Source organism: Lactuca virosa, chromosome 6 (genome assembly GCF_052849685.1).
Source record: "Lactuca virosa cultivar CGN04683 chromosome 6, Lactuca_virosa_CGN04683_v6, whole genome shotgun sequence".
NCBI lineage: Eukaryota > Viridiplantae > Streptophyta > Magnoliopsida > Asterales > Asteraceae > Lactuca > Lactuca virosa.
In genome coordinates this window covers 28,884,799-28,956,887 of record NC_136431.1, presented here as the reverse complement: position 1 = coordinate 28,956,887, position 72,089 = coordinate 28,884,799, and the positions used below count along the sequence as shown (strand labels likewise).

At 33.4% G+C, this 72,089-nt stretch overlaps 5 protein-coding genes and 1 pseudogene across 7 annotated transcripts; 1 reads left to right on the top strand and 5 right to left on the bottom strand.

Annotated features, from left to right (window-relative positions):
* Positions 1-3,002: 3,002 nt before the first annotated feature.
* Positions 3,003-5,505, bottom strand: LOC145120529 (trifunctional UDP-glucose 4,6-dehydratase/UDP-4-keto-6-deoxy-D-glucose 3,5-epimerase/UDP-4-keto-L-rhamnose-reductase RHM3-like). Its single transcript, XM_079056339.1, has 2 exons — positions 3,876-5,505; positions 3,003-3,777 (listed from the first exon to the last, which is right to left on the bottom strand). The coding sequence occupies exons 1-2, from the start codon at positions 5,385-5,387 to the stop codon at positions 3,331-3,333; spliced, it is 1,959 nt and encodes a 652-aa protein (XP_078912465.1). The 5' UTR covers positions 5,388-5,505; the 3' UTR covers positions 3,003-3,330.
* Positions 5,506-15,445: 9,940 nt separating this feature from the next.
* Positions 15,446-18,714, bottom strand: ELO1 (Paxneb protein-like protein). Its single transcript, XM_079054383.1, has 9 exons — positions 18,435-18,714; positions 17,882-18,040; positions 17,559-17,785; positions 17,398-17,467; positions 17,159-17,315; positions 16,984-17,062; positions 16,582-16,741; positions 16,418-16,509; positions 15,446-15,791 (listed from the first exon to the last, which is right to left on the bottom strand). Exons 2-9 carry the CDS (start codon positions 18,012-18,014, stop codon positions 15,624-15,626), a joined length of 1,086 nt encoding a protein of 361 aa, XP_078910509.1. The 5' UTR covers positions 18,015-18,040; positions 18,435-18,714; the 3' UTR covers positions 15,446-15,623.
* A 922-nt stretch (positions 18,715-19,636) lies between these two features.
* On the bottom strand, positions 19,637-21,952 carry LOC145120013 (AP-1 complex subunit sigma-2-like). The gene is made up of 8 exons (XM_079055801.1): positions 21,805-21,952; positions 21,499-21,557; positions 20,738-20,824; positions 20,496-20,587; positions 20,313-20,421; positions 20,075-20,110; positions 19,918-20,004; positions 19,637-19,841 (listed from the first exon to the last, which is right to left on the bottom strand). The coding sequence occupies exons 2-8, from the start codon at positions 21,499-21,501 to the stop codon at positions 19,770-19,772; spliced, it is 486 nt and encodes a 161-aa protein (XP_078911927.1). The 5' UTR covers positions 21,502-21,557; positions 21,805-21,952; the 3' UTR covers positions 19,637-19,769.
* Positions 21,953-29,208: 7,256 nt separating this feature from the next.
* Positions 29,209-31,067, bottom strand: LOC145120737 (phytochrome-interacting ankyrin-repeat protein 1-like). Its single transcript, XM_079056538.1, has 3 exons — positions 30,315-31,067; positions 29,843-30,014; positions 29,209-29,618 (listed from the first exon to the last, which is right to left on the bottom strand). The coding sequence occupies exons 1-3, from the start codon at positions 30,471-30,473 to the stop codon at positions 29,407-29,409; spliced, it is 543 nt and encodes a 180-aa protein (XP_078912664.1). The 5' UTR covers positions 30,474-31,067; the 3' UTR covers positions 29,209-29,406.
* A 20,265-nt stretch (positions 31,068-51,332) lies between these two features.
* On the top strand, positions 51,333-56,708 carry LOC145119715 (uncharacterized). 3 transcript variants are annotated; one of them, XM_079055425.1, is made up of 19 exons: positions 51,333-51,429; positions 51,750-51,804; positions 51,894-51,977; positions 52,064-52,291; positions 52,447-52,533; positions 52,640-52,729; positions 52,819-52,945; positions 53,035-53,135; positions 53,244-53,412; positions 53,499-53,620; positions 54,141-54,198; positions 54,292-54,367; positions 54,453-54,582; positions 54,698-54,855; positions 54,940-55,012; positions 55,098-55,292; positions 55,370-55,463; positions 55,542-56,347; positions 56,469-56,708. In XM_079055425.1, exons 2-18 carry the CDS (start codon positions 51,784-51,786, stop codon positions 56,333-56,335), a joined length of 2,607 nt encoding a protein of 868 aa, XP_078911551.1. In that variant the 5' UTR covers positions 51,333-51,429; positions 51,750-51,783; the 3' UTR covers positions 56,336-56,347; positions 56,469-56,708. The 3 variants fall into 3 exon arrangements, with proteins under 3 accessions (XP_078911551.1, XP_078911550.1, XP_078911552.1); XM_079055424.1 differs by having other exon boundaries at positions 55,542-56,708; XM_079055426.1 differs by having other exon boundaries at positions 51,367-51,429; positions 51,889-51,977; positions 55,542-56,708.
* A 9,648-nt stretch (positions 56,709-66,356) lies between these two features.
* Positions 66,357-67,098, bottom strand: LOC145121408 (protein SENSITIVITY TO RED LIGHT REDUCED 1-like; annotated as a pseudogene).
* Between the last annotated feature and the right edge of the window lie 4,991 nt (positions 67,099-72,089).

Genomic DNA, 72,089 nt, shown 5'->3' with positions numbered 1-72,089 from the left:
GGAGCAACCTTGCCTTCGACAGTGATGGTGGTCGGCGGTGCTTCTGAGGTCCCATTGATATGATCATATAATTTCTGATAAGAAATGAGAGATAGTATCTGATTTAGCCACAAAAGGTAATTTGTGGAAGAGAGCTTGATAGGGGTCATGTGAAGAATTATGTTCATAGGAAACGTGCCATCTTGAAAAGTCGACATTGAAGATGACAGAAGAGAAAAACGACAGAAGTAGGGTTAGAGGGAGGTAAGAATCGATGGTTTTATTTAGGCTGATACCATACATAAAGTAATTATTGGAAACCACACGTAATACCGTGTGTGTGTTTGTGTATTTATATTAAAGGAGAATAACAAATAAACAATATATACTACTGATATGGCGGAGTTGATAAATACATAAAATATACAAAGACAATTGATCATAGCTAATCGAATACGCAGACATCAAAACGTCTATGCATCATCTTTTCCAAAAAGACATGGATCAAAGTCTGCAGGAAAGACATTTCATACAAGCATCTTTTAGACATAGTAATAATAATAATAATATATTATTTAAAACATAAGCACTTATATACACACATTTTTTTTCATTTCTGTTTTTTTTTTCACAAACACATGCACACCTGTTTTCTTAATTCATTTTCTTTTTAATTTAATATATTAAAAATAATAAAAAAATTATATTTATTTCTTTATCATAAAATATTGGATTTTCATTTTCTAAATCATTTAAATAATCATCTAATTACTCAAAGCCTAATCGTTGATTTTTTGATATTTAGCACATAGTTTTATTTATTTATTTATTTGATACAAATAAATATGTCCAATAAAACATTTACTTGTTTGAAGGACATGGTAGTATATCAGGACCAAAAATGTATAATTCAGAATGAAATTGCTTAATAAACATAGGAACATGGAAGGATGTAAATACGATGAATTTTGTTGGGTTTTTCCTGATTTGGGTGGGGCTGATGGCGTATTACAACAAAGAGATGGCATTGGTGTTATTGTGAGAGGGTCGTATAGGCGATGGTGATACATATCACAACAAGCACACCTATTGGTAGTGATTTTTGGGTTAGGAGTCTCACCGGAGAAGGTGGTGGTGGTTTCTAGCGTGGTCCTTGGTTAACATCCTATTCTCATAGGTGTGTTTGCTTATGTGACATATCAACTACATACATGGCAAGGGTGATCGGTTGTAAGGTGCAAAACCTCATAAAATCAATTAAGGACAAAAGCTTTTCAAATATTAGACATTAATGGACATAAAATCTGATTTAGGGTAAAACCATTAATTTATGTCAAACTTAAGAGCTTTTGTGACAATATCGATCCTATAATCTTTCAATAGGTTTTTATTCAGGGGATATGGGTGATCTATAGAGATACACAAAACTTGAGTTGTAGTCTAAAACCAAGTAATCATATTATTTGCATGTGAAATATTTTTTTGGGAGAACTTTAGAAATACTCTATATTTTTATCAAATCATTAAAAAACAAACTTTATTATTTTTTTAATACGTTAAAGCATTTATATTTTTGAAATTGTAAATTTAAGACTTTGAGATCGAAATACCTTAGATAGTGGTAAATGCTAGATAATCGACTCTCGATGGTTTGTTGGTTACAATCCATTAGATTAGATTTTTTTTGAAAATATAAGGGTTTTGAAAAAAAATCCACTATGTTTAAGGTCCTTAGCTTAAAACATATGGTTGGTTTCAATAAAATGGATATATTCTCAACCATTCGAATCTCATATCCTTAGCAACATCATAACAATAATTGCTAGTCTTGATTTGGGTTAAAGGGGGGCTAAAATGATCAACACCATACTTTCCTCAGTAAAGATAATTTAGAAGGCTCATAACAGACTTGTGTTTGGGAACCAAAAAGTGGATACGAGAAAAATCTTAGATGAGATCCAAGTGATGTCGTTTATATGCATAAAAAACTATACCCTGTAGTGCTCTATTAGCTAGAAAGAGTGGAGTTGTTCTACTCTTAGTTTTGTAACGATATGCAAGTAATTATAAGTCTTATGGCAGTGACGTGTCTTATAGAGTGTATGAGGGTTTGTGGTGAATATTTGTAATTATTTTTAGCTCCTTGTTAGCCTTACTAATATACATCTATTAAAAAAATTCACTCACCACCACTAAGCAAAATTTGATCAACAAACATATGTCCGTATAATATGCGCTTGAGATTTCTTTGTGAGAATACAAGAGTGCTTCCTAGAGTACGTAGTTTACCAAATATTATCAAGAATCGTTTCGCCAGAGCAAACTATTGAGTTGTGCTCGGATGATATGAAGGAAACTAGGATTTCTAGGGTTATTTCCAATGATCGGATAAGTAGAACATTCATGTTGTCTTTTGTATAAAAGAATGATGGAAATTGTCTCTCCTATATTTTGCATATTTTTATGGGATAAATTGAGATAAATTTATACTTCTTGTTGACCGAATAACCTTAGCTTAGTTCCAGTTGTACAACATATTTGTCATGATTTGTCCTACATAAAAAACAAAAACTTGAGGCTATTCAACAAGATTACCCGTCAACTAAGAGTAGCAATGTTTAGGACCCAAATACATTGAATTTATTAGAATTGAATGAACTATTAAATTTATTAAAGTTTAATGAAGTGACATATTGTTTACTATCTGTACATTTCTATCGAAATTTGTATAGAATGCACTGAAGTGTACATCTCTACCATATTATTTACTATGTGTATATCTCTATCAAAAATTTTATAGAATGCACTGAACTCTATAGAGTTCAATGAACATATTTTTAATGATTAAAATGTTTCATTTTCACATTTAAAAGTTCAATGATCATTAAACTTCATATTTATTAACATGACATTCTATAATAGTAGAGTTTAATCATTTGGATGTCTATTAGACATGTCGCCTCATTCAACTCGCTTACTGAACTATACATTGTGAATGTTGTTACATCAACCATAATCGACGATATTGACAAAATATTACTCCAAATCCAAATGCAAAATCCATTAAGTGTAAAAAGGTGCTTCTTGTATGTTCTAAACGTGACGAAGTAACCTTACTAGCTTAAAGCTTCTCATTCTTCGTATCCACATAACCCCTATGAAAGAAATATAAATTTTACCTCGTGAAATTAACGAATAATGGATCGGCGTATACATGCAACAGTTGTTTCCAGAGAGAGGAGTTTAGGCGCCTTATCTTTCGTTTTCTTCTAGGTCACTCGATACAAGGCGAGTCTGAGATCGTACAGACATTTTCAGTGGCTTGGCTCAATCGAGTTTGGTTTGTAGCCATCATTTAACTCTTTTGTTGGGTTCAAAGACATACTTGATAATAGAATCTTTTATAGACAACAACTCTGGGAACTCTTTCTTGAGCTTAGAAACATCCAACTCATTGTTGCTTCTTGGAGCTATTATCACTTTGGCTTGTTCTTCTAAGTTGAAGTTAACCCATTTGAATTTAGGGTCTATGTATTCTTTGTACAACTCCAGGATCTCATTGTGGCTCACAATACCTGGGTTTGTGAAGTTCCAAACCCCTTTGCATTTCCTCTTAGCCATCTCTATTGATATCGGTAGGAGCTCGTCTAGTACACTCATACTGTTGGGTATGTTCACCACCTTACTGTAACGCGTGATCTTTGTTATAAAGTTCCGCATGTTGCTTAGATCTGATGATATCGGCATCCTTAATCTTAACGAGCAAACATTGTTGTATTCCCTTAACATCTCCTCCACCTGAACATTCAAGAAAAAACAGAATCGATTATTATATAAATAAAGACCCTTCATGGATTTCTTATATATAAAGTCATTTAAAAGTTGTGGTTAATTACCATAGCCTTTGTCTTGGAGTAGAACGACCCTGTGAAATTAGGTTCATCTTCTTCCTTGAATCCGCGTCCAGAACCCTGAGCATGATCTTTATCGTATTGAAATATGCACCCGGTAGCGAAGTTCATCAGATAAATACCTTCTTGGTGGCAAACGTCGGCTAAATTTAGGGTTCCAACGACGTTTGTTCTAATGGTTTCGAGCTTATGTGTTTCGCACCAATCCACATTAGTCCTTCCTGTTACACCAGCCGCGTTGATCACATGCGTAGGTCGTAGACTACGTATATCGTTTAACAACATTTTTCGATCTTCAAGCTTTCCTCGCCCATAGGCATAAGGGATCCCCTTCTCCATGCATATTTTTCCCAAGAGTCCTCCTATCCAACCCGTTCGGCCATAGATCATGAACTTAAGCTCGCTTTTCGAGATGCCCGAAGTTGTATACTGCATCATCAAGAACTCTTCCTCGGTATGCGATGGGACACTCATTGAGATCCGAGGATGAGGGTGAAGCGCATGCCCGACGTTGCCCCACCAATCAGGGTTTTCACGATACCATGCGATGGTCATCCTTAACCCAGCTTCCCATGGAGTCCTTTCCTCCCACCCTAGTTTCTTGAGCTTTTGATCATCCAAGAAGTATCGTTTATCGTTGAATGGCCTATCATTTACAAAATGTAATGCTTTTTCGATATCAAACCCGAAAAGATTACAGATATCTCTAGCTACATCTACCACACTCCTCTCCTTCTTGGTCCCGATGTTATAAACATGTCCGATCACGCCTTTATGAAGTATCACATCAAACGCCTCCGCGACATCCCCACAAAACAAATAGCTTCTCACATTCGATCCGTTGCCATGAATTGGCAAAGGGTCACCCCTCATCGCGAGCAAAACAAACTTGGGTATGAGCTTCTCAGGGAACTGGTTTGGGCCATAAACGTTGTTTCCTCTTGTTGTGATGATCGGCAGCCCATAAGATCTATGGTACGCCATCACCAACATTTCTGCACCAGCTTTTGTAGCGGAATACGGATTCGTGGGAAGTAATTGCGACGCCTCAGGGTTCCCTATATCTGTCTCTAAATCCGATTCGCCGTACACCTCATCTGTACTCACATGAATGAACCGATTGATGCGTCTAGTGACCTTGCAAGCTTCTAACAACACATGGGTTCCATAAATGTTGTTTGTAGTGAACTCAAACGAGTTTCCAAACGAATTATCTACATGGGTTTCAGCTGCAAAGTGCATAATCGTGTCGATTTCTTCTGCATCCAATAGATAGTTGATGAGATCTGAACTTGCGATATCTGCCTTGACAAACTTGAAGTTTGAAGATGTGAAACATGGCTGAAGATTCTTGAGGCTCGAGCAATAGTTAAGCTTGTCAAGAGCAATAATCTTGTAATTTGGGTAGTTCGACACAAGACGCTTGGTGACATGGGAAGCTATGAATCCTGCTGCACCAGTAATGAGTATTGTTTTTGGAGCTGATTCAGATGACATTCTTGTTTTACAGATTCATGCAGGGAGGTGGAGATCTAGTGAGAGAAAGTGAGATCTGGGATTCGTGCATGGAAAGGAGAGAGTTGGAAAGAAAACAGGAGTGAAGGTTAAGAACCATGATGCGATATAGACGATGGGTTCTTGGTGATTTCGAGGCTCCATGTTTGCCTCCATTTATTAAGTGGAAGTCTATGGTACGTGTTGTATATCCCGCCAATGTGTATTTTCATGCTTTAATTTCATGGAATTGGTATTTTAGTTATTGCATCAAAGAGTCCAATAATTGGGATTTATTGCAATCCCCACCTTGCTTTTTCCAGTATGTTACAATTAAAACCTTGATTATGTTAGTTTGCATCTTGAGTTAAGATTTAATACCAAAAATACGTTCACGGTCCTAAGTAAACACACGAACGGCCTATTAAGGAGAACAATTTGAACAAATTAAAAAATTATGGTCATATGAGACGGCGAACAATATTCCAAATGAATATGTAAAAACTAATGCTAACAAAACATAGATTTGGGTGTTCTACTATAAGTGGCTAGGTGGCGTGACACACCCATCACAATACACTACAAGAAATTTTCGATTTAACTATGGAAAAATTCCGTAGCAAAAAGCTAAAATTCTGTAGCTAAACCTAAATAACTACGGAAGTTGCTACGGAATTTGCCAATGAGATTTCATAGTAAGATTTCTTGTAGCAAAATGTTTAACTACGAAATTATAGTTCCGTAGCAATTTTGCTACGACCGTTGCTACGACGTCTGTCCATAGCATTTCAACTACAACACACTTCCATCATAATTCCGTAACAATGAATTCTGTAGCAAATTTCGTATCTATTTTGTTCCGTAGCAAATTCCGTAGCCATTTGGTCCAAAGCAAATTCCGTAGCAAGTTCCGTAGCCATTCGTTCCGTAACAAATTCCATAACCATTTGTTCCGTAGCAAATTCCGTAGCCATTTTGTTCGTAGCAAATTCTGTAGCTATTTGTTCTGTAGCAAATTCCATAGCCATTTGGTTCGTAGCAAATTCTGTAGCTATTTGTTCCGTAGCAAATTCCGTAGCCATTAGTTTCATTGCAATTGTTTCCATAACAATAGGTTCAGGTGCAAATTTAGTATGATAAAAATATTCAACAAAATCCAATATTCCAATTATAATATTCATAAAAATATACTAAGTATAAATTTAATGGTTACATCAATTTTATAGATATATTACATCATCGAAAATTCTTCTACAAGGTTGTCTAATCATCAATATTGAATATTAATAACAAATACAGTCACACAGTTTAGATTTGAACGACCATGAACACACAGACACCCACATATGCTCAATCAAAATGGCAAAACCTGCAAAATCAAATTTACAATCAACTTGATTAAAATTCTATTTGTTGTACAAAATCCCAATTTGTTTTGCTTTTCGTTGTTTTATTTCAACCTGATGAAGATGAAAGAAATAGAACATAACTTTTTGTTTCCAAAACTAACAAACCATTAATAAACTTGTTTACTTATTATACACATATTTATTTAGTTTTTTGTTAACTTACTTAGCCAAAATAAGATTATAACTTTTTCAATTAAGAAATGGCACAAGTTATCAACGGGAAAGTGGTTCACTTTTTCAATTTCCTCATCAAGAATTCTCTGTTTCAAAACAACTAAAAGCAAATTCAGATAAATTTATAAATAATAATCATATTTTTAAGTAATGGGAAGAAAATTGATTCTTATTAGTTCTTACTCTTATGTTATCTTAGAATTGAGATGAAAGTTTCTTCGAGTAACTATCACGAAGCACAAAGCAATGAAAGTATGTTTCTATTTCTTGCATTTAAAAGGAGTACAAAGAAATACCTTTAAGCATTGCAGGATTAAGCTACTAACAACTCCTGAAAGAATCGTCTTTTTCCTCTGTGAAAAAAGAAGCAGGAATGTAGCGAGAGAATGTCCACAACTCTTTCTGAGGTATAACCACAATGTTGTCAGATCACCTTAGTCTTCAAATAACTGCTGAAAAAAAAAAGTTGAAACAAAGAAAAAAAAATAAGCTTTATCTCAACAAAAGAAAAACAAAGAAAGAGTTGAAGCAGTTCATGCCGTTAATTCATATTGCATACATAAAGACTATTTGAGTATGATAAATGACCATTTTACCCTTCACCAACTTAGCACATTATAACATAGATCAAAGGAATGGTAGGAAGGGAAAAAGGGGTGTCTAGATGCTATATAGGGTACTTTGTTCGCTTAACCCATTAAGACATTCCATCCATCAAGTAAATATTGTTTTATACATAAAGACTGTTTGAATAAGATAAATGACCATTTTGCCCGTCGCTGACTTTACTCATCAAGATTCAAGACCAATAAAGACATTATAATATTGTGAAGAAGAAGGAAATAAAATCATGAAAATGAAAGACTTTGGAGAAAAAAAGACCAAAAGGGTATCTGGAAGCATTCATTTTGTAAAGAAATGTGTATAAGTGTTAAAACACCTTGTATGTGCATGAAGTACAAGTTGTGAAGCAGCCCTTCCATGCAAATAACTTTCATGTTCTGTTCTGAATATAAAATTCTCAGCCATGGAATCCCAGTTGCCCAGAAACTAACAGAAAACAATACAAATCCAGTTGGACAAATGAAATAACCATTTTGATTTCAGTGAAGGTTGGTTTGGTTGACAAGAACATCCATTTTTTGGTCAAAGTTCTCTACTGTTGACCAACCATGACTGACATGTAGACAAGCTTTAATGGTAATTATTAGCTTATCATTTCAAGGTGATAAATACTTCAAAGTAAAAAAGGAAAAAAATTTCAATTACATGGTAATCTTAAGTGTATCTTTTAAAAACATTGATTATTTCAACTCTCCAGATAAGAAGATTTCGACATTTTGTTTTCCGCATCTCTTCTCTTGTCTTTATTTAAATATAATACACCATTTTTAGTTTGACCATTGTTAGTATTCTCTATATTTTGTTTCTTATGGAGCTTTTCTTGATATCCCGGGCCTATTCTTTATTAACTATTAGGATGACCTATAAAGAAAGTAAAAAAAAAAAAACAGTATGCTCCTAGTCATTCTCTTGTCCATATGTTACATTTTCCATAAAAAAAACTTTGATTTAATAAACCTAATAGTATTTGGTATCTCATGACTTACTATACAACAGTTATGTTGTCTATAAACATAAACATTTTAAGCATATATACACTCAGAATCAAATACAAAATCAACAAAATTACCCCAAAATAGTCAAAAGGAAACCTTTACAAACCATCAAGCAAAAAAGAAGTGAAATTATCGGCTAATAAATACAATATTAATGCTAAAGTCTCCAATAAATCAGCAAACATTATAAAATTGATCAAATCATATTTACCAGCCCTAAAACGAACAAAAACTTGTCACTAACTACAAACAAGTGGATGCATAATGTTAATGCTATAATTCAATATATAACGATAATATAAAGGCCATAAAGAAACTTATTAGATCATGTCAGATTGATTAATCACTGCATCAAAATCCACAATTCGCATCAAATGCAATAAAATCGATCAATCAAATTCACCAATAAAAATTTGAATCAAACTGCGTGTATGGATTGACAGAGTTAACAGAACATTGACTCGCCTCGGATTCAATGGAGAGATCAATAGATCCTTCAGGTCATTAGATGATAGAAAGAGAAAATCGAGCAAACAGAATAGAGAATAATGTTAATGTTACCTGTACGGATGAAGACGATCGAGAAAAATCTACCGATTGACGGAGCAGGCGGCGGACGACAAAGCAAACGAGAGTGAGAAGAGCTCCCTATAGAGTGAAGTCCGATCGATAATGACGTACGTGGAGATCAGGGGAAACTGAGGAACGAGGAATGAGGAATTAAGTTGAGAGAGGGAGAGATGCGATCGGCGACAAGTCATGCCATTGATAATTTTCAGCAGTTTGATCGGGATACCTCTAATTTTCCATCAAAGGTAGTGTTTGCAGAATTTTTCATCAAAGGCAGCAAAAAAATCATTCAGAGCAGCATATGGCTTGCAACCTAACTGAGTGACTTGCAAACCGGCGTGATGGGGATACTGAGATGCGATCAACGACCGACGTGATGGGGAGGCTCAGCAACGGCGACAAGTTGAGAGGGGGAGAGATGCTAAAATGCGATCGGCGACAGGTCAAGGTTTGAACGGGATACCTCTGGTTTGGGGAGGAAGTATATTTGGGTTATGTGGATTTACTAATTTGCCCTTAATAAATCACTGAAACAACGTTATGGCTCAAGTAATTCATTAAATACATTAAGTTTCTAAACATGTTTCCATTCTTTTTTTTTTAACAAAAAGACCAAAATAAAACAAGTTAATTCTTTTTTTTTTTTAAGAAACAGACGGTGAAGGCTGAGGGTAAATAAAATTTGATTTAAGGGTAATAATTTCCAAAGCCTCAAAACATGGGGATAATATTATTATAAGAAAATTAGCAAATGTATGTCATCAAAGTCTAAAAATTGCAACTAAAATGTAGAAATTATATTATAATGAAAATTTCAAAACAATTAAAAATAATATTTTCTTGTTTTTGTTGAGTTTTCAAAGATAATTGAGTATTTTTTAATATATATATATTTTTAAATAATCTTCTATATTTTGCCACGGAAACATATTTCGTAACTACTTGACTACGGAATTTTCCATAGTCAAATACCTACGGATTTTAACTTCGTAGCTATTATGCAAATTCACCTTTTCGTAACAAGTTCCATAGTAGATTAGCTACAAAATTTTTTATTTTGTAGTAAATTTTCTTAGCAAAATAGCTACGGATCTCAATTCCATAGCTAACTAGCTACGTATTTTATTTCGTAGCCAATTATGTAGCCAACTAGCTACATACATGGATTTTGTAATAAGTTCCGTAGAGAACTAACTACAACCAAAAAACTTGTAGCAGTATTTGTAGTAAACTACCTACGGATTTTAATTTCGTAGCAACTATTCAAGATTTAGCTACGGAATGCAATTTCGTAGCCATTTCCGTAGCAAACTAGTTACAACCAACCATTTTGTAGCATATTTCGTAGTAAAATAACTATGAATTTAGATTCCGTAACAACTTTACGTAGCTATTTAAGATTTAGCTACATAATCCAATTCCGTAACCATTTATGTAGCAAAATAGCTACAACAAGTCGTTCCGTAGCATATTCCGTAGTAAAATAGCAACGGATTTTGATTCCATAACAACTTTCCGTAGCTATTTAGGATTTTTCTTGTAGTGATATATAAGGGGCAGCACACATAAATTTTAGAAGTACAATGCCAGAAAAATAATATCATACCAAAAAATTTCCATTGTGACTACAAATTTAAGGTCCGCCCTTGTGACTACTATGGAGGTGATATTGTACATGTAAAAAATAATAGATCTTATATTCCAATGAGAACCATAACCGAGCAAATTATAAATGCCAAACTAAGATAGAAACATATTGAGATGTTGTATAACCCACTAAATCGCTTCCTCTACATGATAACGTACAATTTCTTTTCCGAACACACAACATCAAATCAATTTACTTGGATGAGACACTCTAAAATTAATCACTTCCCTCACGAATATCCGACTCTCAAAACCCTCTCAAAGTTGCATTAATCTCACCATCAAAACATGTAGGAGTTGCCATATATTTTTATATCAAAGAAAAAAAAAATCATATTCTGACTTTCCATACTAAAGTATAAAAATTAGCCTGAAAGCTTAGCTTAATATCATCTCAAATATTGAATGGCCTAATTGTTTAAGTGGACAGTGAATCGCTTAGCTTAATATCATCTCAAATATTGAACTCAATATGAGTTCAATTAATTGTTACATCATCATTACACTTATTATATAATTTTATATATTAAACTCTACATTCCATTAAATTCTATATAATTCAATGGATTATCACGTCATATATCATTTTCTTTTTATATATTATTATTTTGTAAAAATAATTAGCATGAAATTAAAATTTAAAAACTAAAATCTAAAAAAGCATTAATTAAAAAATTACAAATTACAATTTTGAAATAAAAAAATAATATTAATACCAATATTATATATATATATATATATATATATATATATATATATATATATATATATATATATATATATATATATATATATATATATATAGTGTGGGGGGTGGGGGGATAGAAATTAGTTCATTTGGGATTAAACTCCATATTCTATTAAGTGTCATGTCATCAACTCATAATAAGACTTATGAGTTTAATGAGATTCAACTACAATTGAAGATGGCTTAAAGAGGAAAAGATTTTTTTTATGTAATTTCATCGTGGTGATTGAATACCTATGATGGATGGGTCATTGAAACACCCTCGTATGAGTAGTTTGAAAGAGTTATTGATTAGAAATATATTGAAAACCGTTTTAGTATATATATATATATATATATATATATATATATATATATATATATTATGAACATCAAAACCTTTAGTAATAATAATAATTTGTCAAAAGAGTGTATGATAGCTTCACAAATAATATAACAAACAAATATAAAGTGAAATTACTATTTCAAACATAAAGTCTAACAATCTTTTAAATGTCTTTATTGGTTACTAACTTAAACACATATCAAAATAGTAGGTTAGATACGAAAAACCTAATGAGTAGTTCTGGTTTAAACAAAAACAAATAAACAAATTTTAATAAAAATTCATAACCCCTTACTTTTTAAAAACTCAAAAAGAAAAAGCATCAAAACTTCAAAAAAGTGGGGAAAAGTTGCAAAAGATATAATTATACTGTCACAACATCATAAATACCAATATATCAATAATCATTAAGGACAAACAACATCATAAATACCAATATATCAATAATCATTAAGGACAAACAACGTAAAAATATTCCAGGCATGATATGGAAATCAGACCCAAACCCAAAATCATCTATAATTCACAAGTCTGTCCTTCACTTTGAAAGGGGTCTCAAGGTAAGTATACCACTAGCAAAATTTGTTAAACATCATATATGTAAAAAAACACATATCACATTATCTACATAAAGACCTCAACCAACATGATTACAATGTGTTTTTTGAACCCACTACATCAATTTAGTTTTCTTTAATGAAAACACTAAATTTAATTATGGTGATTATCATAATAACCTCTAATATATGCCCCATATTTTAATTTCATAGGAAACATCTTAATGTGACTATTGATATAAAATAAACCCTAAAAAGGCCAAAGGTATCATCTGGTCATGTAAGTGATCAAATTGGCTAGTTTGGTGGTTGGACCGATTAGCCTAAGGGGTATAACATCCGATTTCCAGAGTGGACCAGCTAAAGATTTAATGGGATCAAAGATGGAGTTTTTGGGAAAATCATGTGCCACGACGTCACACATGGGTTACCACGACATGGCAATAGTTGTATAAGCACGCAATAGTCCTGTGCGCCACGACGTGAGAAGCCTATGGTTACAACGTGGCGGCCGCCAGAAGGCTTAACCTTAATTCTGGGGTTTGTGCCCTTATTTAAGGGGAGTGAGGGATAGGGTTTGCACACCCTCAGCCTCCATCACCTCCCTTTCACCCTCCAAGAAACCATTGCCTTTATTTTGACTTTGTGGTGATTTTAGCTCTTGAAGAAGAAGGAAAAGGTGTGCTTACTAGTTAGAAGAGTGTATCGCTCCAAATCTTGCACCTCCTACATCTTGACGAGCTTGGGAAGGTACAAAACTTCCACCTTTTTGGTTCTCTCTTCATAGATTTAGGATTTATTGCATTTCTTGGCTCATCTTCGAGTTTGAGTTGGTTAGAAGAGATAAAGTTTCCAACTTTATAGCTCACATTGGTCCCTTGGGTGGTCACGACGTGGGTGTCGGCTGGGGGTTAACTTTGTCCATTGATCGTTGACTTTTGACCACTTTGACTTTTGGTCAAACTTTGAGGGGTATTAAGCTATAGTCTGAGGTTTAGCTTGTGTTCGGTTTAGGGGGTTCGTGTGGTTAATTCTGTGGGACTTTAAGTAGTGGATTTCGGCTCTTCGTTCAGGTGAGTCTTCTCATTGTATTACCTATGTCATAGTGGTATGCATGCTAGACTAGCCGAGTCTTATTTGTTGATTGTTGTTATATATGTATCTGAGTTGCTAATAACTACAGGACTGTTGATAGTCCGTTGGGTTGCTGATAACCAACATGGTTGATGATAACTCACAGGACCGTCATGAGCCCATAGGACTGCTGATAGTCCCAAAGTTGCTGATAACTCATATTTGTTTATATTGTGGTGTTGTATGTGATATTAGGACTGCTAATAGTCCTCAGGACTACTGATAGTCCCAGGGTTGCTGATAACCCAAAGCTGATTATTATGTTATGTTGTATGTGATATTTTGGAGAACTCACTATTTAAGCTTTGTGCTTACAGTTGTGGATTAAATGTTTTTAAGGTACTTAACGAATTGCGAAGGCGGGACTGTACACACACATCAACAATTTTATGGTTCGAGATTCCGCATTATTTTCCTGATAACTCTGATTTTTAATTATGGTTTATGAACAATTGATTTGACTTGAATGTAACTTTAATAAAATGAGTTTTTATTCTATTTTAAAAATGAAAAATTTATTCTGAAATTTTGGGACGTTACAAGGGAATAGTCGTATGCAGAGATTTATTTTTACATAACTTCATCATAGTGATCGAATGCCTGGGTGTGCTCTGGTTGACCTTATCGAGCTAACACTAACGGTAAAAAGAGTTTTGTAAATTCGGTTTTCGGCTTCCATATAAAGGATAATCAATCCTAATCAGTAAAGAACAACCCCCTCTATGATTTGTCATCACTTTTTGAGGTTCCAAAGCTCTTCCAAACCCATTTTCTTCCAATATGTTTTGAATCCAAGGCCCTAATCATAAAGTTCAACATCTTTCAACCATTAAAGATCATCATTCCTTTGGATCATCTTCTTCCCCAAGTTCAAGAGCTACATTAATTCATCTTTTCAAGGTTCATTCGTTTCAAGCTTCCAAGATTATCATGCATCATTGGTTTTTATGTTTGTTAGTTGATTTTACATTGGATATTATGAATTTTATATATTTCATAAGTGAGATGGAAGGTCCAACTCCTTGAAATTACTTTTGGACACGTAGGATGTTAGGATGACTATATTTTGATTAATGTTTTTATTCCAAGCAATTTCAGTTATTGTTTTGTTCTTAAAGTAATCATTCATTAACAATTGATGGAGACAAGTTTCATTTATGTATTTGGTACAAGTCCACAACTAAGATATTGTATTGTTAATTCACTAGAGGTTTCAAGCTCAATTAGATAAAGAATTAAGATGATTGGTTGAATCAACATACATTATTCTAAACTTCTAGTATTGAGCGTTTAATATTGTAATAGGTAATAATAATTCGTAAGACGTAATATTGCCAAACCACTCGTTCCTAATCCAAGTAGATGTATAGAGTAAGACAATTAGCCAGCTCCTACGGCATGCCCCAAAATTATATGTTACGTGTTAATTAACTTTAATTATGTCTATGTAATTAAATTGGAATTCAAGGAATATAAATATATGAATTCGAATCATCCAAACAACTGAACTAGTAGTAATCTTTTTTTAATAATTCGTGCAACATAAAGTTCTTGGCTTTTTAATCAATTTTAGTTTAAATCTATTTCCCAGAAACTACAATTATTAGTTTCTCATTGATTATTTCAACACAAAGTTTGAACACAAACTCCATGTGAATCCATACTGACTTACCCCAGCTACCTAAGGCATGGTTGGCTATTTTTAATCATATTGACAATAGTCAATCATTTGTTGATGTTGTTGTGTTTAAGGAAGGATTTAGGGAAATTGTTGACATAGAGAAGATAATAACCTCAATTTACACAGAAAAAAGTTTCTCAAAAAGTTATATGGATTCAGGACGCTAATAGGTTGACTCTTTTATCTTATTTTCGGGATGTTACAAAAATAATAAGCATACAATATATGTTCTCCATAACAACTAACAAGTGTTCTTGGATTCTACAAAACTGACAACTGATTTCGCAAATAAACTAACATTTCATTAATCAAAAGTTAGTGAGCAATTAATTTAATCAATTTAGTTACCACCTACACATAAAAACAAGCGAAACATCAAAAATCAAGGGCACCAGCCTTTGAAGAGGAGCCACAACTAGCAGAAGTACCATAAGAACTCCCACTTGAGCCATCGACAGGCGCTTGATTTAAACACTCTAAAACCAATGATCTTCGTTTTTGCAGCTTTATGGAGTATGTCGTTGCATCTAGAATTACAGGGACCTTCATACACACAAAACCATACATCATGCAAATGTTAAAATACAAAATAGCAAGTAACTTACATTTTTGGTCCCTGAAAATAGTTGATTTTTGCATTTTTGGTCCTTAAAAGTTTTTTCTTGCAACTTCAGTCCTCTTTTGAGATTTTAGTAACATTTTCGGTCCCTTTTTCAATTAAATGAGTATTTTTAGCCCCTGAATATAGCTGAATTTTGCAATTTTGGTCCTTACAAGTTTACTCTTGCAATTTCAGTCCTCTTTTGAGATTCTAGTAACATTTTTGGTCCCTTTTTCAATTAAATGACAATTTTTGGCCCATGAATATAGCTGACTTTTGCAATTTTGGTCCTTAAAAGTTTTCTCTTGCAATTTCAGTCCTCTTTTGAGATTCTAATAACATTTTTGTTCCCTTTTTCAATTAAAAGACTATTTTTTGTCCCTGAAAATAGCTGATTTTTGCAATTTTGGTCCCAAAAAGATAGTCACTTTCTTAAAACAAGGACCCAAAAACCTCAAGGACCAAGATTTTCAAGACCCAAAATTGCAAAAATCAGCTATACTTAGAGACCAAAAATGCAATTTATTCTATATAAATTAATAAAAGAAACAATAGTGTTGTTTTGTACCTGTGTGTTGAAACGTGAAACTTTATGTATACTTAGAAGCCCAAGCATATCCTGGTAACCAGTTAGGAGAGTCGCAAGCTCCTTGTCCTCATCTGTTTCAGTTTTATTTGTGAAATTATGCTACAAAAAAAAAAATTATACCAAAAAAAAAACATTTTTTATACCTGGAATTGCTTTAACGGATAATAAGGCATCAGCTAAATGTTGCAATCTTTTTGACATTGATGGTGATAAAAGAGAAGGTGGGAAGGTTAGAAAAGCAACTGTATTTGAGGAGCGAACCATGCTTTTTAATGATCTAATGAAGGAAAGCATATCCCATTCCTACAATATCATTAAGATGATATATAGTCAAAAGAAAAGTGCAGCATGTCTCTATTTAAGCTGTGTAAGCTATTGCAATGTAGTGTTTGATGAGACCACTAAAATAGCTTATAAGCTAGCTTTTTAAAAAGCTATCTGAGATAGCTTATCGATAAAACTCATGGGGTTGTTTCTTATCAAGCAAAAGCTAGCTTTTCAGCTAGTCTACCAAACACAGACTTATTCAACACATGGTTACTTACCTTGTCATTGTAGTCACATTGTGGAGCACAAAATGATTGGATAGCAATTCTTCCTGCACTTGTAATATTTCCATCATACCTAATTAGAATTATGAAAATTAGGTGTAAGAGTCAATGAAGAAGACCACTTTTAAATTTAATAAGATCAATCCACTACTAATAATAACATCAGTACCTTGGAAATTGAGATATGAACTTTGAACAACTATCACGGAATCCAGCAAGATTTGAACAATCTAAAAGGCTAAAACACTCCACACGGTTTCCCATTATCAAATGCTTCTCTATAGGCTTCCTTAGGTCAAATTCATTGCAATACTCTATTTTCCCATCTGCAGCACATTATCACAACACAAAAGATGTTTACTTTTTATACTAAAAATCCCTACAATGAATAAAAAGATACAAAATTACCTCGCTCCTCGTTATGTTGCTTATTTTCCCCAAGGTACTTCTTATATTGCCAAGCAATCCGCAAATCCTTCTACAAGCTCATAAAAAGGCAAAATTTACATAATACAGTTGTAGTTCATGCTCCTAAGGGCAATATGGGAAGAGTGAACGTTAAGTAGTACCTGTTCTGCATCAGTGTTACGAGATTTGTCATCTTTGGGGGCTAAAGTAGTTGGCAAGGTTCCAAGAAAGGCTCTAGGGTTTTTGACTGGGCTTGCATAAAGAACAGGTTGGTTGTGTACTAGTCCCTGAGACATGAAAGTCCTTAACAAAAGCATATGATGAGGTGCTTCAGTGTCTTCCATGATCATTACCAGACTTCCTAAATGGAATCCCCCACCTAAAATCTCTAGATATTACCAAAACAATTCATCCATTAGGAAATTATGTCTTATTTGTTTATTAGATGCTTTAACAAAATATAAGAAAGAGATATAGGATTTACTGTCAAGATCTGGTATGCCTGACGAAAGAAAGATTGTGCCATTTGGTCCATACTTGAGTCCAGGGACAGAAGAAGTAGGTGCAGCTGAAAAGTTCTTTGAGAAACTACTTGTCCGGACTTTGCCAGTAGCCATAAATTTCAGACAGTTTTTTAATCCTCCTGGGAAATAAGAACAAATGGATCAAACAGATAAACGGGTCTAGAGAACATTGGAGTAAATGATTTATCAATAATCATATATAATGTTTATAGAATACTTGAACTGCATCAATTTTGGAAGCAAACTACCAAAGCAGATATGTAATCTATTCTACATCGCTCATTAGTGTAAACTAGAAGTTCTCCAAACAGGATTTGAAGAAAAATTAATTTAGAACTCTCTGAACCATAGTCCGCGTGAACACAAATTCCTCAATTTTGATCAAAAATTTCGGTTACAAAATCACAATTACATTAAGCATAAGTACCTCATTAACACGATAATGAAGTAATTATACTAAACAATTCAAAAAGTGAGAGTAGTTTCAATACGTTGTTAGAGGCGGAGGAGAACCTGAATTCAAGGGACCAGAAGTCGGAAGGATGCACTGAGTGAATTCCAAAGAAGAAGCTGATGTGAGAATGAAGCAGAACACCTGACGACGAAAGTGTCTGTGTGCGAGAGTCGAGAGTCGATGATGCGAGAAAAACAATTTGAGAGTCGAGACTTCTAGATGAGAAGAAGGAGAATCGGAGGCTGGAGATGCGGCTGTGGTCTGCGGCGGCCGGCGAGGACGAGTCGACGTTTGAAGGAAAGAAAAGAGACAGAGGAGAATAACTGTGGTGTGAAGGTAGAAGCAAGTAGGAAAAGACACGACGACGTATTACAAGTTTTAAAAATAAGAAACCCGGTTTTTTAATTCCTGGTTCCGGTTCGATAACCTGAAGTCCATAACTAATTTTAAATTGGGCTAACATTGCAACTTTGAAACTAGATCATTGTAGCCCAAATCCAACTTGATTGAGCTAAGCATATAAATCATACCTGAATTGACTAATTAGAAATTGAATTACCGGTCTATTTTTAACTTTAGGGTTTTATATAAAAAAATCTCATTATTAAAAATTTTGATAAAATCCTAAAGATTTTTTTTAAACAGAAAAGTTCTGATTATTTAATATTTTGTCTAAATTAACAAAAAAGTCTTTATTTTTGTTTTAACAGAAAATGACAGATTATCATGTAAAATTAAATAATCGCGACTTTTTTGTTAAAAAAAATAATTTGACTTTATCAAAAAAAATTCCAAAATAATGAAAATTTCTGCATAAAGCCCTTATTATTACATAACAATTTCGATGCATACATGAATAAAGTTGATAACAAATTTAAGATACAATCGCATAAAGTTAGTAGAAGGATATAACTATATATAATGTCTTTTTTTTTTACTTTAAAAGCTTAATATATTAAGCATTAAATCTCAACATATATGAATTTTGTTACGTAATGATAAATTGGTCAATTAGTCTCATCAAACGGTTTATACAATCTAAAAAAGAAACAGACCTTACTGACAACACTTTACATATACATCATTACTGGTTTAAAATTTTTACCCATAGATGACTTAATGGTAAAAAAACAACCCTTCAAGTGTTTTACCCTTAAAGACCAAACCATCTTTTGATTGTTAAACAATGAAACATTGCTAATTCATTTTTCAAGAATTAAGTTGACATTGATGACATTTTGAAGAAAATAGATCAGGCAACTTTGATGACATAAAAAATAGATCTGAATTAAAAATAATAATAATACATACATGTGACGTGATGTTATAATAAAGAAAAAAATAAAAGTACATTGTTATAATATTATATCTAGTAGACACCATCACAAGAACAGTTATTCAGCTACCCTTGCCATTATAGCACTAATGCTATTTGCTCTTTCTTTAGCTTCATCCACTAGCAAATCCTGCAAAACAGATACCAGGGGCGAAACCGGAATTTTATATACGATCAAAACGGGTGTCCTATGGAAGAATTCTTACCTGTGCATCTATAATACGGTGAATCGCCTTCTTGCTTGACTCCTGAAGTTCGCCAGCAATTAAAATCTCATCCAGTATATAATAAGCCTGCAAAGTAGCCACAAATTCCACGTCAGCATGGTTGTACACGTGGCAGATGACATGGATGATATCATACCTTATGGAAATGGAAGATCAAGTCTAGCTCACAAACCTGACAAACAAATGTTCAAAAACAAAGTTACACTTCCAAATGACTTTTTAGTCCCTGAGAAGAGTACAGCTGCTTTTTGCATTTTTGGTCCCAAAAATGTTACAGAAACCTCAAATAAGGACCAAAAGTGAAAAAAGAAAAAAGCTATACAGAAGGACCAAAAATGTAATTTAGTATATTTGTTAGGGTTTAAATGGGTTACACTTCCAAAGTAACGATCAAGAGTCTCGACAAAATATTGAATAATTTCAAGGATCTCCAGTTCATTGTCTTGTTGGTTAATACACATACAAAAGTAGAGGCTGGCATACCTGAGAAAGTGGAATGTAATTAATTAGTTACATAGAGAAAAATAAAAATAAATAAATAAATAAATAAATAGTACCTCTTGTAAACAACTTTAAATCCCTTCCATTCAACAAAGTTACAAAGCTTGGGTCCTCGTGTTAGAATCATCCCACTAAGCTCTCGTATTACCTTTAAATAACAGCGTACTTTCATCTATTAAACTTATCATATTATCATTTATATGCATAAATATACTACTTCCAATTTATTTGTTCTTATTTACACATGGTAATTCAAAAATTCTAATTTTCAATGTTTTTCTTATTATTTGGAACATACCTTACTTCGTTCTTTCTGGGAATAAGGTGAATACCATTTTGTCAACCTAACTTTTCCTTGTCGGCTTAATAACAGAACAAAATGAATCTGCAAGAAAGAAAATAAAATGTTATCTGTAAGTAGCCATAATTATCTTACTAGGTTTACCTAAATTGGAGACATTTGGGGGATTAGCGGGATTTTATAAATAAAATAGATGACAATGCCACAGTGGTGGGTGATTAATAAAGAAGTAGAAGGGTAATCTTGATGTATAAATCACCTAATAATGATGTTGTGATATAAGAAATCAGGTGGGCAATTAATTATATGTCAAATTTAAGTATTAATCTAAGAAATTCATCAAGTTCTTAGGTAGTTTTGCTATGTGATTAATGGTATTATGGTAAAAGAAAAGAAAAGAAAAAGGATTACTATGGTGATTAATTGGTTGTGATGTTAAAACACTAAAATATGTTCATAAATTAGTATGAGAGTATCCTAATCTTTGACATGCGTAATTAGGATCATCATCATCATATATAACTGTATATATAACAATTGCTGTTTAACTAAACATCATATAAAACCAGAATAACATTTGCTCAGCTTGCAAATACCTCTGGTATAACATGATCAATCTAACTCAACCCAAGAATTTGATACATTCAACATTTTAATATATTCAGACAAGTTAATAGATGTATGGCATTGATCACTGAAGCCCCAATTCTACAGACTGCTATGTAATGTAGAGACGATTAAAAAAATGGAGCTCTCACCATGCTTAAATACAATTGATAGAAGCTTCACGTCTACTGACCAGATCCGAGCGAATGTACTGAAGGATGTGAAATAAACAACATCATATTATACAAAATCAATCAGGACTTGTATACAATCCCTATTCACGTTGATGCTCGATTAGAAATAGGAAAACGTACAACGTCGCACAATCAGTAAATTTTCCCTTTCAAAATCAGATCAAAATATTCATATGAATGCGAATAGGATTGAAAACAGCAAAGCATGATTACAACTCCAATTTTGATATAATCGACTGATGAGGATCCATATGCAGAACACACCTGAAAGTAAAATGAACTGGATCTGCTTTGATCGTCGCCGGTGAAACAAAGAGCACAACTCCGGTCTCCCGGTGAAACCTTTTCGTTTTGTTTGTCACTAGTCGGTTTTTCTATCGCCTACTAGTTTTTTTTTTTTTTTTTTGGATTGAGGGTGTTTGGGATTATGTAATTTTTATAAAAATTATCTAATTATGACAAGATAAATGTCAGAAACTTTAAAAATTAAAAAAACTAAAATAGTGATTGCACTGGGTCACAGCCCAGAAGCCATACAACTTGACTTGAGCAACCAACTATCTTGGGGCCCATTTTAGCCTATCAAATCATTTTTAATAAGTAAAGGTTTTTTTTTTTTTTTTTTAATTTGCCAAATGTCATTTTAGCCTATCTTGACTTGTCACACTCTCATTTAATTTGCCAAATGTCATTTTATGATTATTTTGAATTAATTTTTTTCCACGTCATTTTATAAGTTTTTTTATTTTATTAAATTCCACATAATATTTTAATGTAATAATTACAATAAATATAACAATAAATTTATATTAATCTCCATCTTCTAATAAATGAAACCTAAAAATAACACGTGCCAATTTTTTAGAATGTTTCTTTAACACGTGGCATTTTTGTATGATTTTTATTATTTCCTATTTTTGATAACAAATCAAATTCAATTTAAAATTTGAAAATACAAAATCACACCCTAATAATATTATTATGTTTATTTTTCTTAACAAATTAATTCATAATTACTTAGAATCGATAATATATTGGTTTATTTGTTTGACATTTACTATTTTTTTATTTATATAAAAAATTTAAATATACCGACCGTGGTTTCCACGGGTTATAACCTAGTAACGTAATAAGTAATAGTAGCAATGCAATTTACAAGAAAATGTGTTAATGGAATAGGGTACGAGAAAGCGTCGTAGGTTCTACTGTTCTTAAACCATCTTCCTAACTTCTTCATTGCTCGATCGGTATCAAACAGGTGCATTATTTCTCAACTTTGTTTGTCTTTCTAGAGGATTAATTGTGGATGATACGGCGATGTGTAATTTTAATTCCATCAATTCTAAACTTTAACTCTATATGTATGTGTGTTTATACGTCTATAACTCATGTTATCATGTATCTTATGTGGAAGTTGTCTTGAATGTTTATCGATCTCTGTTCTGGAAGTGTAGGAAATGAATGGGTAAGACAAGGAGTATGCTTAGAAAAAAGAAGTATGACGAGGCACGTAGCAGGATTACGATTAATGATGGCGTGGGATCTTGGTCAGATCTTAACCATGATATACTTTTCTTAGTTATGACGAAGCTTGGATTTGCTGATTTCATTGCATTTAGTGGAGTTTGCAATTCATGGAGATCATTTGCAGTATCTAACAGGAACAGTTTTATGGTGTCCATACCACCCATGCCCATATCTATATCTAATTCTACCACCGATGCTAATGAGAAACAGTACTGCCTAAAGGACTCTCAAGGAAGAAAGATGAAAACAATTGTTCCTCATTCTGCTAAGAGGTTGTGTATTGGAGTAACATGTGGTTACTTGATTTTGTTGGGTGAGGAAACCAAAGACTTCTGGCTTGTGAATCTTATCACAAGGCATGAACTTCATTTCCCTGATGTGCCCGATGAATACTTTTGTTGCCCTAGAGATGCCAAGGGTATCCTTGTGTTTTCACCTTCAATATCCGAGTGGTTGTTTCTTGTGTTTACCGGATGTTTTTTTTGTAAAATATTTGTTTCCATAGCGGGAAAACGAGAATGGACTTGTGTATCCTCCCCTTTCAGCATTCATGATTTAGTTGCTTTCAAAGGGAAGATATATACCTTACATGTCACGGGGATATGTGAAATGAAACTCTATCCTGAGCCTAAATTGGTGTTACTCGAAACCAAGAATATTCTGAACCTGGATTCCAGATTTATGGAATTTGTGACGTCTGGTGAAAATCTTTATGTGATAGATCGGTTATCTAAACATCCATACACGATTCTTGAAATAGATCTTGACCAAATGAAATGGGTGTCACCTAAAAAGACATGTGAAGAATATGTCTTCTTTCGTAGCAACACAAACTCTGCTAACCATCGCTCACTATATGACGGGAGATATGTTGTTGAAGATAAAAATGGAAAGGGTGGGTGTCTTTATGCAAGCATGTGGTATTTCTTCTTTGATTGTTTGAATGTTGATATCATACATGAGTGATGAATTGTTAGCATGTTTATCTTTCTTAGTTTCTTTTCATAACAGACACATATCTTAGAACATCATTGTCATGGTTGTTTAAAACCAATATTGTCGTACCAGCATCTTGGAATTTATTTGGGTAGATGCAACTATCAATTATATCTTATTATATATTCTATCTTATTTCCATTTATTCCTAATGTATTAGACTTTTGAGGGATATCCGATAGCTTATCAGGAATCAAATCTGGAATGTATTGCGTGTTGCACATTGGAATGATGTTTAGTTGTATTAGACTTTTGGTTTTCCCACAAAGATAACCATATGAGATATTGTCTTGGAAGAACCCTAGGATTTTGAGGGATATCCGATAGCTTATCAGGAATCAAATCTGGAATGTTAACACATGATTTTGATGACATTATCTGTATACCAGCTCTTGTTACCCGGTCACACAATCTTGTTTATCAAACAAAAGCTTGCACCCAAAAAGGAAATTTAAATTGGTTCAATCATCCTGCAGAACATGCAACAAGAAGGCAAAAGTGTGAGAACCAATGATCCATGTAGTATGTTTTTCTGCCCAATAGTTACGGCAAGCTGGCTTCTAAGCCTAATGGGTGTGGTGACATCCCATGTCTCCAACTTTTTCTGTTTTTGGTTGAGAACTTTGTTTATGAGGTGGGCTGTTAATCAATAGTTCTTATCTTAACAAAGTTCACACATTAATTTGCCCTTTAATGGAATCTTCAGCGTTTTATTCTTTTGTTTTCAAACAGTTCAATGTTTCTATTCTGATAACAACTCTTGGGGATGACAATTGGATGCATTAAGGTGATCCTTAATCCTTATATTCTTCTAAGCAAATGTATTTGATGACGATTCTCCAGAAATGTAATTTATCAAACACCTTGTAGCAAAGTTTGGTTCAATGGGTTGGGGAAGCATCTATATTAGACGCATGAAAGTTTTCTCATTGGCACTTCTAATCCACTTTACACTATAAGGTAATAAGTACTAACTATATCATTGATTGTTAAATGTTAATGCTTCTTCACATAGAACCATAGGCAAAAATGCTAGGAGTGGTAGTGTTGGAAGCATTTTGGTTGTTTTAAGAGTTGTTTGAAGCCATTTTGAGAGAAATTGAGGGAGATTTGTGAGAAATGATAGTAGTATTTGAGGTGATTAAATGGGTAGAAGTCACAAAGTTACAGGATTGGTCATTTGGTTTACTAAATCAGGCTAATTCAGTACAATAATGAAGAAGTTTATGCACTTGGTTTTATTTTTTGTGTGGTTGGTCCTTTAACCGTGTGAGTTGTCCATACTACCCTGTTTAATTTAATTTAGACTTTTCTTTTTTATATTTAAAGTAATAAAATCAGTTAAAAAAATTAAACTTAAACCCCACCATACCTTAACCCCCCACCCACGTTCTACCCAGATTTTCTTTCCTTAGGGACAAGCAAAACCGAAAAACCGACAAAAACCAATAAAATCGAAACCGAAAAACCAAAACCAAACCTAAACCGTTGGTTTTTGGTTTAGATTTTCCAAAACCGAAAAATTCTGTTTGGATTCAGTTTTGGGCTTAAAACCGACCAACTAAAACGAACCGACACAATGGTTTTAAAATCAAAAGAAGTTGACCCGGTATACATATCGTTAATTATTTAATATATTTTTAATTAATGTTATATGTTTTATTAAAAAAATAAATATAGAAAAGTTTCAAACCCCTAACCTCGTTGTTCACTAATGCTCCTCTCACAAGCATGAGCACGACTGTATAAAGAGGACATGAACCTTATCCAATATCCATAGCTTAGTAAATTGCCTAGTAGATTGTGGAAGAATATACAAGGAAGATAAAGGCTCTCTTCTCTCGTTTACATACTCTCGAGATCTCGAAGTGAAGACGACAATGACGTACTGAATTTGTTTCGTTTTATTTAGAATTGCTGGAAAATAGGTTTAAACCCAAAACCCATCAAGCCATGGGTTGACTTGGAAAACAAACCACGAAACTGAAAACCGAACCCAATGGGTTTTAAAACCCAAAACTTATCGGTTTGGGTTCGGTTTTACCCCATAACTGACCCATGTTTAGTCCTACTTTCCATTCCCTTCATCCCATTTCAAGTGATGACTACTCTATGGCCCCTTCCATCATTGTCGACAGTAAAGACAAACACCACCATCCACCCCTCACTACGGGCTTGAAGGCGTTGAATACAAACACCACCAACCATTGCTCACTTTCGTCTTCCTCCCTAACAGGCTCCGCCAGATGATCGTCGGTAAAACATCAAGGATGAAATATGGAAAACGTAGTCAGAAAAAAAAAAGTTTGGTCTGCCACTTAACACCCTACATCTTTCTCTCACTCTCTCTCTCTCTCTCTCTCTCTCTCTCTCTCTTATCTAACCTAACCGACGACCATCGTCAACGAAAATCATTTTATGTATGGGTATTCATCCCTAGAAACCGAACTCGGAAACCCTTCTCCTTTCTTGGGACCGGTTCATTGAACTCTAAAACTCTTCAAAATCCTTCATTGAAGGTAGTAGAGGCTAATGATTTTTTCTTTGAGCAATGAATTCAGGTGGTGGTCGCGGTAACTGCTGAAGAGATGAATGAGTTATATATATATATATATATATATATATATATATATATATATATATATATATATATATATATATATATATAGGGAAGGGTTATTTGGAAAACAAAAAAACCCTAAAAATTATAAAAATGCATAAAAAAAATACCAAGACATCACAAAACTTTTTTTTGAATTTTTTTATCAAAAAATCGCAGCATTTTTTACAATTTCGCTGAAAAAAAAATAAAAAATCAATTTTTTTTTTTTGTAAAAAAAAAAATTTTCAAAAATGTTTTTCAGCGATTTTGACCTAAAAGTTGCGATTTTTTGATAAAAAAATTAAAAAAAAAAGTTTTGTGATCTCTAAGTATTTTTTATGCATTTTAATGATTTTTAGGGTTTTTTGTTTTCCATAGAACCTAAACCTATATATATATATATATATATATATATATATATATATATATATATATATATATATATATATATATATATATGAAAAGGGTAAATAGTAATTCCAGACCAGATATGAAACACAATGAAAACCACAAGATCCACAATGCAAAAAATGAAATCATAAGGACCAAACACGTAAATGTCTTCTTAGTTGTACTGAATCAACCTGTTTTAACAAACCATATAGACTAATCACATAATTTTGTCTATTTTGTATCTCAATCAATGTGGGACCCATCCAACTTACAAAAGAAAATAATGGATATGACATTATAAAATAGAAGTTATCCATAATGTTGTATTTGCATGTCTTGTGAGAAATCAAACATGGTAACGAAGGGAGGGAGAAATGAGAAAAAGGGTGGCAAGCAACTTGAAGGGATATGGCACCACCTGCCTAGGCACAAAACTTTGTTCGGGTTAAAGTCATTGTTTTTTAATTTCCAAATTGGGTTAGTAGATGCTAAGGGCAAACTTATGGGTTTCCCTTATATTCAACTATAATTACGATGCATCGAAATTATTTGTTGTAGAAAAGTCGAATTAAATTCAAACTAAATTCATTTTAAGAATATGCAAATAGTTTGATTGTATTCGAACGAATCAAACTGTATTTTGGAGCTTTATGTATTGGAAAGTTATAACAAGGATATTATGTAATTATATTCTATAAGACTCAAAAGTTCTATATAAGACCCATTGCACATGTCGACTAAACTTAAAACATAATTCATGCACACAAACTAATCGACTCATAAGCTACCATTTTAGGAATAAACATTTAGGGTTAATTTGTTTTATTATAATTTTTATGTACTTATTTTTGTTTAGATTATTATTTCCTAATTGATTGCAATTTATATTAGAGTTAATAATTACAATATAGATAACCTTTAGGTTTCATAACACCTTTGGTCCAACTATTTGTCTTGTTGCAACATTGATCCCTATTTCAAACTATAGCAATGTTAGTCCCTTTGACTAACGCTCATTAGTTTGATCAAGGTGTCCTCTTAGTCCCTTTGACTAACGCTCATTAGTTTGATCAACATGTCCTCCTTCATAGACAACAATATTGTGGCATTTGTCAGCATCTTTCACAACCTATACTCCTTATACTCCTTCAAAGGCCACAAAGGCAAAGAAATTGTCAGCCTCTTCATCAATATGTACTTAATCTTCATCCAATAGGCCATCATTAAGGTAGTTTTCAGTCTAGTACTCGGTACTCATAGGAAATGTCATGTTTTGTGTAAGCTTTAATTTCCTTGTATGTAATAAAAATGATGTATTCATCGTCCTCTAGGGTTATTAGGCCATTGCCCATATCAATTATGGGCATCAAGAAATGGTGACAACTTCATCATACTTTAGTTTCCTCATCATGGTATAAACATCTAACATGGTAAAATCATACATGTCAATCACATCGAAGCAGTCAACTTCACCATTAATGAACATTCTTCAAAAGGTGAAGAACCCACATAATGCATCTTTATCATGAAGATCTTGGCATAGCCTAGTTTAGGGAATAATAGAAATTCATACCTAATAAATGACAATCAAAGTAAACAACATACAATAAAAAGTTAAGAACTATGAATCAAAAGGAAACAACATAGACTCAATGTTTAGAACCGAAACCCTATTGTCTACTTGATTTAACTCGATTATCGTTTAGGGTTCAATGGTGACAGATGACCGAGTGTTGATGTACTCACGACGGTAGAAGAAATAGAGAGACCATTGGCAAAAGTACCAAATTACTATCATGTGCATGGCACATGAGGGTTCTTGATGAAAGAAAACTAATGGCCGTTAGTCCAAGGGATTAACCCTGCTAATATAGTTTCACATAAGGACCAATGTTGCAACAATGTAGATAGTTGGACCAAAGGTGTTGTGAAACCTAAACGTTAGAAACCAAACATGTAATTTACTCTTGTAATTAAGATAATCATCTTTCCAGTTGTTTAGTTTATGTTATAGATTATTGAATTTTATAGCGCTTGTGATAAATCTAAAAGAAAAAAGATTATTCTTGAGTGTATGTTCTTGAATAAGCCCGGAAATGCTCTTACAATGGTTCACACAGGGAGTTGGTCACTAGACAAATGCAACAACATTAATAATAGCATACAACTTATTTATTGAAATTGATGTTCAACCACATTTATCCATACAAAGACACAAAGCCAAAAGATAACAATGTCACAAATCCTAAATCCTTGTACATAATACCACTGACAAACACACATACATACATACTTTAAATTCGCAAATATCCAAATAAACACAACAGAAGTGGAAAGGGTCTTAAGTTCTAAGAACTATAAGAACCCTCACCTGATGATGAGCTACTTTCTTGTTGAACTCGCTTCATCTCCTCATATGCCCATTCAAGACCAGGACAGTAATGAAGAGGTGGATTAAATCGGGTATCCTCAATGTTATCAGGTAAGAATGCTCCATTTTCAATTAAAAATCTGATTGCTCTTCTGTTCTTCTCTTTTGCAGCAGTGTGAAGTGGAGTCCCTAATCAATGTGTTCAAGAAACTTACAAGAAAGGATATTGATGCTATTTTTGGATGGGACAAAAAGTTGCAATTTTTGACCCATTGACTTGAGGCTTAAATCAAAGACCAATGCATGTCAAACACAGTACAAGACCGTTTTATCTGTCATGTCGTGTCGTGTCATGTCCTATGTAACAAAAGTGGGCCTAAAGTTGTGTTGAGAAGAAGAAGATTGATACTTACAGCCACAAGCACCTTTGGTTCGAGCATCAATATTGGCACCACGATCAAGCAATTCATCCATGACCTTTATGTGACCACCCTTGGCAGCTAGATGGAGAGGGGTGAGCCCATGAGATTTTGGGCCAAGTGCAGCAACATTTGCATCCATTCCTTCATCAAGGAGCCTTTTTACCTGCAACAACAAACCCCAAAACTTGAAATAATCACCTACAGACACATGAGTGTGCATTCAAACTATCAGAAAAAGCAACTTAAATTGTGCTCTCATACTTTTTTGTTCACAGTCTATTTTCTGTTTTAACATCTGTTGATGTAACAGACAATGCCAGTGTGGAAACTAGATATCTAGATTTAAAGACATGGATAACAATCAACATAAGATCGGAGACAGTATTAAAAGGCTGCTATTAGTTTAAACAGATAATCTATGAAGAAGAAGAAAAAAACTTTCACAGTTTATATCTGTGTTCACCTCCTTAAGGTCTCCTTTTCGAGCACCAACGTGAAGATTTGTCCAGCCTCTGTCGTCCCTATCATCACCCCCGGGGCTATTGGAGCGCAAGCTGTTGGAACGTTTGATGTGCCTCCGAATCCGATTACTATTCGAACGCAGTAAGTGATCTTGGATCATTGTTCCTTCTTTCAATTATCTTTCGAATATACCAGAACTTGAGCAAGTCTTTGCAGTCAAATAAACTAAATTTAATCGATTCTTGAAACACGAAACCCTAGCAGTGTCTAGAAACTGAAAAGACACGAATTGCAGATAATCGTCTTTTTTACATGATTTGAAGTAACTAAACCAGCGAAAAGAGAGAATTAGCGAGAGAAGTGATTAGCCATGTTGTATGGAGCGAAAGGATTCAAACCAGGGCCAAACAAACGGAGATTTCTAAGCTTAATCACGAGCAATGAAAGCGATGACGATGATCGAGTGAGAGAGGTGTTAAACATAACTGACAAATCGCCCAAAGAAAACCCGATTGATGATGAAACGAAAAGTTCACAAACCGTAGATAAAAGAAAAATTAAAAGAAACACAGCAATATTTCGGAAATGTTTGGTGGTTTCATTGATGAATGAAGTATGCAGTTGGATGAGATGGAATCGAAGATGAACACAAAACCTAGATTTTGCAGAGAGAGAGAGAGAGAGAGAGAGAGAGAGAGAGAGAGGGGCGTTTGTGTTGCTTGGAATTTGGAAATATACAGTGATGTAAACCGTAAGGTCTGCTACTTGAGGAAAATGAGAAAATGTTGAGGGAATCACGTATTCACGTTTTCATTGGACCGGATTGAAACCGGTTTTTGGGCCCAACGCACTAATCAAGCTGGTTAAGAACCGGTCCCAAAATAGCATTACTACCAGTCGAACAGGTTAAGAACCGGTCCAAGCTTAACCACCTTGGGCCGGGCTCTCCTCACGGTTTTTATTTAAACACACTTTTTAGAAAATTAAATGCTCACTCAAATAATTGCTTATCTTATTTGATTATAAAACTAGATTAGATCAGAGACCCTCAGAAACGACGGGTTTATAAGTTATACAATGAAACTATATTGATAAAATAAGAAAATTTTAAAAATTCAATACTAAAATATTATGAAATATAGAAAATATAAAACTTTATGAAAGTATCGGTTGTTAAGGAGGGCGAGAGTGAAGAGTTGGTGGTGATTCTCGGAGGTTGAAGAAGAAGGAAACCGGTGGCGGTGAAAGTAACTGTTTTATGTTTGCTTTCCGACAAAGGTGGTGAGTTTCGGTTAAACAAAACACAAATGAAGATACCCTATTAATTTTCCAGTTTTGTCGGTTTTTACCTTAGGTGAAGAAGATGTAGTGTGGGTGGTGGCTAGATGGAAGCTTGTACAATGGAGTTTTACAGGGAAGAAGATGCAATGATGATGATTGAAGGTCGATTCCCGACTGTGATGTTGGCTGAGTAGTTGTTTATTCTGCAAAAAATCCAACAAAAGTGGGGTGGAGGGGGGGGGGGAATCCATCTATTTGGACCAATTTTATAATCTTAAATACCCCCAATAATTACTATTTTTTTTTCTTAAATAGAACAAATCATTACATAATATTGTTTTTTATTAACCATCATTACATAATTATTAGTTGAACCCTTATGATTAGTGTTGTAAACGAACCGAACATTCGGCGGGAAGTTCATTTGTGTTTGTTTATTTAATAAATGAACGAATATAAATAAAAATTGTCGTTCGTTTAGTTAAACGAACGAACATTAACAATGGTCACATTCGTTTATTTATGTTCGTGAACATTCATTTATGTGATTCACTTACGTTTTTTTATGTTCGTTTGTTTAAGTTTATTTATGTTCATATATGTTCAATTGTTTTTGGCTAATACTATAATTACCCCCCCCCCCTCCTTCTTTTCGAATTCTACCTCCAGATGTGACTTTTTTGTTTTTTGTTGTTTTTTTTTCCTTATTTTGTTTTTTTGTTGTTTTTAATTTTTAATTTTAATCTTATTATTATTATTATTATTATTATTATTATTATTATTATTGTAAATTTCGATAACCGTATAAAATTCGGACAATATTTTAAAATTCTGACGACATTATAAATTTGGACGACATAATAAAATTCGAACGACTATATAAAACGAAACAAAAGCAAAGTTTATCTTTATTTATCACAGATATATTAATTGGTTCGGTATTACATTTGCGATGTGTGTTATGCGGATTGAAAGCAAACTTTAATTATGTTCCGTTTTATATAGTCGTTCGAATTTTTTAATATCGTCCGAATTTATAATGTTGTCCGAATTTTATAAGGTTATCGAAATTTATAATAATAATAATAATAATAATAATATTATTATTATTATTATTATTATTTATAATCATATTAATATTATGTTCCTTTTAATCTGTTTGACAAATTTTCTATTTATTTATTTATTTTTTGTTTCCTCTTTAATATTTTTTTTTGAGATGTCCCTTTACACCTGTTTTTGATTTAAAAACTTCACTTTACACGTGGTGCCACCTTCCACTGCTTTCAATGAGATACGGACAATAGATACCCACCGCTTCACCGCTGCCCACACCAAGAGGAACCGGCTCTTCATACCCCCAGTTTATCTCGATTATCTCGATGCTTCGCCTCCTTCTCCCCCCCCCCCCCCCCCCCCCCGCCTACCTTCTCCATAGTAACTGATTTTTTTCGCTTTCTTCTTCCAAATCTGAAACATCCCAAAATACGGCCCAAAAATTTCATTTTTCAATCATAATAAAAATCATAAACCATCCAGTATCATGAGTAAAAACGTGAGTCATGTATCATAACACATCATAAAATCTGTCTCATATATAAATCTCATAACAAAATATCAGAGTGAAACTCCCAGGCTGAAGACTGTGGTGTGTGACATGCGATCATCCCGAGCCCTTTCCTTTGCTAGTGGAAGTACCTGAAACCAAAACTGAAACCGTAAGCACGAAGCGTAATGAGCTCCCCCAAACTACTACATACCATACACATATAACATGCAACTAAGAGATACGGGCCCCGCCCACACTCGGCTAACTAGGAGATACGGGCCCCGCCCACACTCCGCTAACTAGGAGATACGGGCCCCGCCCACACTCTGCTATCTGTGAGATACGGGCCCCACCCACACTCAGCTACTCGAGATACGGGCTCCGCCCACACTCGCCTGCTATGAGATACGGGCCCCGCCCACACTCAGCTGCGACACTGACATACAAGTATCACACAGAAACAAGTATACTAAATCTATCATTCAATCAAGAATCATATTGCAACCAAACTACTAGGAGATACGGGCCCCGCCCACACTCAACTAATAATAACTCATACTGCGGGCCGGTCTTAGTGCCTTAGACCCGTTCCTACCGAAGGGACACTCACCTCGTGTGTCTGGTTGCTGAATCCCTGAGTGAGAATTATCTGGCTGCTGCTCCGGCTATAATTCCCACAATGACACATAGTCAAAAACTGATAACTAATCTCAGGGTGAAATGACCATTTCACCCTTGGTCAAAGTCAATATTCAGTCAAAGTCAACATTCCAGTTGACCGGACTCGCCGAGTTGGCCCGCCAACTCGCCGAGTCCCGATCCTTTCATCTATCCCCAACTCGTCTCCACTCGTCGAGTTTAGCAAGAACTCGACGAGTTCTCCTTCAACTATAACCTTGGGGCAATCTTCATCTGGCTCGCCGAGTTCCTCCTTAACTCGTCGAGTTTATCTTCATCATATGAACGTGTCTAGTATTTGACTCGCCGAGTTGTATGATCAACTCGTCGAGTCCGTCTTCATGAGTTGGGAGATGGCCTTGGACTCGCCGAGTACGTTCCTGCACTCGCCGAGTCCCATGGTTTCCAGCTCCATGTCTTTGTCTATTTCATTGAGTCCCTTCCCTGGACTCATCCAAATCCCTTCTGAACTAAAATGGGTTCCTCTTAGTCATAACAGTTTTGGGAACCAACTCACGACTCGCCGAGTCCATGCATGTCCAAGTCTAATAATTCGATTTCTAATGTGCAAAACTCATCCAGAAGGTAGATCTAGGCTCCTAAGATCGGTATAACACGTAAATCCATTAACTTTACGTTCATGCATGGGACTTTTATGCTCAAAGGACCAAAAATGGGGTTTATTTCATTCTTGGGGTTCTCATGGCCATAAAGATGGCACCTTTATGCCATGAGGACCCTCCAAGGTTCCAGATCTGTGTGTAAATCGACTTGGGACGTCCAAGTCCCAAGGATCAAGCTCCTTGGACCCAAAACCTCATTAAGATGACCACAAGGAGATCTAAGAAACTACAAGTCAAGTATGAGGCTTGATTACCAGAAAGTGAAGAGAAGCTCATGTTGTTCTTGGATCTACAATCTTCTCTTGAAGTCCTCTTTCTTCCTCCTCTTCTCACAAGCTTCAAATACACCCAATAACTCTCAAAATCACAAAGAAAGCTCAAGTTCACTTATGGAGGATTAGGGTTTCGGGATTACTGCTCTGGAGGTGATGGAGGCTGGACAAAAGGCCTATAATGTTGCTTAAATAGGGTGCAAACCCTAAATATTATGGTTTCCCCCAGACTGGCCTACTCGTCGAGTCAGGGTGTGGACTTACCGAGTAGGTCACTTAAACCCGCGTCCAAACCTGGCATCTACTCGACGAGTTAGGGCTACAACTCGTCGAGTAGATCTTATAAAATGACATTTAATGAATTAAATACGTACCAGAAACGGGGCGTTACAAAACCTCAATCTCAAACTCCATATGTTACATGCTCTGTCTTATTTCCGTTCTCTCCCATGATTGTTCCATTGCTACCATACCCAATCGCCTATATATCTGCCGGTGGTGCCCAACAGAAGCCCTAAAATCGATTTCAATCGTTCGCACCTCCTCTCAGTTGCATATCGGTCGACCTTTCCAGGGAAAAAACATCGATGAGACAGGTAGGTCAAAATCCCCTTTCGTCACCTCGACCCCTGTTTCAAATAATGATTTCCTTCTCTGGAGTTTTTCAGTTCTTTCCCTCAGTTTACATGGAAGTAGTTTGATTTATGGTCACGTATTGGTATTAGGTTGTTTTGCTTCGACTTATGCTTTTTTGGGTTTTTTCAGTTCTTTGCCTTAGTTTACATGGAAGTTGTTTGATTTTTGGTCACGTACTGGAATCAATGTCTTTTGCTATGTATCTTTTTGATGCTTTTGAGTGTAATTTGTTCCTCTGCTTGAAAGTGTGATTGCTATTTTTTTTTCTTTTTGCATTTTACAGAGGCCCAGAGACGGAATAAAACCCAACAGGGAGATAAATGCGCTCTCTCTTTACAATTTTGAATTATATATTGAACATCATTGTCTTCTCCCATTTGTTCATCACAACTTAATTCTTACTTAATTTTTTTATTGTTTTTACCACTTTCAGTTGGTGGATGCTTCAACTTTGAAGAAAGAGGTTGCTGATGGTGTTGAAGAGGTCAGGCCATCTCATGTCAATAAAGATGGGAAGTCGGTTTACTTGGTTTACTTAAACCCGTAATCTTGGAACATTGGTAGGAGTTTATATAGTTTTTACCTTTTATCATATTTAGTATTACTTTATAATTGAGAAATTGCTTAACACATTGTTAACTATTTCCAGTTACAAATTTGTTGTTTCTTGATTCACCTATTGGAGTTGGATATTATCACTCAAATACCACTTCAGATATCTTGAATGCGATAAAAGAACTGGTATAACTTCAAACCTTTAACTCACATTTGGTTCAAAGAGATGAAATGGAATGTGATATTCCATTCCATGAACCAAATGAATGGAATTGAATTCCATACATACTCTTATGTTGTTGTGCTGCAGCTGCAGATTTGCTTCAATTTCTATTGAGTTAGCTTGAAAGATTTCCTCACTTTAAAGGAAACAATTTCTATATTGCAGGTAAATAATCTTAACATATAAGAACAAAACATTATTCCTTCATTCATATTAATGTCAATTTTGAACTTTAAGAGATACTTAGTTTGACCTCAAAAACATTATTTCTATATTTATTGCAGTTAAATCTGACGCGTTTCATGCGTTTTAGAGTTTGTCTATTTGTGTAAGTCATTTTACTTCAATTGGTTGTATATCTTATAGAGGTTTCATTGGTTGATGCAATTTTATCGTTACAGTTGAAATCAAGATAACAAAATTGATAAGAAATATTATATTCAGTAACTTATTGTAATAATGAAGAAAAAAAATAATTTTGTTTTTTTCTGTTTCTAGCATTAGTGGGATAATGGATTTAAGAGGGGAAAATTAAGTAAATTAACATATTTTCCTACATGAGTCCTAAAACTCCAAAAACATCATCGTTTATAAATGTATGTTTGCCTCAACGAGACATAAGATTTGTTTTCCGAGAAGCCATGGCTTAATTTGAGTTCAAATTTTTTTCATTTTTAGATGCGATCAAGAAAGCTTACCAGAGAGTATGAAGCATCCATTCGGTAGACACAAAAAGAACCATATTGGTCAGTAACAATGAAAGAAGTGGTTAATTGCCTTCTCATGAGAAAAAAAGAACCCCTCATTACAAATATGTAAATAATGTTTATTTTTTTTTGATTTATTGATTTATTTTATAATTATTTTCATATCTTTATCTCATTCTTCAATTTATAAAATTATGCAACTTAGAGCTTTTTTAGGTGGGGCTTATCTCTTTAATAAAGTTTACAATATTGCTAAATGGATCTTTTTTTTAAGGGATATTGGTTTTTTTTTTCTCCGGATACAAAGCCCTATATTTTTTTTCCATTCGACCTCTCTTGAAAAGGGCATTAGGTAACATGTTATTACCTTTCTTCCTTAGATATGTTACTTTGTTGGTCTTTTGATTTATAGTAATGTAATCGTGTCAATGAATTTGCTTAGCAAATTATCTCTTGGACTCTTGGCTCTTTAAAGAAAGCATCACCAACAAGTCTCAAAATTTCTCTTCTCTTTGTAAGTATTCATCATGTCCTTCATTTTAAATATCACATTTCTAAACTAGATCATTCATTACTTAAAGTTAAAAAATAATTACAATTTAAGAAACTCACTTTTGGAATCTCTTGTGATATATGGGCAAACAACTTCAATGATGTTTTAAATACAAAGCTTCTATGGGATTAGCCAAAATAGATGTGAGATTGAAGCAGTTTACCCTATTTACCCCTGCCCGAGTTAAATTGATTTTCTTACATATTTCTATTTGTGTCCCTTTTATATTATAAGATTTTTTTTTAATCTTTTTTGGATTTTCAGGTATGTTTTGATGTGTATTCATTTACTGTAGATGTATACGCCTTCTTTTCTTAGTGTATTACTTGATGTATGTAATATATAAGGGCTAAATGCAGAAAATAACAACAAACTGTCACTTTCCTTGTGTTACAATTTACAAGATATTATTTTCATTTATGTAAATTACAGAATTGAAGACAACATAGCTTTCATGCTCATATCAATCCACAGAAGGGTTGGAAACTATAAACGTGTAATTAAAATTACATCTGATTAAATACTATGTCTATTTCAATAAATAAATCAATAAAATATGTACCGTAGATTCCTATTGCAAATGGTTTAATCGAAATCCGACCCCCGCAATGTGGGGGTTACTTCCCTAGTTATTATTAAAATATAAAATAAAAGAAAAAACAAAAAGGAAAAAAAAACAAAAAATGATGTCAAATAAAAAGTAAAAGGTTGATTGGATTGATTTTAGGGGGTAAAATTAGTTAGGTGGGTACTTATAGCACAACCCTTGTTTTTTTATTATAATACATTGTTATATTATATGCTTATTTATACTCACATGTGTTCAATTGTGTCTGTTTATCTTTATTCGTTTATGTTCGTTTAGCATTTCACGAACAAACATAAACAATGTATTTTGTTAAAAGTGACCCTCGAAAATACCTCAGACATACTGCAACAGATTGACGGTAGAGGGGATTGTGGGGTGTTTTTGTGTTGGTTCCTGGAGGCGTTGATCACTGGAAAATTGATTTCTATAGAGGGTTAAATCACCGATCCATGGGATATGCATTATAGAAAACGACTAGCGGAAATATTTTTGGGTACAAGGACAAAGATAATTTGAACATCGTATTTGTAATATGACCTATAGACACATCATTTATTTAGTTTATGTATTTATTAGTTGTTTGTTTATTTTAATGTTTTATAAAACCAAAAATGATACATTTTATGAAAGCAAAACTTATACATTTTATGAAAAAAAAAATCAAATCTATTCCGGAACCATGGTTCGGAATCGTACTCCAGAATTTCGAAGACCTCTCAGGAACAATGTGTTCCAAAGATTGTGATTACTTTACTGTCACACCCCGAAACCGATGGCGGAAACGTTCCGGGGCGGAGGACGTCATGTATAACATCATAACCAATGTATAATAGCAACCATAGCAACACAACCATCACAGTGTATACATATATGACAATGTTTACATCAGTTTGAAAACTTGTTTGAATTACATCAGAGAGTATATATAATATAAACATAAGACTCTTATTGCTCCAGCTTCTCAAAAATTCAGCAGGTACCTGTCTACTGATTTCCTGAGAATACAAGCAGTTTTAAAAATATCAGCATAAAGCTGGTGAGTTCATAAGCATTTAGTTTTAAAGAAAAATGTTCTTTGATTCTTTTGAAAAGTGTTCCTCAAGAAAATCCTATATTTTCTTATGGAAAGTAGCGTTGAAAGAGTATCTATTAGTAGAAGATAAACCATCAGTTTTTGAAAACAGGTTATCCGTCCTAGAGGTAGAGATGCCAGTTTAGAAATCCCTGAATACTATCAGTATATATAAAAGTAGTTTTATTACTGAAAATAAAACTAATGTAGGGTAGAGTCCGTAAACAAAGTTAGTTTATACTTATTTGCGAGTCGTATAACCATACTTGATATGACCGAGAGACCTTTATAACGTTCTTCAGGCGTTAAGCTAAACGACATTTGTTCACCCCAGGCATGCCCGCCTAACTGTAGCTAGCAGTTCAGGTGTGGGATTGTCAGTCCCGAATAGATCTATTCACAAATCTCACGCTCTCTCTCCAGGAGACTCTGGTTATACTAAAAGGATTTATCACTATACACCTAAGGGTACAGTATTGAAGTAGAGCCTCACAATTATGTATAATCTAGTTTACTAACGAGAAACAGTATAAAACAATAATTATCCTTGAATAATATTACTTTATACTCCTGAGAAAATATATAACATAAACTAAATCTGCCATAGTTTATATATATTCATTTATGAAATCTGGTTAAGTAGAGACTGCCTAGAGGGTTATCCCAAACTATACCCATTATAGTTTATTAGAGTTGATATGGAAAATGCTTTGTAAAAACTTTTCTGAAAGCTATGAAGTTTGATTTCCAAAATAGAAGTTTCCCTTATGCTCAACATATTACAAAAAGAGATAAAATATCTGAATATGTTATTAAACGTGGAAATCGTTGGACTGCATTAATAAGTTTAAAACTTAACAAAATACTTAGAGTTTAGCTTGTACCCTCCCCCTGAAAACATTAAAAACGTGGAAAATGTAGGGGTATGAACTCACCTCGGGTAAGTGGTTTGTTTGAAGGATCGATACGGAAAGCTGGGTGTTCAAGTGAAGCCTTGAACACGATTCGATCTTAATTAATACGCAATGACATATAAATGAGTCAAATGAAGGTATTTCACTACTATAAGTGATGGAAAACCATTCTAGGGACTTGAAACTATTTGCACCAAGTGATAGGACCTTGTAGGATTGAGTGTAGGGGGTGTATGGCCTCCTAGAGTGTGTGTGCGTCCATGAGTGTGCGGCCGTACACTCATGAAATGAGGTGTCTTCGAAGTGTTCTCAAGGTCCATACTGTTGGATTAAGTGTCTAAGCCCATAACTATAATTGGTATGTACTTGAATTGATAGCAGCACAGTCCTTTTGGGTTGCCCTCAAACCTAGCAACTGGACAAGGAAATTATGAAAGGAGAGATATTAATTTATAAGATTAATAAATTAATATAAATGATTTATTAATATGTTAAAAGATTAATATATTAATTAGAAATCATTATGTTTAATTAATAGTTAGCCAGAAATTAATCAGAATTAATTTTGGGGTTAAAAGTATTAATTATAAAGTACAGGGACTAGTTTGCAATTATCAGATAGTTGAGTGGAAGGCTCCAGAACCTCCTTGGAAGGAGGTGGACGAAATCTATAGGGGAAACCCTAAGGATTTCGTCCAAGGGGCTTTGGATAAGGCCTTTGGATTAGCTTAGGCCCCAAGCAAAGGAGTATTAGGGTTTTCCCTAAACCCTAAATCCCTCAGCTATATAAGGAGCCTCCCAGCTCCTGAATTCGCCCACTCCTTCATTGGTGAAACCCTAGGGCCGAAAATTGCATACTCCCTCTCTCTCTCTCTCCTTCTAATTTCCTTCTTGCTAGCTCTTGGGTGTGATTCCATTAGAGGCATTACATTTGTGGTGCTAAGCTTCCAAGAAGATCAAGATCAAGATCAAGAGGATTGTCAATTGTTTGCTATAACAATTGAAAGGTATGTAACTCTTAAACTCTAGTTTGTTAATTTCGAAATTAGCCTCTCTCCTCTAGGGTTCTTGTTTTGCAATTCAAAGTTATATGTTCAATAGTTAAAACATAGATCCAAAGTAGGTTGCATGTGAACTTAGGAATTGTTTTCTAGTTTATTTGTTTCACCTAAAACCCATCAGTGGTATCAGAGCCATTGTTTGTTTTAAATTGAATTGCTATAATAGTTGAATTGCAAATTAGGGTTTATAGCCATTAAACCCTAAAGGCCAAAATTTTCGTTTTTTGGGTTTTTGGTTCAAAGGGTTTTTCGAAAAAAACCTAGCCTCCATGAACCTTAATCGAAATTAGGGTTAGGGTTTTGGAAAACCCTAGCCTCCACCCTTAAATTTCGAAATTTGCTTGTTATTTTAGGGTTTTATCTTATTTTGGATAATTATTACTTGATTGGATAATTATTGCCTAATTGGATAATTGAGAAAAATAAGGAAATTATCCTTTACCCTATTTTTCGAAATCTAGAGGGATAAGGATTAGGATTAAATTAATTGTTTAATTTGATTAGATAATCCTTACAAGATTTAATAGATTAATTAAAAGTTAATTAATAGATAATTATTAAATCTAGTTATTTGGTTTATTTTAAATTTAAATTAATAGTTTAATTTTTCGAAATTTATATATAAACCTTAAAGTTTTAAAAAGTTTAAAACACACCTTATATATGTATTATAATTAAAAGGTTAATATTATATATGTATAAGAATATGGTCAGTCAAATCGCTAGTATGCCTCATTCACGAAGCTAGTCTATAAGGGGGGGTATAAGGAAACTGCCTATAAAACGGTAGTTGAATGGGTGCCCACTCTCACCCACCGCTTCCTTGATTAGTGGAGGGTCGTTAGCAGAACGGGTTTGATAGGACAACTACATCTCATTAAAAGTATAATGTTACTAAATAAAGTACTAGAACATTATTTTACAAAATCTCAACTCTAGTTACTTTAGGAAAAATGTGAAAAGTATGCTAATCCATGAAATTGCACATTATGCTTTATTGGTCGTTAGTGGAGCGTGTGTGGATTACCAGCACACTAATAGGCACTAATAAAGAGTAGTAATGGGTATCTCATAATTATCATTTTGGTGGAGCGTGTGTGGTTTACCGGCACATCAATAGTTAATGATAAAGACAATGAGGTTACCAAGCATATTTGCATGGTTATTCACATCTTGTTTGTGATCCTCGACATCCCAGTTACAAATAGAAGAGCATAATCCGAGATTAAAACATGTCATTGAAAAGTTCAATGAATCTCAAAAGATCTAGGAGTTTCCAATACATTTAAAACTTAACCTTCTTTTTCGTTTTTCATGGTGGAAATTGGTAAATCGTCATTTACCTACCTTCAAATATTCTGCAAATTGGATTACGGCATCCCTCTTCCAATTTGTGGAATGTTGTGTTGGATCCTAGCCTTAATATCTCTTTTGGGTGTTTTATTAAGGAATCAATCAACTAACTTGAATTTCCTCCCGTTTTGTAGGTGTCAAAGTATGACAACTATGGTCTTCCCAAATCCCATGGAACAAGCCTTCCGCATGAAGATGATATTCCACGATTCGATCGAGGAACACGAGATCATGCTTCACTTCCTCCACCTCCTCCTATTGTTCTCCCTAACCCACAAGTTCAAAGGCTTGAAAAGTTCAAACTCACTCAAGCCCTTTTGGCAAGTAAACATGAAGAAGGAAAGTCAGTGTGTGCACACGTCTTAGAGATGAAGTCACACATTGATAGGTTAATAATGTTGGGAGTCGTTGTCTGTGAGGAGCTGGCTGTTGACTGGGTTCTTCAGTCGCTTCCTGACTCATATAGTGAGTTCGTAAGAGAGCACTATATGTTAGACCACGACGTGACCCTCATCGATCTCACCTATTTGCTTATTGCTGCTGAATCAGCGATGATTTGGCGCACTAGAAAAGCAAAGTTGATTGGTGGATCTGCCTTCCAGACCTCTATGGATATAGGCAATGGCAACGAAAGGCATGCCATGGTCGAAAAGTTTGATCATAAAAAAAAGGCAAAGTCTGAAGTAGTTCCGTGTACTGTTCCAAAAGAGTCAATTTGTTTTTATTGCCAAGAGAAGGGGCATTGGAGACGAAGCTGCCCAGTCTACCTGAGAGATCTAAGAGATGGGAGAGTCAAGAAGTATGGCTCTACTTCAGGTAAAATCCACTATCTAACTCCATTAAGTTCCTATTCATTGATTCTTAATACATAATGTGATAAGATTACATTTGAATGTTTTGCAGGATCAGAGAAATGAGAGGAAGCTTGATGGAAAAGCAAGATGAGTCTGATCACGAAGAAATGGATCACGATCGCATGGATTCGAAGATCAGATTTTGAGCTTAGAAAGTTATGATAGATTTGTTAGGAATATTTGATTACATAGTTTTTCAGTTGATTTTGCATTGTAAGGACATGTTTTCCGCTGCTTTTATGAATAAAATAAATTTTGGTTTGAATAATTTTATATATCCTTGCAATGAAATCATTATGAAAAATTGATGTTTGTGTATTACTACAATGAATGGATTTGATTCTTAATTATGTTATTTGTGGAAATGTCGAGAATTTGCCAAATAAGGGAAGATTCTCATCGCCCAAGTTTCAATTGGACAGAAACTTGGAATCATACAACTAGATTGCGTGATGAATGAGAAACTTCATATTTGGAAATTAGACTAATTCTTTGGCAAAGTGTCAAGAGAAGGACTAGGAGATCGAGTACACTAGGTTGTGCGTTGATCAAGTCCACCACAAGAGTGATAAAGATATTCATCATGATTTACTAAAGTTTAGTAAATATGGTTATACTTATAAGATTAAGTATAATTCTGAGTTGATCGAAAGAGTTTCAATCAATAGCAGAACGAATAAGAAGAATCAAGTAGGCAGAAAGATAAAAGTTTCTCTATTCTAAGAAGAAGGGAGAGTACCTTTTATTGTGTTTTATGATAGGTCTTAATGATTAAGAACTATTTCTCAATTGGTCCTCTATGTGAGTCTTAGTGCATTTGCATGTCTAAGAAGAGGAATCGAGAATTATGGAAATAGTTAAATCAATAAGTCAATCATACTTCGTTCCAATATCAAGTCTTAAGAGTCATACTCCAAGATTGTGACTTGAGTGACACGTCTTTAGTAGGTTTATAACACTCAACAAATGTGGAATTGGAAAAAGTCTTCTTATTCCTGCACATTTGAGATTGGTAAGTTGTGATGTCTTGGATAAGACAAAGATCAACTAGAACCAATTATGTGAAGTGATAGTCTTGATAAAAACTATAATAAATCTTGAATATTTGTTTTGTCAAGGAATGTTTCTTGACAAGAGAATCTTATATGTCAAGGAGTCAGTGGGAGTCTTAATGGTCTTGAAAGGTTTCAAGAACAAATCAAAAGTTAAACCTAGTTGATCATCACTAGCACACGACTTGAGGTTTAAAGCCTAGCGTGGATGACATACTCCTTTTCTGTGCCATTCCAATTGAGTTAATTATGCATGTGAATGCATAAAGACAAAGCACCTTGATCAATGGAAAGTACATTGATAAGTAAGGATGAGTTGCTAAACCACTTGGAAGACATGGTGGGCACTCGTGTTACCATGAGGCAAGAAATCGAGATTGAGCACGTTCGGTCCATATGAGTTTGGATTTGTCGCAAACTTTGTTTTTGGAAAATTCACATGGATAGGAACACATACACCATAAAATCTAAGTGGCATAAGGTTTCCCTCCTTCATGAAAATGATTGTGAGGAAATGCTTTCACTAAGAGAGATTTTAAGAAGACAACAATTGTGAAAATTGTATTCTCAAATTTGATTATGATTATGGCATCCCTCTTCATAGTTCGAATTGTGAGATTTGGCAATTAGTCTGAACATTTGGGACTTAGTAACATAAGTTCTGAATTTGTCTAGACACACATATGAGCTTTCTAAGGCAAAAGTGTATGAGTTTAAGAAGCTTAGATAAAGGCTTATCAAAGCATTAGGTATTAGAAATATGAACTTAAGGAATTCAATAAGCATTGTTTTCTGGAAGTTAAAATTGTTTTCTGAATACATGTCAAAGCTAGTGGGAGCATAAGTGTTATGCTGGTAAGAAAATAATCATCATGTTAGTGGGAGCATGATTATTATGGTAAGTATTGCAAGTTAGCAATATTAATTATAGAAAACAAAGATTCACTTTGCAAAGTTGCAATGGTTGAGAAGTTGTTTTGCTATAATTAAAGGAAAGAATATTATACTTCGTTTCAAAATTCTAAAGCTTAGATTGAGAAACGTTAATAAATTTAGTCAAGGATACATAGTGTATTCTCAAAATTCAATTATGATTACGGCATCCCTCTTCATAGTTCGAATTGTGGGAACAGGGCACATAAAATATTATGGCAGAAGGATGATAAAGTATCACGTCTTTATGTGAGACATTATGCATCGTGTCCAATACGCTTCGGGTATAGGGTCGATTGCATATGCTGTAATATTTGACCATTCTAAGATTTTCCAAATGCCTAGGGCATTAAGAGGGAAAAAGGGACTAGAATCGGTTTTGACTAAAATAATTAAACAACTATCAAAGGACGATCTGAGGTTCACTAAGGATTTGTCGCTTGTGAGTAATTGTAAGTATAGTACTGAATGGACTATATTGACATTATTATGAATAGATAAGATTCTATTAAGAATGAGTTGTCATATGGCAAATATGGAAATGTTTCCATTAATGGGAGTTGGATATTAAGAAATATGTCTAGATTAGAAACTTTTATGCGAGAAGGATGTTAAAAGGAATGTACTTTGAATGTGAGACTTCACGTCTATGGAATTGTCTTGTAACAATTTCCGATAGAATACCTTGTAATTTCATTAGTCGAGTCTTGGTAACTTTTGTTCTATGACATTACGAAAGAATCATTGCATAAAATGTTAGAATCTGGCATATTCTAAAAGTGGTAAGAATTTGGTATTCTTATACTAATAATAAGGATTGGGGATTGTGAAATGAAAAGTTTTTCAATTGATCTATTTCACAAAGTATGGACCATAGGAAACCAAAGTGTGCATGCTTGGAGCATGGGACAATTGTGGTTATAATTCGAGTAATACGTTGATTTTCTAAAACAGTAAGCAATGAATAATGAGTAATCAATATGGTGTTTAAATAAAAGTGTTTTTATTTACGCTCAAAATCTTTGGGGCCATATAGGATTAATATTATTATTGCGTTTCACTTTGCATGTTTTGACTTCCTGAATAATAAGATTATTCAAACTCCACAGTCGCTCGTACTTTTGGAAGTAAGTAGTGAATCAAGACTGTCGTGAATTGGATTGCAGACTGTCTAAGGATAGACATGACAATAGAACTGCTGCAATGTTCATGAGTACTCAGAAATTGAGATTTGAGTATTGGATAAACCCTCGCTCAGAGTATCACTTCATGGAATTCATCACAAGTAATACTGAGACGATAATATCTTATAATCTTGAAACGAAAATATATGAGTTGTAATTTACAAAGTCGTTTATACATTGGTGATACGAAAACGCATCAGTAACTTGGTGTTATAAAACGTATTGTCATGTATAATTTGATGAGTAAAAGATACAAGCATATGAGTCAACGTTTATTCGTTCCTTTTGCCCTAACTGGAAAAGCGATATCTGTGGGCCCCTCGATGATTTGGTGTTGACTTATGTGCTGGGCCCAGCCAGGACTAAATCGATGTGTTCAATTAGAAGTCCTACATCATCACAAATCAGAAATCGGGAAACATAGATTTTGGACAAAGAGATTGATTACGTTCCATGTCTTATGTCTGGGGATATCTTGCAGAACGAAGGATTATATGATCACTTATCTAAGGACACGTAACTGACTGGGTCAGAGTTCAGCAGCAGCTTTTGGAAGCTACAATTTGTTGGTCAAATTTAGAAGTCATACTAGCAATTATAGTTACAGACTTATCCAAGTGGGAGACTGTTGGATTAGGTGTCTAAGCCCATAACTATAATTGGTATGTACTTGAATTGATAGCAGCACAGTCCTTTTGGGTTGCCCTCAAACCTAGCAACTGGACAAGGAAATTATGAAAGGAGAGATATTAATTTATAAGATTAATAATTTAATATAAATGATTTATTAATATGTTAAAAGATTAATATATTAATTAGAAATCATTATGTTTAATTAATAGTTAGCCATAAATTAATCAGAATTAATTTTGGGGTTAAAAGTATTAATTATAAAGTGCATGGACTAGTTTGTAATTATCAGATAGTTGAGTGGAAGGCTCCAGAACCTCCTTGGAAGGAGGTGGGTGAAATCTATAGGGGAAACCCTAAGGATTTCGTCCAAGGGGCTTTGGATAAGGCCTTTGGATTAGCTTAGGCCCCAAGCAAAGGAGTATTAGGGTTTTCCCTAAACCCTAGATCCCTCAGCTATATAAGGAGCCTCCCAGCTCCTGAATTCGCCCACTCCTTCATTGGTGAAACCCTAGGGCCGAAAATTGCATACTCCCTCTCTCTCTCTCTCTCCTTCTAATTTCCTTCTTGCTAGCTCTTGGGTGTGATTCCATTAGAGGCATTACATTTGTGGTGCTAAGCTTCCAAGAAGATCAAGATCAAGATCAAGAGGATTGTCAATTGTTTGCTATAACAATTGAAAGGTATGTAACTCTTAAACTCTAGTTTGTTAATTTCGAAATTAGCCTCTCTCCTCTAGGGTTCTTGTTTTGCAATTCAAAGTTATATGTTCAATAGTTAAAACATAGATCCAAAGTAGGTTGCATGTGAACTTAGGAATTGTTTTCTAGTTTATTTGTTTCACCTAAAACCCATCACATACTCACATCCACGAAGTGTTTAAGGTCTATACTCAATTGTAGTGCAATATAAGGGCCCTAGAGGTGGGTTTATGGTTCTAGAATGAGTGTATGGTCGCACACAAGAGTGTGTGGTCGCACACTTGGGTGTGCTGCCGCACACTTGGAGTGTGCTGCCGTACAAGGGTGTGTGTGGCCGTACACAGGTGTGTGCGGTCGTACACCCCTCAAAAGGATTGCCCAAATTGTCCATTCCAAGGTGTAACAAGGCTAGGGGCACATCTACATCGAATATGGAAGTTAAACTCTCACTTTGGAGGGTGTTTCAAGGGTGTGCGGCCATCCTAAGAGGGTGTGCGGCCGCACTCACTTCCACAGACGAAGAACATGCCGTTTTTGCACACATAGGGCTTGGATAGGGTGGTCTTTCATGGATTGTAAGCTAGAGGAAGAAGTACTCACGTTCTTGAAGCTTTGGAAGGTTCAAAGTTGGAGAAACTTGAGAGGAAATGATGTTGTGTGCTGCCAAGGTGCTAAAGGAATGAAAGGAAGGAGGCTACCCTTTATATATAGGAGTAAGGGTGCTGCCCAAAAGTGAGTGTGTTGCCAAGGGAGTGGGTGTGCAGCCGCACACCCATGTGTACGGCCGTACACTCCTCCAAGAGGCATGTATGGCCCGGTTTCCTCACTATATGGCATGATGACTCATTCCTAATCTCAACCTTGGTCAGGTTTAAGCTTAGAGCACTTAAATGAACCCTCAATTAGTGCCAGAAATCGACAAAACAAGTTGAATAATGATTGAATTGATTAATTGTACATGATTGAAGTTTACGGGTTGTCACATCTTTACCAAAAAAAAATTGTGTTCATATTTGTCAAAAATGTCGTTTATAAACTGGAATTGGTCGTTCCGAAACGGATTACAGATTATTTTTCGGGTGGCCCGACTCATTTCATTAGGTCCAGAATGCCTATTCCAGAGGACTCGTATATGTTCCAGATGGGGATTTTGAATTTCAAAATCTGGAATATAATCTGAGGCTGCAACTTCATTCCAGAAAGGCGCATTTTGATTTCGATGTTCGGGCTCGATTTCGACATTCCGACTAGATTAAGACGTTCCGAATCGACACCCATCTCCGACATGGAAGACGAGCACTAAGAACCCGTTATTTCACGGGTATGTTCTTCCTTTTCTACTGTTACTTACTGTTCTGGATGTAGTAGATCACCTCCGGAATGAACTGAAAACGTTCCAAAATTTAAATAAAGATGACATTGTTGTAGGAACAACTGAAAAGTAGTTTAGATGTGTAGTTATTGTTGATTTACATCAAAATGTTGTATTCTAGATTTTAAAATGTCATTCCGAAAGGCTCCGGAACGCGAAGAACCATTATGGAACACGATGAACGCATCCAGAACATCAAGAACTGGTCCGAAACTGGTTCAGAGTATTGGTCATTTCCATTTTAGAATGAAGTGCTAACACCTTTTTTATTTGTGCAACATGACATGATTGTTGATGCATCAATTACACTCTCGTGTAAACCCAAAATTGGCGGGGAAATCCTTGCGACATTCAGAAATAGACCGAATGCGAGACTATGTTCCGGAATACATGTTTCGGGAAGTGGTTAGACATTCCTAATGTAGATAGGGATCCTTTGCTTCTACATTATGTCTTTTCCCATGAAGTTGTCACCGACCCCCGAAGCCAGGTAGAGGAAATGGTTTTTGAGATTAGCGGTTACGAGCTGTCTTTCGAGAAGAAAGAATTTTGTCTCATCACCGACTTCCGGTTTGGTGACTATTTTCTAGCTTCTGCATCCGACACCGCATTTCGTTTCCGTGCCTTTCCTATGGTCCCGACGAATGTCTCGGTCAAATTATACCATGTTACAAATGTGTTTAAATAATCACTTAATGAGTTATCGGACTAGGATGCAGTCTGTGTGTGTCTTCTATACCTGTTAGAGAAGGGTTTCAATGGACGGTTGGCCAAACAACCTGTTACAGAAGAGTATTTCGCTTTGTTATCCAACCTTGATGAATTCAACATGTATAAATGTCGTCTAGTTTATAATTATTGATTATAATTACTTATCGTTACTAATATTTTTTAGAAGTTTAATTGTTAACTAATTTTTTATTTTATGTGGCACATATCCATGGAGGAGGATAATTTGGGATCAATTGCACAAACAACTTTTTACTGTATTCAATAAGGTTAAGAAGCTTATACATCTAGACAAACCGAAAGAGAACGAACCTCAAAAATTGAACTACACCCTACATGAGTTTTTATACGCTTTTAAGGTAACTATATAATGAAAAATTTATTATTTATTTTTGTTTGCTAACATTCTAACTATTTTTTATTTATTTGTTTGCTAACATTCAGATATGGATTCTTGAGATGTAACATCCCGATGTTAAGGTATTTTCAATTGTAACCCTATGTATGATTAAATATTGCATTTTACTCCCTAAGTATGAGAAAGAATGCAAAATGGCCCATATTGGCATTTTGGTGATTTTGGGCAATGAGATAGTACGATGGGCGTACGTTGTGTAGTACGCTAGGCGTACACCTCGTACGCAGGGTATACATGGAGAAACTCCAAACCCTAATTTTTAGGGTTTGGTCCATATATAAACACCATTATAGCCTCATTTATCATTCTTTCATCAGGCCCCATCTGAGAACTCGACCCTCTAGCAAACCGTAAGTGAGAAGATTGCTTTGAGCTCATTTGTGTGCCTTTTTGGTGTTCTTGAAGAATGAGAAGTTGGTGCAAGGACCTTGAAGCTTGGAAGCAACTTAGATCTAGAAAACTGATAATGAAGGTGGTTGATGGTTGGAATGGAGTGACAATGGTGGTGTTTGGTTGTGGAGAGAGAGAGAGAGAGAGGTTTTTTGTAATAAAAGAATTGAAAAAAGAAAATACAAATGGTAAAATCGGCATTTTAAAAAAATTAAAATAAATGAACCAAACTTACAACAAAATGAAAACTTTGGACTTCTAGTGCTAGTCCAAACTTTTTTGGATTAAAGTGTCAATTTTCGACATACAACATATACCTTTTGTGTGTGTGTGTGTATATATATATATATATATATATATATATATATATATATATATATATATATATATATATATATATATATATATATATATATAAGTTAATGGCAAATAATCGCTTTGTAAAATAGGTAATTTGTCGATAAATGTAAAAAGGTCATTTTGTGAATAACCCGAAAAATATTTCATCCCTATTCCAATGTACAAAAATCGTTTAAACCTTTCTAGTCCAACGGTATCGGGTGTTGCCCTCCTTTTTAAAGGTTGAGGGTTCAAGTCTGATTTGAGACGTAGGTGAAATTATGAATAGTTTAAGAGTTAATAGATTTGCCGTTCTAAAAAAACAAAAAAAAAATACAAAAATCGTCTAAATTTCCCAAAAGCATCAGGAAATAACCCTGATTTCATTTATTTCTTTATCCATTTTTTTTATCTGGGGAATTTGCAAGCGAGCACGTTCATCTTTCAGGTAATTCCCTCGGATTCTTCTTAACCTTTTGCAAGGATTTGATGGCTTCATTAGATTCAGTTTCGTGATTTATGTGAAGTGAACAATAAATTTACGCTAACAAATGATAGAATTGTCAATGTGTATCCAATTCCGATGAACGTATAACAGTTAACGACAATTCATGTATTTAATTGAGGGAATTTGAATTGCTTTCGCAATGCAACTATCTAATTATCGCGTTTTCTGTTGAGAACTTTGTTTATGAGGTTGGCTGTTAATCAACATTAATTTGGCCTTTAATGGAATCTTCAGCGTTTTATTCTTTTGTTTTGCAACAGTTCACTGTTTCTATTCTGATTGCAACTCTTGGGGATGACAATTGGATGCATTAAGGTGATCCTTAATCCTTATATTCTTCTAAGCGAATGTGTTTAATTATCGATTCTCCAGAAATGTAATTTATCAAACACCTTGTAGCAAAGTTTGGTTCAATGGGTTGGGGAAGCATCTACATTAGACGCATGAAAGTTTTCTCATTGGCACTTCTAATCTACTTAGACTATAAGGTACACTAACTATATCACTTCTTCTTCACATAGATGTATATTAATTAATGGTAACCTTTTTCACTGGAATTATATATGTATTGAAGGCATTAAAGCACAGGGAGAAATGGATAAACAGCTCTGAAAGAGCAGGTTTATGGGAGAAAGCTCATGAGCGAAATGCTAAACGTATTGTTAACTTGATTATAGAGCTGGAAGGTTTGTGGGTAAAAATGGGGCAATATTTCTCCGTGCGTGCGGACGGGCTTCCTGGTGCGTACCCACGCCATCTGAAGCAGTTACAGGACTCACTTCCTCCTCGCTGCTTAAAAGAGGTATGCCCAAACTATATTTACCTAACACACATTAAATATTTGTCTCTTTACATGTTAAATACCTCAGTCTTTATGTGTGTGATTTATTCTTGTTTATTCCTGACAGTTGTTTCATAATCAAAATAATTACATTATGTAAAAACCTCTTTACCCAGGTTCAGAAAACCATACAGAAGGAGATGGGGAAATCAATAAATGATATATTTACAACTTTTGTTGAGAAACCCCTTGCAACAGCATCAGTAAGATCCTTCAAAAAAAAATTCATTACCTTTATTACGCTTCTCCTGATTACATTATCAACCTAATGATAACCTGATGTTTCATAAACAATTAATTTATATACAGATAGCACAAGTTCATCGCGCAACACTACGTGATGGGAAAGAGGTGGTTGTTAAAGTTCAACATGAAGGCATCAAGACAATAATCTTGGAGGTTGGTTATTCATTTTCTAGGCATGGGCATTTTAGTCTTTTACATAAAAAAGTACCAAACTTTCTATCACCTATAATTTTTTTTAACAGGATTTGAAAAATGCAAAGTCAGTAGTAGAGTGGATAGTTTGGGCAGAACCAAAGTTTAATTTCAACCCTGTTATAGATGAATGGTGTAAAGAAGCACCCAAGGAACTAGACTTCAACAGGGAAGCTGGTGTGATAATTTATAATCAAATATCTACTCATGTTCATAACTTCATACGTGTTTATGTTTTCTTGATGATTGATTTGTTATGTTTGTAGAAAATACTAGAAAAGTTTCGAGTAATCTTTGCTGTAAAAAAGACTGTTTGGACAAAAAACCTGAGCACCGTGTTAAAGTGCTGATGCCTGAAGTTATTCATGTATACTCTTTATTGATATTTCTTGCATTTAGCTCGTTCTTTTATACCTTTCCCTCATGAAGTTTTTTCGGTTGTTGTTCTTATATAACTTTCGGTGTACTTACTCAGTCAACTGAGCGAGTCCTCATTCTAGAGTACATGGACGGCGTACGCCTGAACGATTCCCCTTCATTAGATAAACTTGGTGTTGACAAGAAAAATATTGTTGAAGAAATTACACGCTCGTATGCACATCAAATCTTTATTGATGGATTCTTCAATGCTGATCCGCATCCTGGTAATTTTTCCATATTTGATATTTTATTAAACATTTTGTTTTTTTTTTTGCATACAGTTTGCAATTTTGGTGGCTTTTTTTTACAGGTAATTTCCTTGTAACCAAGTCAAGTCCACATCATCCAATTCTACTTGATTTTGGATTTACAAAATTGCTTTCTAGCTCCATGAAACATGCTGTAGCAAAAATGTTTCTAGCATCTGCTGAGGTTTGTACATTCCTTTCTTAAATAGGGAGTTGTGATCTTAATGGTTAAAGCACTTAATTTGGACAATTATATATGCTTCTTTCTTTTTGACTTAATCTGGACAAAATAACTTGATAGGTTAAACTAAAAAAATGTGGGTTTAACGTTTAATGTATTTACACACCACCCCTTTACTTATTTTCCCTTCTTTTTCTTCCCACTTTAAAATTGATGATATTGTAAAAATCGATGAGTATTGTGAAAACTATTTGTTAGAATTAGAATGTAAGGCTAAAACGGTCATTTAGTCTCCTTCTGACAGTTTATTCATTCTAAAAAATAAACAGATCTTACATCCTTATACATTCAACCACTTTACCCGTATAAAGTCTGGGTATTAAGTATTAATAAATACTTGTCTATGTCGGGTTCACTTTCATCTTTGATTATAAATGATTCACATGGTAATTTTAAGACTTTAGCTATTTTCCATGTCTGTTTATTTTATCATTTTTGGAGAAACTAATGAAGCTATCTCCAGCTTGATACTTTTACAGGTGAAATTATATTGTTCTTGCGGGTGCTTAATTTGCTTGCAGGTGGCTATCAAATCCTTCAATCCTTTAACTTATTAATTTATTATGATACCAATAATTAAAAACTGAATTATTTTTTATGGCTTTACTTTTCAGGGCTTTCTGCAGCATTGAATGTGAGTGTTAGCTACTACAGAATCATTAGACCCTTTGCTGAATCTGCTCTTGACTGGTTTGTTTTTTTAATTTTTTTAAAAATATAATTAATAAATTCAGTTTCTGTTATCTCATTCTCTTATTGGGCAACTTGTTTTCAGTGACCCAAATGAGAAAAAAGTAGATAAAGCAGAATGGGTATGTGACACCCCTGTTAATTCTCAAGTAGAAAAGAAACTCAGGGCTTTATTAGTTAAACTCGGGAACACGGATAAAATACTTGGAATTCAGGTATATATATGTTTGTCTCTTTGTTATATATGTATATGTATATGTATGTACGCATGCATTGAATATTAATATTAATATTTGACTGATACTCTGATTGTTAGTTATTTTCTGTTAGGTTTGTGCCTACAAAGATGGAGAAGTGATAATTGATACAGCTGCAGGGGTACTTGGAAATTATGATCCTTCTCCTGTTCAACCTGATACCTTATTTCCTGTTTTCTCAGTAACAAAGGGGGTTACAGCTGGAATGTTACACTGGCTTGTAGATAAAGGGTATATTGTGTTATTTCTTAATTAAGTTGACTATGGATTTCTCTTTCCTTTTTTGGTACTTCTATTTCTATTACATGGATGCAGGCAAGTGGGACTTGAGGATAATGTTGTAGACATCTGGCCAGATTTCAGTTCAAACAGAAAAGAATCAATAAAAGTAGTTTGTGATTCTTAGTAACCATAACAGCTATAATCACTTACGTGTAGAGACTAACAAATTATTTTTTGTATTCATTTTTCAGGTTCATCATGTACTGAATCATACATCTGGAATGCAAAATGCTCTGGCCAGCCTTGTGCAAGATAATCCAATGGTGTTATGCAATTGGGATGAATGCTTGAAACGCATTGCCATGGCAGAAGCAGAATCAGAACCTGGTCAAGATCAGCAATATCATTACCTATCTTATGGTTGGCTTTGTGGTGGCATCATTGAGGTTGTATCACATATATTCCTTCGATTCACCTTTCTTCTTCTTCTTCAATGATTCAATTCTCTCCCTGGAATCTACAGCATGCATCAAATAAAAAGTTTCAAGATATCCTTCAAGAAGCTTTCATTAATCCGCTCAACATTCAAGGCGAACTTTACATAGGAATCCCTCCAGGCATGAATTCAATCCATTTCCCCACTTTTCTGTAAACACTCGTTTATATCGTTTCTTATAATGATGGAAATTAATCAGGTGTGGAATCACGACTTGCGACACTAACCCTAGATACAAACGATCTGAATAGATTTGCAGAAATCGATAGCCCTACCTCGATCTCAAGCCCGACCTCTCTCTCTAGTTCCAGTTCTTCCTCCATATTCCAGCTCGATGTTCTCTCCGGTTTAGTTCCGTTATTCAATACGCTCAATGTCCGCCGTGCGATATTACCTGCCGCCAACGGCCATTGCTCAGCTCGTGCACTCGCCCGCTACTACGCCGCCCTTGTCGACGGCGGTGTTGTCCCACCGCCGCATTCCTCCTCATCGCAACCACCATTAGGAATCCACCCTCAGCTTCCCGGATCTATTTCCATAGCAATTGCCGATAAAAAGAAAGGTAGAAAAAAGAAAAAGCCGAAGAAGGAACCAAAGTGTTCCGGTTCCAATTGTACAATAAATCCTGAAAACCCTAGTTGCAGCGGAGATGTTGACGGAGTTCATAAAATTTTCAGCAATCAAAAATCGAAAATCCATGATTCAATTTTAGGGATTGGTGAGTATGAGAAATTGGTTTTTCCAGATGGGAAATTTGGGCTTGGATTCAAGAGGGAATACACGAGAGATGGGATTCTGATCGGATTTGGGCATGCGGGGTTGGGTGGATCGACGGCGTATTGCGATATAAGCAACAGGTTTGCCATTTCTGTGACTCTAAACAAGTTGTCGTTTGGGTCTGTGACTAAAGACATAATTCAGTTGGTGTGCTCGGAGTTGAACATTCCGGTACCGGAGGAATATGCAGAGTGTAGCTTCACGTCCATCAATTGAAGGATAAAATAGGTACTTCACTTCATGTCCATATACAATTTATTTGAATTGCTAGTAAAATTACCTTTTAAACCATATTGATGGCTCACCAAGTAAAACTTGGGCATCGATCGATCCAAAATTTAAAATTTAGGGGTTCCAATAAAGAGATGACTAGAAGAAGTGTGCGACGTAGTTTTGAAAGAGTTTTGTTTAGTGTGATCACCAAAGGCGAGCCATTCTATCAAATCTAGCAGTATCGGGAACCACAGTAGGCTATATAAAAATTGTTGATAGTTTGTCTATTTAATTTGTGTGTCGTAGTAAAAGGATGATTCATTGGCCATGATATGTTAATTTAATTATGTTAATGTGGAATATAGAGCTTCTTCAACCAGTGTCGATGCTTGGTGGTGCTAAATATGCCCCTTGTGGCATGTGGGACTGTGGGGTACAAATTAAATTATTTTCCGAATCTTAACTAAAAACAATGTGATAGGCCTACATCAATTAAAGTTATATTATCTTTTGGCAAAGTACCCGCTAGCTGATAAATAGGGATGTCAAAAAATCCCGTAGAACAGCCGTGAAACCAATTAGTTGGTAAGGATAGCACGCATTCTTTCCTGACATATGTTAAAATTTTGGATTATTTTTATAGTTTTATATTCATATAGTGCATGCTAAATTAAATGGTGCTCCTATCTTAAATAAAAAACCTAAAATTCTAAACTACTTCCAAATAGTTAAAGGTCCACTAAATGAAGGGAGTAGCTCAAATGTGTATACAAAACTCCAATATTAATGTAGTCAACAACAATATTTCAGTAAAGCAAAGGGAAAAAAGGAAAATTGGATTTTCTTTCTCCTGCCCCCTTGCTTCAAGACAAGGCATATACAACACAAATGAGCTTGGTATTTTGGTTTTTTCTACCGGTCACTACCGCAATCACTAAAATATGTTTTTCGGTAATTAAGTTTTTGAAGACCAACTTGTGTAATAAAATGCGTAATGATTTTATGAACGATGATTTGATTTGTACTGTAGAAAAAGAAGAACTTATAGATGTTAAGATTGAACGAGTGATGAAACGTTTTTGAAAAATGAGTAAACGAAGATGTCAACTTTAAAATGTAAGATTTTTGCGTTAGTTTGTTGTATTTAATTAATCGTAATTTTAAAAAATTATCTTATTACATTTTATCAAGAATTTTTGGTGCTACACCTTGCAAAAATTTATGGTTCCGCCACTACGTTGGACCCCGATCCCATATGAGGGATATTTGTTAAAAAAATCTGGGGGCGGGAGCAGGGGCAAAGTTAACACCCATTTTAATTTTAGGGCGGGAATGTGGGTACGCAGTCTCGTCCCGAACCTCCCATACAGGCACCGTTAATATATATATATATATATATATATATATATATATATATATATATATATATATATATATATATATATATATATATATATATATATATCCAGAAAAGTCCCAATATTTTGGGCAAATTTTTAATAAAGTCCTAAATTTTATTTTTTAAATAAAAAAGTCATGACTTTTTCACTTTTTGAATAGAAAAGTCCAATAAACCGGCTAAATTATTCACTTTAGCCCTTTTTGACCTGTTCAGCAGGTCATGAGACCAAATTATTAATTTTTCGAAAATAATGAGACTTTTTTGCAGATTTCGTCAAAATTTTTATATAATATATAAACATATTATTTACATATCTATATCTATTTTTACGTATTTTTGTATTTTTTATGTTTTTATATGTATATATTTATGTATTTTTATGTATTTTAAATGTATAAACGTATATTTTTACTTATTTATATGTATTTTTAACCATTTTACATATTTTTTATGTATTTTTATGTGTTATTTTTTATGTATTATGTATTTATATGTATTTTTATATATTTTTACGTATTTATGTATTTTTTAAAGCTTTCTATATAGATGTTTATGTATTTTAAGTGTATAAACGTATTTTTTACGTATTTATATCTATTTTTAAGTATTTTACATATTTTTTTATGTATTACGTATTTATGTATTTTTTTAAAGTTTTTTATATAGATGTTTTTGTGTATTTATGTATTTTAAATGTATAAACGTATTGTTTTACGTATTTATATGTATTTTTTAAGTATTTTACATATTTTTGTGTTTTTTTATGTATTATGCATTTATATATATTTTTGCGTATTTATGTATTTTTTTAGTTTTCCTATATAGATGTTTATGTATTTTTATGTATATTAAATTTTTAATTGTATTATTTTTACGTAAAAATATATAAACACGTAAAAATAATAAAATTAAACATTTAATATACATAAAAATACATTAACATCTATATAAGAAAACTAAAAAAATACATAAATTCGCAAAAATACATATAAATACATAATACATAAAAAACACATAAAAATACACAAAAAAATATGTAAAATACTTTAAAAAATACATATAAATACGTAGAACAATACGTCTATACATTTAAAATACATAAATATACAAAATATCTATATAAAACACCTAAAAAATACATAAATACGTAATACATAAAAAAATATGTAAAATACTTAAAAATAGATATAAATACGTAAAAAATACGTTTATACATTTAAAATACATAAACATCTATATAAAAAGCTTTAAAAATACATAAATACGTAAAAATACATAGAAATACATAATACATAAAAAATAACACATAACAATACATAAAAATATGTCAAATGGTTAAAAATACATATAAATAAGTAAAAAAATACGTTTATACATTTAAAATACATAAAAATACGTATATATATATATATATATATATATATATATATATATATATATATAAACATAAAAAATACACAAATACGTAAAAATAGGTATAGATATGTAAAAAATATGTTTATACATTATATAAAATTTTGACGAAATCTACAAAAAAGTCCTATTATTTTCGAAAAATTAACAATTTTGTCCCATTACTTGCTGAACAGGTCAAAAAGGGCTAAAGTGAATAAATTAGCCGGTTTTTGAACTTTTCTATTTAAAAGGTGAAAAAGTCAGGACTTTTTTATTCAAAAAATAAAATTTAGGACTATATTTAAAATTTGCTCAAAATATTGGGACTTTTCTGGAGATATATATATATATATATATATATATATATATATATATATATATTCGAAAAATTAACAATTTTGTCCCATTACTTGCTGAACAGGTCAAAAAGGGCTAAAGTGAATAAATTAGCCGGTTTTTGAACTTTTCTATTTAAAAGGTGAAAAAGTCAGGACTTTTTTATTCAAAAAATAAAATTTAGGACTATATTTAAAATTTGCTCAAAATATTGGGACTTTTCTGGAGATATATATATATATATATATATATATATATATATATATATATATATATATATATATATATATATATATATATAACCTAAAAAAAACCTAAAAATCATAAAAATGCATAAAAAAAATACTTAGAGTTCATAAAACTTTTTTTTATAAAAAATCGCAACTTTTTTTTAAAATACGCTGAAAAAAATAAAAAAACAATTCTTTTTTTTTTTATATAAAAAAAAGTTTTTTTTTTCAAAATTTTTTTCAGCGAATTTCTTTAAAACCTGCGATTTTTTCATAAAAAACATCAAAAAAATATTTTGTGATCTCTAGGTATTTTTTTATGCATTTTTATGATTTTTAGGGTTTTTTTAAGGTTTTTTTGTTTTCCAAATAACCCTTCCCTATATATATATATATATATATATATATATATATATATATATATATATATATATATATATATATATATATATAAAGCATATTAGTTATATCTTGAATTTTAAGAGGTACAAGATACAAAACTTTTTGTACAAATCATTTATGCATAACAAAACCATTAATACTTACCAAAATTTTGAAAACTTGAATTAAGGAAGGTTATTAAAAAATTAATTTTGAGCAAAATAACAATTTTAAAATATTAAATTCATCAGTTTAAGTTAATTTACATTTCTTAAACTAGATACAGATAATAATTAATTTACATCAAATGTATAAACATACAATATAAATATAAGTTATAAACATAAATATTTTAATTAAAAGTGGTACTTTTTCTTATTACATAATAACTAATAACAAAATCTAATACTTATTTTCTCGTAAGAAAACTATTCGCCAAAAAAAAACTATTTATCGCCGCAGATTTGCGCGGTCACACATCTAGTATGTATGTATGTATGTGTATATATATATATATATATATATATATATATATATATATCATTACTATAATTAAAAACCTTAATTTTCTGGTGCCTTCTAAATCAAAATCGCACCCTTCTATAGACTCCACGTTATCTATTTTTGGACAGACGCAGTGTTCCATAATTTCGATTAACGCTCTTCTTTCTCCCTCTTCCAAACTATCTGACACACATGTTCAACACTTTAGAGAATCGTTACCTTGATGTTTCAGCCATTTGAATCCGCCCCATTCCACTGTTTCCCTCCGCCGAAACCCATCATCCTCGTCTAATAAATCCCAAACCTTTATTCTAACCCATGGAGGGTGAAAATCGAGAGCTACAGAGAGTGAAGCCTGGTCAACCAGTTTATTTTTCGGGGACCGGTCCCCGTTTTCTCTATTTAATCCCCATCGATCGCCTGAATCCTTTTTATTCAATCGATACCATCACCACGGCCCATTTCCCGATTAATCATCGTTAGCATCATCATTCGTCAAATCGATCTAAATGCTTAAGTTTCTTCTTCTCAATTTCAATCGCCAACACCAATATCTATGCCTATTTGATTTGAATTTCTGGTGGAAGAGAACAACAAGCGTCAGTGGTGTCGATCAGTGGCTTTGAGTATATCGTTGAATCAATTTACAGCGATGAAGACTTTCAAAGTCGCTTCTTATGGTGCCTATGTTCGATTCGGGTATGTATAATTACACATTAATATCTACAGAACCCTAATTTGATTTTAATTTTAATTTCGACTTTTGTTATTGTTGTTTAGGATTAATCCAAGATTGGATGTTAAAACCCTAAATTATCCGATGGATATCAAATTGTGAATACCAATGTAGAGAACTCTGATTCAGGCTTACTGACTTTCTACAGTTAACACCAAGCAAGCATCCTTGGTTGCACTACCAGGAAAAGATTCCTACAAATAAGGGAACATAAACATGCTACTGTAACTCTGAAAATCTTTCTCCTTTGCAAGTACTAAGTGGACAAGTTAATATTGAAAATTTTAAGCATTAATGTCATAATAACATTTTTACTGATTTCACAGGCTTCAAGGAAGGTTGTTTGTTATCGTTGGTTTGTTTCCTTTTCTTTTCCTGTGTGACCTAATTCTCATTAGTTTCATGAACTTTCTCTATTTGATTTTTACAAAATTCTGAATATGATACAATAAACATAATTGGGACATGTTGTGATGTCGGACCATAAAGGCAAAAATCTATCTTTTTTTTTTAAAATGATTCAGGCTTATCCCAACATTTATGGTCCTTCACAGGATCTCCCATATGGGAACCACAGACGATGCCACACCATTATTTTGTATGTTTCTAGGTTACAAGCTGTCCACATCAGTAAAAGAAAATGTAAATTGGCTGCTATTGTGATTAGATAGTGAGTTAGGTTGCCTATATTGGTTAAAACAGGTAAATATGTTGCTATTTTTATTGGTTTCAGATTGCAAGTTGTCCATATTGGTAAAGAATGTGAGTTGGTACCTATATAAGTATAAACAGGTAAATGTGTTGTTATTTGTTTGTTTTCACGTTACAAATTGTCTATAATGGACTAATGGCCACCACTTTGACTCTTTTACCAATATGAGAAATTTTACACCGTTATTTTTGAAGAATGACATTTTTTTGTCCGTAGAGGTTGAAAAGGGAAACATGCTTTATATGAGATTCAAGGGGAAAATTCAATCTATTTACAGTTTATGCCATTTTCTTTTCAAAAATGATCAATTTTGGAAACTATTTGTATTTATATTTCCATAATTATGAAAAACCACCCATTCATATAAATGATATGATTTCTACTTTTCAAAAACTGATATGTGTATGTTAATGTCAAAAAAAAAAAAAAAAAAAAGCTTCTAGATATCAGTAGAAGATAGGGATTTTTTGCTTAAGTTTCGTTATTAAGTAAGTTAATCTTTACAAAGTTTGTCATTTTCTTGATTATTCACTTAATAATTACTGTTTCATTCTTTCTTTCACATGAAACTGATTTACAGAAGGGTCATGTTAATTGGACTGATGCAACTAATAGTACTTTTGGTTTTTTAAGAAAAATATTATTTCCCATGAAACTCAATCTTACTGTATTCAATGCAAAATGATATATTATGCATGTTTTTTGTTATAAAAAGGCAAAATTAATGTCAAACTCAATGATGCTCTTAAACAATCATTTGAGAAAAAATCGACATTACATACCTTATAAAACACCATAAAGTATATGTATATTGTTAGCTCTAATATACTTTAAGATATTTTATAAGTTCTTTGATGCCAAAGTTTTCTATTATGTTTTTTACACAACATATTTGTGTTAATGCAATGAAAAAATGGTTGGTGTTTGCTTTTCTATAACAAAATGCATACTAATTTTGCAATGAATAAACTTTGTATTATAGCTTGTATATCTATAAATCGAGCAAAACATATTTTCCAAATTAATTCATTTTCTCATGATTCTTAACAGGCGAAGATGCTCAAGTTAACAAACCTAGAGTTCATCTTTTCTGCTCAGATGGCTGGTCTAGACTCTAGATGATTCAAGCAATATATTGTAGCATTGTACTTTAACCTTTTTCGTTTTTAGCATAACATACTTTAGACACCTTAAAAAATATATACAAATTACCTTTTTTTGGGTCGTGCTTAGCACGGACCTCAAAGTTTTCTAGTGTGTGTGTGTATATATATATATATATATATATATATATATATATATATATATATATATATATATAAGGAAAGGTTATATGGAAAACAAAAAAACCCATGAAAATCATAAAAATGCATAAAAAATACTTAGAGATCACAAGTCTTTTTTTTTGACTTTATATTCTTAAAAATCGCAGCTTTTTTTTATAAATTCGCTGAAAAAAAAATTTTAAAAATCGATTTTTTATTTTTTATTTTTTTTTTTTATTTTTTTTTTCAAAAAATTTTCAGCGAATTTTAAAAAAAAGGTGCGGTTTTAAAGAATATAAAGTCAAAAAAAAAAAAAAGATTTGTGATCTCTATGTATTTTTTTATGCATTTTTATGATTTTTAGGGTTTTTTGTTTTCCATAGAACCTAAACCTATATATATATATATATATATATATATATATATATATATATATATATATATATATATATATAATAATAATAATAATAATAATAATAACAATGATTTTGAGCTTCCAAGAGTCATCAAAAAATCATGTTTTTAAGTTGTTAGTATAACGTTTTTGAGATGTAATAACATTTTTGTTTTTAACATGTAAAATTATGTTACAAATAACTATTTTCAATCCCAAAATAGCTTCTTTAAGCCAAAAAAACAATTGCTTTTAGCTCAATAAAAAATATCTCAAAATCAATTGGGGGCGAGGAAAGGGGGCAGTCTATGAATTTAGTGGTGGGGGCGGGGGTGAGGAGGCTGAAAATTTCGGAGGTGGGAGAATGGGGAAATTTCGAGTTCGTCCTGTTTTCCCCTGTTGACATCCCTAATAAAAATAGCATAGATTAATAATTAAATATTATAAAAGAAATAAGTAATACATTTTACATATAAGTAAAACAAATAAGGTCTAGAAAGGTTATATGTAAAATATATTACTTATTTGGTAAAAGCTTGCGGATCAGCTAGCTTGAAAATGTAAATGATATAAAGGGGCACGTAGAATAATAATTCAATATTATAAAACAATAAGTAATACATTTTACATATAACCTCCTAAACCTTTGCCTTATGATGTTGATTCTATGTATATTCGTCTTCAAAGAGATGAACGAGTTTCTAGAAGGGAGAAAGGGCCACATCGTTCACGTGAAGAAGATGACAATTTTTCTTTTTCTTTTTTTGTCTTTGTTCTCATTGATTCGATGTCTCAACCAGAGGTTATAAAAAACTTTGTGTGGTTAGCTTAGTTGTTGATTTGTTTTTAATTGGTTAGGTTAGTTGTTAGTCTCTTTGATTCGTTGTTTCAATCTTTAGCAATCTTGATTTGATGGTATAAGGAATCTTAACCTAATAAACGAAAATGATTTTTGTCATATGTCATTTTCTTCATGCAATTACCATATGTAATTTTTTGGATATTATGGATTTCTTATTTTCCACATGTCATTTTCTGTTTTTTCACTTTTCTTAAATTAAAATTTTCGCAATTAAATACATAGTTTATATGTGTAAGGTATTTAATTATATTAAACTCTTAGAATGATTGCTCTGCAAGCCTTTATTTCTTTCCTTTTTAATTTCGTGATAATATGCATATGTTAGCTAATTTCACAGATGATTGTGATACAAATTTCGATATTTCTGGTATTATAATGAATACGTAATTACAACTTTTTATATTAATTTTTTTTAGAAAAACTCGTATAGTATACCGGTCTCACACCTACCTTAGTTGTTTATCTCTTTGATTCGTTGTTTCAATCTTGAGCAACATTGATTTGATGGTATAAGGAAGTTGATAATGAAATTGATTCGGTGCTAAATATGATTTTTTTTTTCATTATCATCATTGTCCTAACTAACGGCCAAAACCAAAGAGATGTGAATACATTGTCCCTATAAAGCTCAAATTATTGCAAGAACACAAATGTTCAATAAAGGGCACCATAATTATTTATTTTATAGTGAAGCCGGTGAGATTTACCTAGTCGAGCTGTTGTGTAATTTTCCGAGGGTTTCCAAAGAGAGAATCGGCGAGAACTGAATTCGATGCCCTAATCGTTGACTAGAAAATCAAGTTCATGTTTCGGATAATCAGAAGGATATTCTATATTTTGGGTGGTGGTTTGTTGGAAATCGAAAGCGTAATCGAATAAAGAAGGATCAGAGCAAAATTGACGAAGTCATTGTCTACAACTGCTTTTGGGAGCTCTATCAAGGAAATCTGCCTCAAAATGGAATATAGGAGTGATAATGAGGCGGTAGAGGAACAAGCGAAAAGTTCGAGAAGTATTTAACCGTGGACAGGTGGTGGAGGGACTAAAGTTTCCACCACCTCAAAATAGTGTGGCCAAAGTATAAAATGGTAAAGTTTAACTGTTCATAACTCCATTCATTATATATATATATATATATATATATATATATATATATATATATATATATATATATATATATATATATATATATATATACTAATAAAATAATAGGTTTAATCTCCTTTTGTCATTTGTCACTCTAATACAACTCCACATTAATATTATGTTATGTGTCAATGATTTATATTAGGAATCACTATCACAATTAATGAAGTTAAAGTTTAAATAATAGATTTTAAATTTTTTATAGAAACATTTACTTTTTTAATTATATGTTAAATTTAAAGTTATAACTAACTTCAAAATTTTGGTATATCTCTCAATTAATAATTTATTTAAAATTATTTATTTAAAATAATTGATTAATAATTATGAATTTTTGCTATGAAAATTGAATTAATTTTATAACCGTGGTTTCAACGGGTTATAAACTAGTATGTATGTATATATATATATATATATATATATATATTTAAAATTCGCAAATCTTTTTTTTTACTTAATATTCTTAAAATTCGCAACTTTTTATATAAAATTGATGAAATTTTTTTTTGAAAAAAAAATTGATTTTCAATTGTTAATTTGCAGGTTCGTATGAATTAAAAACGTCAATTTAAACAGCCAGAAGCCCAAGAAACGTAATCAAAGTAAAATATGAATCTCATACCCTTTGGTGAATGGTCGTATGACACGTAAATGATTTGAATCATCCAAACTTTGGATTGTTTGATTCAGTTTGAGTTTTCTTTTTGAAGTTGTTTTGACATCTTTTGAACCCCAATGTTTTGTTGTTGTTGTTGTTGCGTTGTTCAAAACTTAAAAAATGCCATATTAAACCACTAAAGACCGGAGAAATTGAAATATCATCATCGGAGACACTAGGAATCTTAAAGTCTTTGGTGAATGGGCGTATAGCTTGTAAATGATTTCCTTGATGATGCACGAACCTAAAGATATTTTGATATTGTAGATATTCCTCAAAGTTGTTGCCAAGTATTACGATTTCGTTCAACATATCTTGTCTCCAGTTGGCCTCTATTAACTTATTGTATAATAGAAAGTCACAATATGGCATGAAAAAAAGAATAGGGTACGCTGCTTGCCTCCTATACTCTTTGTTGACTGAAAAAACACAAAAAACCGATCTCCTTCATGACCTTTGATTCTGTCAATGAAATAATCGGATCAAAAACTTCCATTTCTCTACTCCAATCAAGGTTTCTTTTCATTAAAATTGCTAGACTAAGTTGCCATCGAGCTAATGTATGTTTTTCGATGCTACCAATTCCATATATCACCATCTTTACTTTGTGTTGTGATCGTGTAAGCTTGTGAAAATGTTTGGAAGCTTCAAAGGTATGGATTTGATCCACAAAAGCATTGAAGAATTGAGACTCGTTTAGTTTAGCAATAGAGATTAACATTTTCTGCATCAGCTCGGAATTCATTATTCCCTTTATATTAAAAGACAAATACTTACCGAAACAAATAGAAAAATAAAATTCAAATAGTTACAAAAAACCAAAAGAGTAAATTACACGAATCGTCCCTGGTCTAAGTGCCAACTTGCACGTTCAAACCTTACTTTTGAAAATTAATTTGGGTCGTCCTTCATTTATTTAATTCCTGCCGCCCAGTCCCTATCGTCGTTAGCCGTTAGTTTCCTCCTTTTGGGTTCCCCACATGTCTAGCATGTAAGGGTATTTTCTTCATTTCAAATCCTATGTATATCATCGACTGCATATGGTGCCATATCTAGTATACCTAAATATTGCATACCTAGCCCCCGATCAAAACCTTTCTCTTCTCGTAAAAACACTAGTTTTCTGTCAAAATTGAAGATGACTGGGTGGCGATTATAATCACAGATGGATGAAAATCGATTTGGAAGCTAGTTACGGTAAGGAAATTCATCCAATTTATGCCAGTTACGGTAAGGAAAGTCATCCAATTTATGCTCTGTTCTTGATCATTTCATCCCCAATTTTGAAATTTTTGTTGTTTTTTTTCTTTTGAAGGTGGTAATCCTACTGTTTCTAGTATACGCTTGCGCTATGTAGGAGAGTTTACCAAATTTCATGGGAGAAAATACATCAAGGGCCAGCAGAAATTTGTGGACTTGATCGATAATGATTTGTTCTCGGTTCACGATATTGATGGTATGATGGAGGAGTTGGATTGCGTTGAAAAAGGTAAGATTATGTATTATCACTTTAAACGATGGTTAGGGGATTTAGATATTAGGTTGTTTGCACTGGGTAGCGACCAAGATGTCAACCACTTAAGGTCCAACGTTGCTTCACACAAGCTGATAGAAGTGTATACAAAATTTTGGCGTACCAACTTGCATACATATGTTATGTCTCCTAACCCAACAAAAATCAGGATTGAAGAGATTGTTGAACCTCCTTCTTGTTCTTGAGGGTTGTGTCTCGAATGGATTGACACAACCACAACTGAACCCTTTTTTTGAATCAAGCATGCAAACCCCTAATGATGTTAATGTTGCTCCTGTTTCACCCCCTAGAATGGAACCTAACATGAAATCCCTTAGTACCACTCATGTTGCACATGTTTCACCCCTAGAATGGAATCCCCTATTCAAGTTGATGTTTAAGTTATGAATGAACCAAACATGGAAACCCTTATCGTGGAAACCTTTAGTGAACCCCTAGGTGGATGTAGTGATATTGAGGGTGGTGGAGAATCAAGTGAAAGTGATGATAATGATATCTTTGTCGATGAATATAACTTGTTGGATGATCCTGAAGTCGACATGCAAGATTTCTACCTCAACAGTGATGATAATTTAGAGTATGTTTGTGGTACCCATGTTACAATAGAAAATGTAGTAATGTATGATGAGGAAGTGGTGGTGATCAATACTGACGTTATGTAATCTGGGTCATCATCTGATGAAGGGAAAATAAGTAAGAGAAGAAATAAAAATTTGGGCTGCTGAAAGGGGACAGAAAAATGATACAACTCACGTGAGTAACCCTTTCTATATACTTCAAACATTCTCAAGTTCTCAGGAAGTGAAAGACAAATTTTACTGACAAGAAGAGAATTGGAAATTGTGAGGAATGATAAAAACAAAATCATCACAGTATGTAAAGGCACAATACCAGATATAGGGATACTTGACAGTTATGGGAAAGGTGAACCAAGCCAAACTAGTAGGAAAGGTGGGCCTCGTCAAACTTTTGCAAAAGGAGGACCAAGTAAAATTAGTGGGAAAGATGAGACCAATCAAACTTGTGAAAAAGGACCAAGTAAAAGTAGTGGTAAAGGTGGGCATAGTAAAAAGAAAAATGTAGTGAAAGAAAGTGAAATCAATAAGTGTCCTTGGAAAATTTTAGTGAGTAAATGGAAAAAAGATGATGATTGGATAGTGAAGACGTATCAAAAAGGAGCATATATGTCTGCAAAAAAGAAAAACCAAAGCTTGTAATTACAAGTTTCTTTCCAAATAAATACTTGAGCAGTTCGAGTCTAATCTGGAAATACCAATCAGGGCTTTAAAGGAGCAACTAGAAAGGAAATACCAAATTCATATGCAGACATGAAAGTTGTTAGGGCAAAGCAAAAGCCCTGGAAACTATTAGGGGTGGTTTTGTGGGTCAATACTCTATATTGAGGGACTATCCACTGGAGGTTCAAACTCAAAACCCAAACACACCAGTCACACTTCAAGTGGATACTGCTGCCAACCCTACATCAGATACTAGGATTTTTAGACATATATATATATATATATATATATATATATATATATATATATATATATATATATATATGTCTTGGGCCACTTAACAAGGTTTTACAGCCGAGAAAAGGGACTTTCTTGGACTTGATGGTGCATTCATGAAGGGTCCCTACCCTGGTATGATTCTAACATCAGTGGTAAGTGACATAATTTGCTTACTTTTATAGATTTTAACCTAATTTGTACTTATTGTTATAAGGATTAGATGGAAACAAATACAGTTACCCATTGGCATATGGTATTGTAGAGCCTGAGAACTGGAACTCATGGTCATGGTTTCTAAACAATCTTGGTGATGATTTGGATTTGCATACCAATCCAAACTTCACATTTATAACTGATAGGCAGAAGGTAATTGTAATACGTAATTTAATTAATTAACCTTGCATGTGATTTTTACTATTTATGTAATATTGATTGTGTTTGTGTTGTAGGGTGTTTTGCCTGTAATTGCAAAATTGTTCCCATGTGCAGAAAATAGATTTTGCCTTTGTCATATCCATGACAATATGAAGTAGAAGTGGAGGGGTAAGAATTTTAAAGATTGTCTATGGAAATGTGCAACAACATCCATTGTACAACAATTTAACCTTGCAATGGAGGAATTAAAGTAATTGAACAAGGATGCATATGAATGGTCATTCCACCCCAACATTAGGTCAGGTCTCACTTCACAGATAAGTCATACATAATATCATTCTTCAATTTTTTGATTGCATGCATCTTAAAATATTATTGACAAATGTTACATAACATTGTCATTCTATAGGAAGAGCACATTGTAATGCATTGTTAAACAAACTTTGTGAGACATTAAATAACAAACTTGTCAAGGGTCGTGACAAACCAGTTATAACATGCTTGGAATTTATTAGAGAGTAGATAATGAATAAGCTTGTTATTGTCCAAAATACAATTGATAAATGTTGTGGCCCACTAACTCCTTAAGCTACCAAGACTCTAGAAAAGATCAAAACTGAAGTTGCAAAGTACAAGGTTGTGTTTTGTGGCAATGGGAAGTATCAGGTTACAGGTGAAAGTGTGGACCAATGTGTGGTTGATGTAGTACAACATACATGCTCATGTAACAGGTGGGAGATCACTATTATGCTGTGTAAGCGCACCATTGCAGCTATATGGATATGGTGAGAAATAATGAGAATGTCGGGATACCTGAAACATGGGTTTACGTTACATATTGGTTGAAGACATGGAGAGACATGTATGTCTTTAAAATTAAACCAATTAATGGGAGGATGATGTGGGCAAAAAGTCCTTATCCAACAAAGTTACTACCGTCAAAACATCATGTGCCTATTGCTAGGCCAAAAAAGAAAAGAAGAAGGTCTGCTACAAAAGTTGATGGTGCTAGAGTGAGTAGAAGGACGAAGTCAGTTAAATGTTCAAAGTGTGGAAATGTTGGGTATAATGGTAGGAGCTGCAAGGGGCAATCAGTGGGAGGATCATAGGCCATGGGTAGTGGTGTGGGACAGAATGTAGGTTTTATGAATAAGGGGAAAAGTCCAATGGTTTAGTGTTTGTGTACTACTTTCATGTCTTTTAGCTTGGTTGGCTAATGTTTTTGATGTACTTGTGTCACACCCCCGGCCGCCGGCGAAAACGCCGACGTGCGTGACGTAAATCAGTAATCATAGTTATTGAACATACATTGAACAGTTCAAATATAATCTTCTATTATTACCGAAATAGAAATTACATTGATAATAACTATTGCTAAATCGCGACACACGCCTAACAATCCAACGTTTACAAATGTATAATAAAAATATCATAGAGTCTTCTGTGCGAACACTTCCGACCTGCTAAATAACCTGAGAAGACATGCATTAAGATACGTCAACAAAAATTGTTGGTGAGTTCTACAGGTTTTGACACAAAGTATTTTTATAACCAAAAGTGTTTTATAAAATTTAGCTGGTGACTCGGCTTTTGTAAATACGTACTTTTCTATCAGAATTATAAAAATAAATGAGTTGTAAGAGTGCATTTGGACTCATTTAAAAAGATCGTTTCTTCAAATCCGAAAGTACAAAATTTGGTGAATATATAAGTAAATCAAACTTATATCAAATTTTACTTTTCTCATTACCAAAATGCATTTTTAAATAAAGATTTTGAATACCAAATTATATAAAAATAAAGCATGTTACCCTTTTCTCGAAGTTTCGTACAAGAAATGGTATATTTTATATGTAAAATGTGACATCCCCAAATTCACGGTCATTTTAAAAAAAAATTATTTATGCTTATTTGAAAATCAGAGTATTTGTTTTTAAAGAATAATATTACGGAATTTGTTCCCAGAAAAACATGATAAATATATTATCAAAGCATTTTACACTACTGATTTACATCTCTTTTAATCTCTTAGTACAATGTATCTTCGTATCGATACTTGTGATACAAATAAACTGCGTGGGTCAGGTTGGGAAGTCTGGTGAGTACATAGGGATTTCAATCCCACAAGGTTATATATATATATATATATATATATATATATATATATATATATATATATATATATATATATATATATATATATATATATGGTTAGGATTAAATGTGAATCACAATTATTGTGTAAATGTATAAGTAAATTCTGACCATTAGATTAAAAGAACGAAAGAATGTTATCTTAAGGTACATGCT

Coding starts and splice junctions, on each gene's coding strand:
- ELO1 (XM_079054383.1), bottom strand. CDS start 18,014: ATGGCTACTGGCAAAGTCCGGACAAGTAGTTTCTCAAAGAACTTTTCA. Junction 17,468..17,558: donor GTAACACTGATGCAGAACAG/GTACTACTTAAC, acceptor ATGAGCTTGTAG/AAGGATTTGCGGATTGCTTG. Junction 16,742..16,983: donor AATGTGACTACAATGACAAG/GTAAGTAACCAT, acceptor ATGATATTGTAG/GAATGGGATATGCTTTCCTT.
- LOC145120013 (XM_079055801.1), bottom strand. Junction 20,588..20,737: donor CCCAGAAAGAACGAAGTAAG/GTATGTTCCAAA, acceptor TGTTATTTAAAG/GTAATACGAGAGCTTAGTGG. Junction 20,422..20,495: donor TTTAAAGTTGTTTACAAGAG/GTACTATTTATT, acceptor CCACTTTCTCAG/GTATGCCAGCCTCTACTTTT.
- LOC145120529 (XM_079056339.1), bottom strand. CDS start 5,387: ATGTCATCTGAATCAGCTCCAAAAACAATACTCATTACTGGTGCAGCA. Junction 3,778..3,875: donor ACTCCAAGACAAAGGCTATG/GTAATTAACCAC, acceptor TTGAATGTTCAG/GTGGAGGAGATGTTAAGGGA.
- LOC145119715 (XM_079055425.1), top strand. CDS start 51,784: ATGACAATTGGATGCATTAAG. Junction 54,199..54,291: donor GGTGCTTAATTTGCTTGCAG/GTGGCTATCAAA, acceptor TTTACTTTTCAG/GGCTTTCTGCAGCATTGAAT. Junction 54,856..54,939: donor CACTGGCTTGTAGATAAAGG/GTATATTGTGTT, acceptor ACATGGATGCAG/GCAAGTGGGACTTGAGGATA.
- LOC145120737 (XM_079056538.1), bottom strand. CDS start 30,473: ATGATCCAAGATCACTTACTGCGTTCGAATAGTAATCGGATTCGGAGG. Junction 30,015..30,314: donor GAAAAGGAGACCTTAAGGAG/GTGAACACAGAT, acceptor TTGTTGTTGCAG/GTAAAAAGGCTCCTTGATGA. Junction 29,619..29,842: donor AACCAAAGGTGCTTGTGGCT/GTAAGTATCAAT, acceptor CACATTGATTAG/GGACTCCACTTCACACTGCT.